This window comes from Chenopodium quinoa, unplaced genomic scaffold, assembly GCF_001683475.1.
Source record: "Chenopodium quinoa cultivar QQ74 unplaced genomic scaffold, ASM168347v1, whole genome shotgun sequence".
Lineage (NCBI taxonomy): Eukaryota > Viridiplantae > Streptophyta > Magnoliopsida > Caryophyllales > Amaranthaceae > Chenopodium > Chenopodium quinoa.
Window position 1 is genome coordinate 1,693,400 of NW_018742817.1, and position 72,089 is coordinate 1,765,488.

Consider the following 72,089-nt stretch of genomic DNA (forward strand, 5'->3'; position numbering starts at 1 on the left):
TACAGACGGATATAAACTCAGGTGCATACGTCTGGTAAACATGTGCCCTAGCCCCTTTCTTAAATTTAAGAAAGGGTCAGGCGGCTAGGAAACACTCATCCCTGAACCAGGCGCTCTTGGGGATCCAGTTCTTAGGAACTTTTATTGTTTCCCCGGTTGACAAGGTCGCGTCTGTGAGGCCGAAAAAGTCTGCCTCAATGATCTTGTCAAAGTCTTTCTCTGGGATCCGGGGAAGAGCGCACTTCCGGCCCAACAAATCGGGCTTCTTATTATACAGACGGAATTCATAATTCTCCCGTCTGGTTGGAGCTGACATCAGGTAGAACATGTGCTTCCAACCGTCGAATTTCGAGACCTTTTCCAAGGTCATCATATATTGGGGATGCGTGGTTAGAGTGTACCACGCCCTCCAGCCGCCTGGGCTTCTGCTAAGATAATGCATACTAGCAAAAGCCTCCCAACTGGGGTTAAGCCCCTGAAACTCGCAGGCGGCAACATACCCCAAAATGTTTGTCCAAGAGTTGCGGGTAAGTTGCCAAACTCTGAGGTCGTAGCCTCTTAAAATTGTCTTCACCGCCTGGTGAAGGGGGAAGCGAAGGCCAGCCTTGAACGCCGCCTCATAACAGCCGAAATAGCTGTTGGCGTTCTCTTGATCGTCCTCCCAGGCGATGGTGCCATTCTCAGGCAGCAACCAGATCCTATACCCGTCTCCTAGCGGGTGCATTTGAGTAAAATTCTTTAAGTTTTCTTCCATTTGGATCCGGTCCTTGGAGGAGACGTGGATATTGAAGGGATCGTCCTTCTCGTTCCATTTTTTCCTTTCCTCCTCCTTGCTATCCTGAAGCGGGGGCAAATCATCACTGCTCTCAGAGGTAGAGGCGGAGCTGTCGCTCTCCGTCTCTTCCTCATCTTGGGTCAAGGGGGCAGAGACGGCCTCGTCGCCGCCTTGGTCACACTCTTCCAAAAAAGAGTCAGCGGGGGTTGAAGGGGCGCGCGGAGGGGATCTCTCCAAAGCCGTCTGTTCTCCCTGACCAGACGTTTCTCCCTCAGGCGTTTGGCCGCCTGAGCCTTCGCTCTTGTAATTTGGATCAGTCGCCGTCTGCATTATCCGAGCCATTGTGTCCTGCAAAGACACATAACTGGTCGGAATCCAAGGCAAAGGGTGGTCCCAACACCCCGAGACGACACTCCCAGTCCTAAACTCAGTCGTCCCTGGTGACCGGCTGGACTCTAACCTAGGCTGTGCCGTGTGTGTTGGTGATGCATCCATTTATTGCAAGAAATATGTACAAACGATGAAAAAAGAAAAAGAGCTGAGAGAGGCAGAGACGGTACATTTTGATATAATATCTGGATACTAAGCGGTTCCGGATGGGTCGATGGAAAACGAGCTTTCTTGCTTGTGCCTGACTCAAACGGATGACTTCTGCTCTCTCAAAGTTATCTCTAAATTTTTTTTTTGTAAACGTACCAGATTATGAGGGTAAAACGGCTATATATAGAGGGTAAATACGGGGCCATTTCCGTAATTTACCCGGAAGGTGAACGGTTACTCTTTAATGGTAAAATTACCGCCAATCGGAGCGTGACACATGTCACAGATGCCACGTGGTGCGCCACGTCACATTTGTGAGGGGCAAATGTTTAGGGTAATTATACCCCGCCACATGGTCCAATCAGAGGATGACACGTGTCAGCCTCAGGATGGCCCAAAGTGGACCAATCCCTGCTTGACACGTGTCACTCCAGAAATTAAGGAAAAAAGGCGGACTTCAGGCCCAAATCCCGAGAAAGCCGCAAAGCGGCGCAGCCCACCAATGATTAGGGTTCAGTGACCTAATCAGGGGCACAAATCCCAAAGACCCTATAAATAGGGAGATGTCCCTCTTTTTGAGGACACGTTTTACCATTTATTACATATTTACTCTTTGATAGAGACATCCCGAGCTTGGAATCCGAGCAGAACCCCACCTAAATTTCCGCACCTTTTTTCTCCCTTCAAGTTTCTAACTTGTGCATCGGAGGCGGAGCACCACCCAACCGGTGTCTCCGTTTGTTTTGCAGGTACAGCTCACTCCGGATCAGTCTTCGTGTTGTAACTTTCCCGAGGGACAAAAACACCCAAAACAATTCGGGTATTACAATGTACCCTCCTTAAAACAAGTTTTGTCCCCAAAACTTAAAATAGAAAATTTTAGGGTATTAGAATCTACCCTCCTTAAAACAAGTTTCGTCCTGAATCTTAAAGTAGAAAATTTTAGGGTATTACAATCTACCCTCCTTAAAACAAGTTTCGTCTCAAAACTTAAAGTAGAAAAAAAAATTGTAAATTTGAAATAGAGTAAAAACTAAATCAAACTTTTACTTATAAAATATATAGATAGAGTAAATCAAACTTGAAATAGAGTAAAAACTAAATCAAACTTTTACTTATAAAATATATAGATAGAGTAAATCAAATTTGAAATAGAGTAAAAACTAAATCAAACTTTTACTAAATCTAATTTTGTTTATTTTTTGAATTTACTAAAGCATATTTTCAAATTAATATTTGAAAATATTTTTACTAAATTAATATTTTTTTTGTTTTTTTTTACTAAAAACTTTTACTAAATTAATATTTTTTTTTGTTTTTTTTTTAAAAAAAATTCAAATTTATCAAAATTCAAACAAAATAAAAATAAAAAAAACCAAAACGAAAAAAAAGATTTTAAAAAAAATATACCGAGGAGGTGGCGCCTGGCCAGGACGCCACCACCGTGGCTGGGGCGCCTGGCCAGGACGCCACTACCATGGTGGCGGCGTCCTGGCCAGGCGCCCCAGCCACGGTGATGGCGTCCTGGCCAGGCGCCCCATCCACGGTGGCGGCGTCCCGGCCAGACGTTCGCCGCCAAAACTTGATTTTTAACCACTTCAGACCTCGTTTTCCGGCTACGACGGCGGCTCTTTGGTGTCCCTCGGCGATCCGGCGCTGTTCCACATTTTGGGTGAGACAAAATTTCGTTTTAGGTTAAAATTAGAACAAGGGCAAAGTTGTCAAAATTTTATAAATTGTGGGCTTTATGTAGAAAAACGCGGGCGATGTTTAACAAGTCCCTTTTTTTACTGGTAATAAAACCTGATTGACTCAGTACGTGGGAAGTTGGTAACTATCACATTGTTATATACGGAGTAAAAAAAAAATACTTCACCCTGGTTTCTCTCACATCAAACACTTAACAGCGCCACTCTCGCTCTTCCTCCAACTGATCATTCATTCTGTGTTTTCCTCTTTTTCTCAGAATGTATGTAATTTTATAATCAATCACCTTCAAAATTATTAAAATTGTAGGATTCTCAATTCTATCTCCTGAAGAAAATCAATGGAAAAATTGAAAGAAACAATCTTTAAAATAGCTAATTCTAATCCAAATACACCCTCTTTATCTCCTTCCCAAATTGCCCTCATTCAACAACTTTTACTTGCTTTCCCTGTTCTTCACACTCCTACTCACCCCACATATGCTTCTGTAAGTTCTTTTTATTTATTTTATATATTTTCTTATGTTTTTTCTGGTTTTTTTTTTTTTGTAACTTGGATTTTCTGTAATTTTTTTTTTTTAAAAAAAAATTAATTGTTTTTTCTGGGTTTTTTGTAACCTGGATTTTCTGAATTTTTATTCATTTTATACTTTGAACATTTTCATGGTAAATTATTTAGGATTTAATGGTTTTAGAAGAAATAAATTACTTCCATTCACTAATAATTGCAGTTCTCTTTTGAAAGTTTAAGTTTAAAATTTTTTACCGTTGATTTTCATGAATACATAATAAAATAAGGTTAAAAAAAAAGTCATTTGATACTTTATTGGCTTCATCTCCATGAAAAGTTTCAAAATATTAAAATTTATTAATTTTATTATTCTACAATTGAAGATGTTCATGGTCAAATGAATGTTTAAATGACCGTAAAAAAAGAAGGGAAATTTCCTGTTTCTCAAGAAACGAAATTTGTTGTTTTTGATGCGGACATTTTTGCGAATAAATCAACAATTTTTTCATTATAATGGGCTATATTATTAAATAAAGTTGAATGAAATTGTTGTTTTATTTATGAAAATGCAATGTAACTCGCTAGGAGAAAATGGGGCATCCCCAGATAATAATTGATGAGATGTTGTTAACAAGGTAATGCTAATAATCTATTTAAAGGTCGATATGAATGATATTTAAATGACTCATTTAAATGATATTTAAAGATCGATATGAAAGTAATAGAAGTATAGATAACACAAAAGACAAATAAATGCCACTCCCTCTGAAAAACGATTCATTTGGCCTAGTTTTACTCCCAAAAAGAATAACCTATTTGTTTTTCCCAACATCTATTCATTTCCCTTTCTTTTAAAAATACTAGCTTGACAATCTTGTGTATTTTAATTATATTGGTTGTTGTAAAACAATACTTTAATTTTATTGGCTAATAAAGCATCACATGGATTAGTGCATTATTACATTATGTTTATTAGGCATAGGATAAAGATAAAAACTTACATCTAGAACTTTCTCTCTCTAGATATTAATTGCAAATTATTACTGACTTGTGTTTTCCCATACCTTTGTACTTGCAAATTAAGTTTCTTAATACCCGCAAAATCAACCCAAATGAGTCGTTCTTTTGGGGACGGAGGAAGTAGTAAATAAATAAAATTTTCTTCGCAATAAAGGGTGACATGTGGCAGGATGTTGCGTTTTAATAATAAACCAGTGTGCGGCCCGGGCGTTGCACCGGGTTACCACTTTGATTAAATTGTTATTTTATAAAATATATTATTTTTTTTGACAATAATGAAATACTACCTCCGGTCCAAATTACTCGCAACTTTGGAATATTTTATATCTCACAAATAATACCCTAAAGTTGCGAGTGATTTGGATCGGAGGTAGTATATTATCATCGATTATGTATATTATGCATAAATGTTAAAAATAATGGTATTAATTGATAAAGAGTATAGAGAGATAATTTTTAACACTCTATTGTTTGTAAAATGTTGATTTTATTCATTTTTTTTTTCAAACTGCTTATCTCGTATTTCCTTTTTAATTGATGCATGCGATTTATAGTTATATTTATATGCACAGATGACATCAATTGTTATTGGATAAGATCATAAGATGGTAAATAAGTAGATCTTGTTTTCTTGAGGTCCTGTGTGGCACATAAACGACTTTAGGAACGCTTTTTAATATATAAAATAAGTATAGATAAATAAATAAATAAAGTAATCCCTCCCCCCCTTTAATTAGATTCCTAGTTCTCTCAATTATGTGAGGAATAAATGTTAGAAGTAAGAATCTAATAAAGGGACGGAATATAATACTTTTAGATGTTACAACTTATAACAAGGTTTTCATATTGTTTTTATGTAGATGATACAAAATGCAATTAAGGGGTTGAATGAGAAAGAGGGATCAAATGAGGAGTCAATTTCGAAATATATTAAGGCAAATTATGATGGTTTACCATGGGCACATAGTGCATATTTAAGCCATCATTTGAATAAACTTTGTAAGAATGGTGAAATTGTGTGTTATACTTCTTCTACTAGTAAGTGTTACACTACACCAGCAGCGGCCTTATTCAAAGATCATAATTCGAGGAGACAACTGATTAATCAAAATTTGCCTAGGGAAAGAAATGAGTTTGTGATAAAGGGTGAGGAGGGAAATGCAGGTGGAGAAGAAGTTGTTGAAGTGAGTAATAATCTGATTGGACTTGAAGAGGATGGTGTGTTGTTTGGGAGGAATAGGGTGAATCCTAGGAGGCGGAGTTCATTTGTTGTTGAAGAAGATGATGAAGTTGCAGGAGCTGCAGCTGTTGTAGGACAGCAGAATATGGGAAATATCAGCAGTAGTCTGACAATGATGGATATGCATGATGATACTGCTACCAGTGCTGCTGAACTGATGCTTGAGCCTGATGAGTGTGTGCAGAAGTCATCCTTGACCTTATTTACTTCTGCAGTATCAAATGTTCGTGGTGATGCTGCTGAGCTTGCTGTAAGAGAGTTGGGTTGTAAGGAAAGCGAACTTGTGATAGTTCCTTATGAGGGTGATGCTCTCATGTCACCAGAAAGAATGAATCCTATGATTGTCTGTGGTTTGGCACAGGAAGCATCACCGAAAGAAAAGAAGCATCAGCCAAAAAGGAAATCGAAAGCTAGCCAAGATAAAACAGAAGCCTCTTTGGAATCAAATCCATCTCTCCCAGCTTTCTCTAAACAGCATCCCCTGAAAAGAAAATTGAAAGCTAGCCAACAAAAAATAAAAGTCTATATGGAATCAATGCCAGCTCACCCAGCTTTACTTGTGGGTCGAAATCTGCTTGACCATGACCCAGAACGTGAGCTTTTGTCTCACAGAGGTCTTGAGACCAAGGTACAGTTCTGAAGTTTGGAATTAGCTAAAATCTTATTTGATTAGTCCTTTACTTTATATATTAGTGTCATTTCTCTTGTATTAGTTGTATTAGATTGATTAAAATTTAAAATTAACTTAAGTTGGTGGTTATGGCTGTAATTCTGTAAATACTTGATAAATCAACGACTTCAAGGCCTGGAAAAGGAAGAAATAGTAGATTCATCAGTTTTATTAGGACAAAAAAAAATAAAAAAAACTTCAATCAAGAAATGCCAGTAATAAGTAATATGGTTGTGTTTTGTGTTTGTGCATTTCATACATTCACCTGCATGACTGGATTTGATCTAGATTCTCGGCTCACAAGTCACAATACTGACTCATAGTTTGGTTTCCAATTGCTTACCTTTTTTACTTCTTTTTTTTTTTTTTTTTTTTTTTTTTGGGAAAATACCTTTGTTATATATAATTTTTATCCCGGTGTTGATAATGTAGGCAAGTGGGATGGAGAGTGAAACGGGGCCACCATGGATGATGCCTATGTTGAAGGGGCAGTACTTCGTCACTTGCTCACTGCATGCATATTCAAAGAGGAGTGAATGCAACATGTTCTGTTTAGATTGCATGGGAGATGCCTTTTGTCTCAATTGTTTGTACTTCCACAATCAGGATCATCGTATCATTCAGGTACCTAAATCATTAATACTCGTATCATATCCTTTACTGTTAATTGATAATCTGGTGTCGACTAACATGCTTAACTTCTAATCTGATTCCCTCGTCTTAAATGATCAGAATATTTCTATTTTAGATCACTCTAAATGGCTAGTAATGGTGATAAGGTGGGTAATGCAGGTAAGAAGATCATCATACCACAACGTGGTGAGAGTGAATGAGATACAAAGCCACCTAGACATATCAGGCATTCAAACATACGTTATTAACAGTGCAAAGATTGTGTTCCTCAATGCCCGCCCTCAGACAGCTGCAGGCAAGGGTTTCCACACCTGTGAAATTTGTTGCCGCAGCCTACTTGATTCCTCCAGATTTTGTTCTCTTGGTTGCAAGGTATGTGCAAAATTCGGCGTGTTTCCTAGCTTCTTAAGTATAACTCTAAACTCTTAAAGCTTTAAATACCCACTTGATTAGGTAAGCATTATCATGCTAACCTAGTTTTTATATTATTTTATTTATTTTTTTGTTGGCTATGTTATAAATATCTTTTAGAACATGGACTTTTAATAATTGAATATTAAAATTTGCCTTAGGGGGATTCTCGTTTCGTAATTGTCAAAGTAATACATAGAACTTGGCTCATATCATTGCCAAAAGAAGGGTTGTACAGATGGTAAATGAGGTGAGAGCTTGAATGAGGGTTATAAAATCTTTATGGGATGGTCATGTTCAGGTTGACAATAATTCTGAGATGGGTCATGAGTGACACTGGGTGTTATAAACATGATTTACTTTTCAAAACATATAAGGGTGACTTACGTAATTAATTTAGAGATTATAAGTGATTTCTAATGAGAAATGGCTCTGCATTTTTTATGTTTCATGCTAGAATTTCTCTCATGTAAAACATTTTGTTGAGGTCTAGCTCATTTGAGAGGACTTTAGTTGATAATAAAATTAGGTGTTGATTAACAACTTCTGAAAGTTTATTGCACACTATGGGTTTTGGCATGCTGTAAGTGTGCGGTGCTCATTTGTAGATGCTCAAAAAGTTGTCTTTGGAATGAATTCAAGCATGCAGGAATGTTATATACAATCTACATCCAAACACATTATGATAGTCTAGTAAAGGAAAGAATCGGTATGTATGTTAAGAAATATTGAAGGATCGAATGTCAAGTCTGATATACAGACCATATACAAAGCGGAGAACATGTTTTGCCACATCCCAAATAAAAAAAAAAATATAAACAGATGTATATTTATACGTCTGAATGTTTCCTTTTCCTTTTCTAATTTGTGATGCTTATTTTCTAGCATTTTGCAACACTGATGGATTCTGAAAAGTTCAAGGAAAGTGAAGAAGCCTGTACATCATCATCTATGCTCTTAGATGTTCCCATTGAACAGTTGGAGAAACAGAAGAATTTGGACCCTTTGCACCCAAATGGCCTTGAAGAGCTTATGCTAGTGGAAGATGACGAAGATTTGCCTCTTCGAACAGTGTTAAAGAAGTGCGGCAAGCGAAAAAAGGATGCAGTGCAAAAACCAACAGAAAAGTCTCCTTTACTGACAGAGATATCTTCTGAACCAGAAACTAATATGATTTTCGAAGAAGAGGCCTCCATGCTTCGCCAATTTGACAAGATCAAAAGACATGAAGAGCATGAAGTGCCAAATCTGACAGCAAATACTCCTTTAGGGAAAGATGCTTCATCTGAACCAGTTACCAATCTGACTGTAGAAGAGACAACCTCCATGCTTTGCCAATTTAATATCAAAAGTCAGGAGGAAACTGATAGGCAAACAGTTCATCTAGAGGTTGAGCCATCAGGAATACTTGCAGCTGGACATACGACATCAGACAATCTACAAAGTGAGCAAAAGAAACACCAAGACCAGCCAATCAGCAAGTCACCTTTATCAGACCAATCCTTGCAGAATCCCGAGCATGGAATAGAAGGTCAAGGACAAAATGAAAATAATGTCCAACTTCAGGATCTAGAATCACCTGTGGCCACATTTGAAGAAGAAAATATCCCCACAATCTTTGATAACTGTGAGCAGGACATGAATCAGTTGATGAGGGAGTTCCAAGGAAGACCACAAAAACAATTAGAAATTAGCAAGGAAGATAAAATAACCTCATCAAATGAGCATCTTCAGCAGCAGGAAAAACCTTCCGTAGAACTGGAGCAGCAAAAGGAGCAGCAGAAAAGAGATGTCCGAGGGAGGCCTAAGAAAGAAAAAGGAGACAACGGAGTGGTTGATTCATTTAATTTACAACCTCAGCAGCAAAGCAAACGGATGAAGAAAGGTGGCCAAGGAAGGCCAAGGAAACAATTGGAGTCAACTAAAGAAGATGCAATAGCTGTGTCGAACTCACTTCTTTGGCAACAAGAAGGGTTCTCTGAGATAGCAACTGATCAGCGTTCTCAGCTGCAAATCAACCAGAAGAAGAAAGGCCAGGGAAGGCCACGAAAGCAAACAGAACCAACCAAGGAAGACAAACTGGATTCTTTAAACTTGTTTCTCAACTCACAAGAAGGGTCATGTGAATTCAAGATTCCGAATTCTTTGCAGAAAAATAAACTTATAGAAACGGATGGCTCAGGAAGATCACTTCAGATAGAAGGAACCAATGAAGATGCAGCAGGTTCTTCAAATTTGCATATCCATAAACAAGAAGGGTTGTCTGAAATAGCAACTAATCAGCAATCTCAACAACAAACTAAACAACTGAAAAATGGTGGCCGAGGAAGGCCAAGGAAACAAATAGAAACAACCAAGGAAGTTGGTGCAGATTCATCAAATTTGCCTCTTCAGCAAAAGGCCGGGTCCTCTGCACCAGAACAACACCAGATTTCTCTGCTGCAAGTTGGAATGCGCAAAAAGAATGGTCGTGGAAGGCCACGAAAACAAAAAGAAGGAACCAATAACGATCCGGCAGCTTCAATAAATTTGCATCTTCAAGAAAACAGCCAGCTTAATAAGGATGGCCAAGGAAGACCAATGGTACAAGATTTAGCAGATTCATTAAATCTGCCTCATAAGCTGGAGGAAGAGCTATCAGATAAAGAAAAGGAAGTGGGTGATTGTCTCGATGCCAAAACTGAGAAACTACTAAGTGAATTTCATGAGACAGCTGAAACAGGACAAGCATTGTCACCCATAGATGTTAACTTGGAGGACGAAGGTCAGCTTCTTGATGCAAGTGCACTGACTAACCCCTCAGATAATCAGCCTGATCATCGGTCAGAAGATCAACACTACCTGGACAATAAGGAGAGACAAGGAAATTTTGATGGCCTAGCACAGCCTCCTAAAGAAAAGCCATCAAAGATTACAGCAATACAGGTTCCCCTGTCCTCGAAAGATCAGCTGCGCTCCAGGGTAAAGCGCCAATGTCAAGATAGCAGTTGAAGTAGACTTGGTAAAATTCTTTCTTAAGCATCTTTAGTAGAATAAATTAGCATAGCTGTTTATTAGGAGTTAAGTCTATCATTTATTTCTTTTTTGGTGCTTAACTTTACTGCATTGAGAACAAGAGTAATTTATAAGTTTTGTTCGTGGAAGCCAGGAGAGATATAATGTAATTTTCTTGCTGAACAATACAAATACACAATAAATTATTGTGCAACCATCCTTTCGTTTCACCAAAACATGTAACTAGCAAGTTAATTAGAATGTGCACCTACTAGAGTTAAACAAGAGTCATGACCATTTAGCTGGAAATAATACTATGGTAGCTGCATCTCTTATCTCATAACACAAATAAATCATACTGCAAGTTATACTAAATACAGTGTATGTGCAGTATTTATTTTACCCATATTAGAGAAACCAGATTGCTTCGATATGGAATTCTAGTTTCAAATTTAGGAATGTTTTGCTAAGATTAACCACTACATAAAAAGCCGTAAAATCACACTATAAACCAGCTTAGGCCGTGCCTTTTACTGTTGCACACTCTTGCAGTCTTGCTAAATGCTTTGAATTTAGATAAGCTAGTTCAATTAACAAAAGTAAAATTGCATGAACAATGCTTACAAAAATTGAACAGCATAAAACTACCAAATGAAAAGAGGGAGGGATCATCTATTTAGCTCTCTTAAACCTCCCCAATTAATTAGTTAGTAAGGAAAAATTACATGTTTATGTACAAACAAAAATCCACTGGTTCAGTTTTGGCAATCGATCATTCTTCGATAACCAAGCTTCCATTGAGGCGGCCATAACCTGTTGAGAGTCGAGACTTCATTCCAGAGTTAGGACTGCATCTTAATTATTTGGCTTGCATCCACATGTGCAATGATCTAGGTCTTCATTCAGTTTCTAAAACCAAAACAAATGCTTGAGTTTAGACCATGGAAAAACTGGCTATTCAAGAAAGTATAACTGAACTAAGAAGTGTTTCGGAAAAGACAGTTGTCCCTTGTTCAACATATATATATATATATATATATATATATATATATATATATATATATATATATATATATGCGTGTGATCTAGAGAGTTTACCTCAATCTGGCCTTGAAGTCCTTTGATGTGCTGCACTGCTAAGTCTAGCATGTCTGAATAGCTTGTTTGCTGCAAACAGACAGCACAGAACAAATGGAAAAATCGTTATAGCAGATATCCCAACCCAAATTATTACTTTTTACATATTATTTTAGTTTGTCCCAGTACAATATACCGCGTACTCACGTAGTCATGTATTTGTTAGTTTAAATTCCAAGTAGCAATTCTAATTCCCATGTATTTTACCCTTGATCACCGCAAAAACTAAGAAATTCTTCGTATTTTGTCCAAGCCAAAGTGAAACATGGGGTTGATACCCTTCAATGAGTTTGAGATTGGTATGGTAGAGATGTAAAAATTATAGTAGTAGAGCTAATAATGTAGTAGACAATAAATTATTGTATTTTAGCTAAACTCCATAACAAATACTCCACAATTCCACATAAAATGAGTTGTTTTTAGAGTTTTTAAAATAGAAGGAGAGATAGTAATTCAGTCTTTCTAAAGAATGGACTAGTTGAGTAGTTGTTAAGCTTTAAATATATTGTACTTTTGGCAGCTTGGTCACCAATGTCAATGAAGTCAATGAAAAGGGGTAAATATAAGATCATTTTTTTATTATTATAATAGAAAAATAATGAAACGCAAAGGTAATCTAGCTATTCACCCTGTAATTTCTTTACTACATAAAACTAGATTATTTCCTTATCATGAACAATGTATTACTACGGTATCATAAATTAATCACGGTAACCTACCTATTCACCTTGTAATTACTACAGTATCGTAAATTCGTAATTACTTAAATATAGAATAAAACCCTTATAGAATCATACTCTCAATAGAAAAACAAATGATATTTTTTCAAAATCGCAAAATCAAATGAAACGAGTTGAAGCTTGAAATAGAAAATTCACCTTGTCCATATTGGGAACAAGCTCTTGTAACTTCTTTAATTTCCCACTTATCCTAGTTCTTCTTTCCTGCAGCATGAACATTATAACAAGAATGTAAGTAAAGATAAAATCTAACAATTCCATACACGAAATTACGAAAAGCATGAAAGCATACGGAGTATTAAAGAATCAGTCGAATTGAAGGTGATTACATTCTAAGTAATGTAAATTTATAGTTTCTGTTTAGATTGAAGTTTGAGAGTAATGTTTCACCATCATCAACAGTCATAAGATCATCAATTACTAAAATTGTACTTCATAGATGAATTTATTGCCAAATTTATTTCATCTCAACTTTAGTATGCTGAAGTAATTAACATTCAACTAGAAATGAAATGAAGCATATATATTTGTACTGACCCTTTCAGCAATGCTTCTAGGGTGAGTTGCAAATCCACGCTTAGCACGAATTTTACAAGGGACCGAATTCTCAGGTACTCGCATCAGCCTCTCCATTGTTGCCATCTCTAACGCCATTGCTTGCTATAAAAATGGAAATAAAAACAATTGTGAACATATACAAGTCTTATGAGTTATGACAACATTCAATTTTATTTCATCTTCTCTAATGTTTGACAACACATACATACATGTTCGTGCACAACACATATCTAAGAAACTCAACAGACTAATGCATGAATGTAAAGTGTATACATCTTGCTCTAATACTCTTAATAAACCTACTAGAAAAAAGCAGTTACCTGAGAATCAATGGCACCTAAACCATTAAGGATATCATCATTGATAGTCTTTCCTCGTTTGTTTGATGATGTCGAAATAACAAAGTTGTTTTCATTGCTGTCATCCCAAGCAGTCAATGAAAATCCAGAGGGTGACCGAGACTGTGAAGGAACTGATCTCTTACGTTCATGATCATCATGGCCATGGGAGCTCATGCCTTCGAGAACACTCTCATTCACCTCTGAAATTTGAGAGAGAGAATGATGATCTTTTCTTGTGAAGCTCAATTGAGAGCCTAACCTTGATAACATGTGTTGATCATGACCTATTGATGAATTCCCAGCTAGTCCATTGTTGTAGTTCACATCAAATCCTTTTGGAACAGAATATCCTACATAGGTAAATATTTTCAAATTGGCTCTCAACAAAATATATATATAGGACATTTCATCATGGACATACGTATATAACAATTTCATTTAGTTTTTGACCTTTAACATTAGCATTAATGAGACCAAATATGTAAACAAATGTCTTTAGGGGTATAAATGTCCACACGTTATTCATAGTAGTTAAAAAAAGGCAATTAAAATCAATGAGGGCATATAAGAGCAATAATCAAAACAAATATAAATGTTTATGCACTATTTATAAGAGTTTACTTGAACATTTTAAAGATAGAGAATAGAAGTGATATTTATAGCTTGGTGGTAGAGAAGCAAAGAAGACTCCTTTTGGACGTTACTTTGAGTATTTTTTTATTTAAACAAAAAAACTTACTTAAAGAGCTTGAAAGACTTGTGTTAATTTTTATTTTAATTTTTTTTTTTTAATTGTCAGTATAATAATAATACAAGAATAACAATAAATTATTTTGGATTACTTTTTTTTTTTTTTTTTTCTCTACACAATTTAATATATATTTATGTAGTAACTAATTAAAAAAGTAATAACTAATAAGTGTGGTCTTCATTCAATGAGCTCTATCTAGTATATATTCCAATCTCTTCGATGACATTTTTAGTTAACTATACATGAAACAAAGATTGTGGAATGGGGGGGTACATGTGACACATCGACATTTTTACATTTTTAGAAACACTTTTTAATACATAAGTATATGCAAGTATTAACACTATATACACGGCGATGCCTGTTTTCCGCAAATTTGTACTATGATTTTGATATTTCACATGTATAATTGCTTTTACAACTCCAACATCTTGTTTAATGCCTTTCAAAATCTTGTATAATGCCTTTCAAACTTGATTTTGAAGTTTAAAAAGCTTCTCAATTATTTATAATCTAATTTTTTTGAGGTCTTCTTTCATATTTTATGAAAATTCTTGATTGTATAAAGGGTATAATTCTGTACATGTGTAATATTAGTAGTATATTATTTGATTTGATGTTATTAATAACTTAATATGTTGAGTTTCCCTTTAAGGCCTTTTTTATACCTTTGGAAGATTCTAAATTGTGGTTAAATTTAGGAAACTAACATTACTATAAAGGATATGCATTTGGCGTGTTCGGTATTGGCATTTGAGTAGCTTTTAGTGGTTAAACTTATTCAAACCATTATTAAGTAAAAAAATATTAGTGTTAGGCAATGTAATGATGGGAGTTGTGTTTAGTGGTTGGAGTAGCATTTTGAATAGTTAATATTATTAGCTTTTGTGAAAAGCTAGGTAACTAACTGTTGGAGTTTTTCTTCTATATTTTTAGAATTTCACAACTAATAGCTAGTCAACTAATTATCTATTTTCACAGCGAACTGCTACTTAGACTAACAACTATACATGCGGCTAACAACTACCTCGCTCCATAGCTATATCTTGTCCAACATGTCTATTATTATTATTATTTTAAATTTTATGAGCAATTTAGACAGTTCAAAAGTTGGACACCAACTTTTCACACTCCCTCCATATCCTTGGCCTTGGCTTTTATATTGAATATAAAGATAGATAGATATAGATTATTCAACTTAAGGTTACTGTGTGCATGGCACTATATCATATAGTGATAAAGAGATGACACATGTAATAATCTATTCTTTTCAACTTATTTCAGCTAAATGAATAATTTTATGTGGTAATATTTTTATTGAATTTTAGATTATTTTTTATAGATTAAAAATAATTTTTACCAATTTTTTATTATATTTGTTCTTTGAAGTTTTTATTTTAGATCCTATTATATTCACTTTATTTTCACTTATTCTAATTCTCATAAGCTTAAATAAATTAAAATAAGATAAACTAGTTAATTCGAATAAAACTTATTTTTTCATTAAATATTATAAGAATCGAATGAAGAAAATATGGCCTAATTATGAATATTTTACTTATTCTTTCTAATAATCATGATCAAAATCTAAGGACCAAAAAAATTAACTAATACGTATAGTATTAAACTCTCTCCACTTGTCTTTGTATTTTTTCATATATTAAAAGACGTTCATTTCAAAGGAAAAGTGTCACTTTTAGCTTGCTACTTCATTTAACAAAATAAATTATGCTTTGAGCAATCTCGTAACCTCCAAAATACAAAGGTCATACATTTACCATCTCAACCAACTTTGATTAATGTCTTAATTTCACATAATTAACATTATATTTTCCTTTAATATATTAAGTAAATTAGAGGTATATTTTTATTCATATTTCACAAGATTAGAAAATAAATACATATGAAGTATATATATTTTATTTATATTTCACAAGGTATATTATATATATGTATCACTTCAGACAACACCCAAACCACACACTAACTATACAAACAGTTGATTATAATTATCAAATTAAAGAAGTATAAACTAGCAACTCAAGGCATTGCCAGGCCACATACTAGTTTTATCTTTAAAAGCATATTATATTTACATACTTATTAACAGCTACTCCCTCTGTTTTTAAATACTTGCTCCATTTTTCTTTTCCGATCGTTTTAAATAGCTTGCACCATTTCCTTATTTGGAATTTTTTTACAATATTTAATTAATTTCTCTCACCAAGTGGACCCAACAATATTAATTCCATATTCCCTCTCCTTCAATTCTCTCCACTACTTTTGGTTTTTAATTTTAAATTTTTTATTCTTCCACCAACCCACTACCTCCAAATACTATTACTTTTTCCAATTTCTCCTAAAACTCCGCGTATGGAGAAATTAAGCAAGTATTTTAAAATGGAGGGAGTAATATTTTACTCCATTGTTCCCAAAATGAATATTTTACTCCCTCGATCACAAAATTAATATTACCTACTTTTTTTTAGTTGACACATTTTAATCTTTGACACTATTCACAAACTGAGTAGTTTTTAAGATTATCGCTATGTTAAAATATACTTTCATGTGAGATCTTGTTTGAACCATTTCAACCTTAAATTTTATCAATATCGATTTTTTAAAATGTTATAATGTTAAAAGTCAAAGGTATTAATCGTTAAAATTATGCGTTGGCAAATATGATAAAAGTTACATAATTTTATCATAATACACCAGTTTAGAGCTTGTTTGACATTATTATTTTTTTTTTAAAAATAAAAGGCCAAATACACAAGAAAAAAGGTTTTTTCACTTTTTTGTTAGAGCAACTACAATGGTTGGCTAATTCATTTAATACTTTGTCATGTCACATCATCTTCTTAAGCTAAAACAATTCTAGCTATTGGTTGCTCCAATGGTTAAACTAGTTGTAAATTAATTTATTTTTAAAATAATAATAATTTTTATCTAATAAATATTTACCAAGCTAATTTTCTTGGCAAAGCTAATCAACTGGATGTGCAACAATGGTATAGCTAATAACTTGAGATTTTTAAGATTTGCAAGCTAATCCCTTTTCCCAACCATTGGAGTTGCTTTCGGTTTTCAAAATCATCATGATATTAATATGTTTGACTAATTTTTGAATCATTATATGATTTTGAAAAAAAAAAAAACCACAATGCAACAATACCAGACATTTTATTTATCTTTCAATAATTTTTTTTTTTTTGCCATCATTTAATTTTTTGTATGCCATATAAAATACACCTATATCTCCATCCAAAAAAAAAAAACAAACAAACAAACTTTTATCTAAATCTGCATAAACTGGTTGTTATGTTTAAATGTTAGAAAGAAAGGGAAAAAAAGGTATTGACCAATTATTTATGTTATTAAATGTCATTTTGAAAATATTATTCACACTTTCCACAAAAAAATATAGAAAAAATTACGGATAAACAAACCATATGTTATAAGACGCAGAGAATTAAACATCGAGACGATTCAAACTATATCTCATACACATATTTTTAATATACTTTTATATATTAGTTGGTAGAGTATTAATTTGTATGTGAATTAGGATCTATAAAATTTTTATAAAAGTACAATATAATGATGAGTATAATATTTTTTTGTACAATATAATGATGAGTATAAACAAAAGAAATTTTGTCACAATGAAGTTATAACCTAAATTAAATAGATACAGTTGGTTTACCTCTTTCTTTAAAAATGATTTATTGCATCCATCTATGATTCTAATTCAATTACATATTAACTAGATAGAAATAAGCTGATAAATACCATTACACATGTATTAGGATGAATTAAGCCATTATAATAATTAATTTTGAAAGAGATTTTATTGACTTGTATTCAACAATAACATAAACGAACAAGATTCTTTATTAATAATTTTATTTGAAGAAATAAAATGAGAATCGTCTTATGTTTGACTAAGGTTTTGTTCATTTCACCTTAAAAAAAAATATGATATTCAGTAAAAATAATTTTAATTCAGTAAAAATAATTTTGATTTAGTAAAAATCAATAACTTTAAAGAAGAAATACAATAGAGAATCAATAAAAATAATTTCAGTTCAGTGAAAAAATTTGGGATTAATAAAAATCAATAACTTTAAAGAAGAAATACAATAGAGAATCAATAAAAATAACTTCAATTAAGCAAATTAAGTTGAAGTGAATTAAGCCTAATTCAAAATTGAAGAATTTATAAATCTCCCAGGGATTACCATTTCTATATATATATATATATATATATATATATATATATATATATATATATATATATATATATATATATTTCCAAACAATGACCATTTCTATATTTAATCCCTTTTCTATAGGAATTTTAGCAACAAAGCTTCTTTTTGTAATTTAACATATGCCAATTAGCAATTGGGCATAAATTAAATAAGTTGATGTCTTAATGACATCAAATCAAAATGTAGCACCAAATAAACGACTTGAAATCTATTTGTGGAAATTTCCTAAGCTAAAAAATAAAAGTCTAGTGATAGGAAAAAAAAAAAAAAGGAATACTTCCTTAGTCAAGATTTTGAATACATGAGAAAATTCTCGTTCTATAAAGCTAATATATAGTAGCCAAGTAGGTATATATCCATTTAATGACTAGTTAAATGAGTGGTAAAACAGTTATTTTATGTTAGATTTTTATGTAATCAAGTCATCTCGATATAAAAGAATATTTCTCGTAACTTAGTTGTTACATTAGTATTTTTTTGGGAATTATTTTTTTGGGAATTATAAAACAGTAATGATATATTGATATTATTGCTATATGTAGCTCTTATGGTTAAAAATATGTATCATATTTTTTTTTTCTTATTTGATATTAATTTATGAATCTAGGATAAAATCATGCACAAATAATGTAATTAATATAATTTCTTACTTTTGTTTTTAACTCTTTATATGCAGCCTAATGACTAGGCCCTGTTCTATTCACCTTATTTACACTCATCTTATTTCAGGGTTAATAAGTTCAGATAAGATAAGTTCAGGAAACATAAATTCAGATAAGTTGTGATAAGTGTTAATCAGAGCTACTAAATTTAATTTATAACTAAAACAAGTTTTAATAAGGGCTAATAAGTTTAAATAAAATCATATAAGTTCAGATAAGTAAAAATCAGGTGAATAAAACACAATCTACCGTAATTTCCATTATAAAGTACCATAAACATATTGAGTCTACCACAGTTCAATTCCTAGATTAAAGAGTTAAACATTTCATGTTTCTTCACAAATATATTGAGACACGCACAATTGTATAAATTCATGACAAGTAGGGCATGAATGAGAGAGATCTACAATATTGGTACATATTATTATATCATTATTACAAAAATATCCACCAAAAAAAAATAATGTAAAATTGTCATTTAAATGTAAATTTTAAGCAGATAAACTTGGAATTTCCCAAAGCATATCTAATAAGTCAAATAAAATTCCAATTGTCTCTAGTTGCATGGTAAAGCTTTTCAAAAATTTCTCAACCTAGTAATTTCTAATACTTGAGTATTATATATTAAATTTGCACATGACATAAAAACATTAAATTAGTTAAGCAAGTTGTTCATAAAATATCAACCCAAAAAGTTGTAAAAGAAAGATTCAAAACAAAAAGGTGCAAGTTGATCATTATTTTACAAACATAAAACAAAAAAATTAAAAAACAAAAGAAGAGAAAAAAAAAGTACCAATATCAGAAGCAAGATGACTAAGAAACCCCGCCGGAGAGCTACTATGTCGAATCAAATTCGAAGACGACGTCGTCTTGGACGTAGAATCCATCGCATTATTATTATTACTATTACTATTATTATTACTCGACGATGACTTGGTCAAACCGTACGGACCTTGATGGAGCAAGGTGAGCGTATCTCTTGACGAGTTAAGTTTTGTTTGATTGGATTCGAAGAAGTGGTGTTGGTGTATTTGGTGGTTGTGGTGGTGGTGATGGTTACCGACGATGGAGTCGACCGTGTTGGAGAGGAGGCTACTCGGGGCGGAGTCGTAGCGCATGAGATTAGGGTGGTTATTGTTGTTAGATTGGCTGTTGGAGGATGATTGTTGCTGTTGAGAGGAAGAAGAAGAGGAGTACATTGGTGGTGTAGGGATAATTCAGCTTATGAGGGTTAGGAGTTGGGAAAAGAGAGAGAGAAAGAAAGAAAACAATGGGCAAATATGAGAAAGTGGGAGAAAACAAAAAAGCGGTATCGTTTGATTTATTTAAACAGTACGGTTTTAGACTTCAGAGCGCAAGTCAATTTCGTTTATTTTTTGTTTTTAATTAATCAATATTATTAAATTGTATACTCAAATTGGATGTCTTTAGATAGAAATTAATGTGTGTATTTTTTCAACAACTTGTATTAATTTTTTAGTAAATATGTTATGGAGAAGAAGTGTTAAAAATTATTTGGAGCCAAAATAACACTAAGTGATGTGATGACCATGTAAAATTAAATTTGTATAGGTACAATTATCTAGCGTGGTTAAATTTAGGGCCTGTTATTTTCAACTTATTTTCAGTTTAGTTTAGTTCATTTCAACTCTAACCACTTCAATTATAATAGTAATTAGTTCACTCGAGTTCAGCTATAATCAGTTCAGTTTAGCTCAATTCAGTAAATCAAAACAGAAGTGACCTAATGCAACTAGAGAGTCCCGACCGGCCTACCCCAACCGATAAGGTGATATCTGTTTCGGGGTTTTCTGATGTCCTGCGGGAGAGTTACAATTCCGAGACTAGAACCGGACGCCTGTACCTGCAAAACAACGGAGACTCCTGGTGGTGGGAGCTCCGCCTCCAACGGTCAAGTTAGTACTCGATTAAGGAGTAATTAATGCGGAAATTAAAGTGAGTGGGTCTCTCTAGGTGAGAGTGTTTAGTGTGAGTTTTTAGCGTAATCAGCCTGTAACTCTGTGTGTAATCAATGTGTTTTTTCCGTAATCCCCCCTTAATGAGGATTAAGGGAGGTATTTATAACCTTGGGAAACGTGCCAATCCTAGGTTTAGGTTAACCTAGGGCTGATTGGGCTTCCCTCGAAAGTTGGGCCTGGGTGGCCGGTTTCTCCATTAGGCATGGAGTATGCCACGTGTCATGACATAATAGGTCCATGGTGGACGAATAAGCGCGTGCCACGTTGCAAGCCCTGACAGTTCCAACTGGGGGACACTTGGCAGGACCTGATCGGCCCACGTGGCGCATTCTGATTGGTGGGAGCAAAATCCCCTAATCATTTGCCCCTCACAGGTGGCACGTGACTGGTCACGTGTTACCTGTGACAGGTGCCGCACTGTAACATGCGACGGCCTGCTACAGGTGTCAGTCGGCGAAAGGCCGAGAGATTTTCCCGCCCAAATTTTGAATTCTGAAAGTGACCCTTCGCCTTCTCACTTCGCCTATATAAGGGAGAGTTGTCTTGAGTCATTTTCACACTTGAGAACTTTGTGAGAGAACATTCGGACCCCTGAACTTGCTCTGACATTTTGGACCTTTTCTGCCTACCGCCTGTTCTGACAAGCCGACTGCACAGGATTTTCAGCACTTCATCAATCGTCACTCGTTCAGGTAACTGTCGGTTCTCTTACTCTTAATTTTCTTTTTATTTTTTGAAATGGCACCACGGAAGCACACGACACGACCTAGGTTAGTGATCAGCCGGTCACCGGGGACGGCTGAATCTAGGACTAGGAGTGCCGCCTGCCCTTTTCCGGACCCATCTTTGCCCTTTAGACAAAGTCCGACTGTATCTGTGTCTATGAAGAGCAGGATGGCCAGAACAAAAAAGACTGCTAGGATCTCAAATTCAGACGGCTCCTCCCACAGGGTGCCGATTAGTGAAACATCTGACCAGGCGCCAGATGTGGAAGTGAGACAAGGCGGCCTGAAAGCCGGCAATTATGAGGGAGGAGTCATAGTGACCCCTTCCCATTTGACAGTTAACAATTCTGCTTCTTTTCAAAGAGAGGAGGCGGGCCCCTCCGGGAGAGGGGAGGAGTCGTCCTCTTCGGACTCGTCAGAGGACGATTCCGAGTCAAGCTCTTCTGGCCATGCTTCTTTGGACACAGAAGAGAAAAACAGCCGCCTGCAAGAGGCGAGGCTTTCTCACGCAGTTGAGAAGGGGGACAATTGGGCGGAGCCATCCGCCTCTTACCGAGAGCAAAATACCCCCTACTACTGCACGGTACCTCGGGGCCGGATCACAGCCATGCAAGAGAAAGTGGAGAGCTTTATTGCAAACCACACCATGGGCCCCGACTTTCTAGTGTTTGTGCCGGATCCAGAAGACACAGTCGTCTGGCCGGCTGGTACCAGTTATGATAGCGCCTGCTTTGGCTGCTACGAGGCGGCCATCAAGGCAGGGCTGCGCTTCCCATTACATCCGGCTGTTCAGCGGATCTTGGATGGGTATGAGTTGGGGTTATGGCAGTTAGCCCCAAACTCCTGGGTCAACGTACTCGGCTATGTGGCCGGGTGCGAACTGCACGGGGTGGAGCCGAGCTTCGAGGCTTTCGCCCATATGAACTATCTCAGCCGGACCCCTAAGGCAGGCGGTACCGGCTGATATCAATTGACAAGCCACAGGGGCTACCTCATGACGAGAGGTAAAGCAAACAAGTGGAAGTACTGGCGGAGTACCTTCCTCATCATTGAGAGTTCAGACACTGAGCTGAACAAGCGCTTCAATAGGTGGAACAGGAATCCGCCCCTTCTTGCAGGCGGCCGTAGCATGCCGCCTGTTCCCCCCAAGGCTAAGAAAGAGATCCTTGATAAAGGACTCTTTAAAGTAGAGTCGAGGGTCGACTCTACTTCAGGGGTACGAGAGCAAGTACCCCTGCACTGCGTCCCGAGCTTCAAATGGCTCTACGACAAGTACTTTTTGGCCGCCTGTGGCCTCAGCAGTCGGTGCTCAAGAGGTAGTCGGCCTGTCGAATACTCTGTTGTTCCATACATTTCTTGTTATGACTTTTATTAACTTTGCTGTTTGTTTTTGCAGCTGACGCCATGAGCAAGATTACCGCCTCCAAGACTGCGGCGGCCATGTTGCGGGCCTCCATCATGCAACAAGCTTCAACCGACTCCCCCAAGAAGGGGGCACCCTTGGTGAGTTCCGAAACTTTCACCCTCTTTTTGGAGTTGTGTTTATGCATACTGACTTTTTTCTTCGTTTTTAGACGGGTGCTCCAAGAGCTTCATCTTCCCAACAGCCGGACCCCAAGGCCCGGAGGACGGCTGTTGCGAGCTCCCCTGGATCTGCCAGGAAACATGTGGCGGCTGAGAAACAGCCGGCCACTTCTTCTAAAACTCCAACTGGGCCGCCTAGAAGTATGAAGTTGTCCTTGTAAATTTTAGACTTGCTCCCTTTTTTACTAGGTCTAATCCGTTTGTTTATGCTTGATGCAGCCGACCCTTAGGAGCCTGACTTGGTAGAGGTGGCCAAGTCTATGATCAGAGCCGTTCCTCCAGCTGAAAGGGAGGCGGTCAGGGGTGTCGGCACCCTTGACCTAGACGGGATTGCAGGGGTCCTTGCTGAGGTATACTTAGCATATTTTTGAGTATTTGAATTCCAGGACGCCTGTTTTATTTTTGTTTGGAAACTGACGCCTGTTCCTTTGTACTTAGGCCCTGCTCCAAGTGAACGGCCTTCGCAAGCCGCTTGACCGGAAGAACAAAGAGGTAAAGGCTGCAAAAGCTATGGCCGCCTCTGACTGTGATAAGGCAATGTTTCAAATTGCCCAAAATGAAGTTCTGACCATTGATATTCTTTATTATCAGGCGCAGGCTACCGCCGCTGTTCGGGCTCAGTTAGAGGCGGCCCAGAAGAGGAATGGCGAGCTGGAGGCAACCATCACCAATCTCAAGGCCGAGCTGAAACCTCTTCGCCTAAAAATGTACTCATACGAAGCCTTGGAGAAATCCTTGGCCAACGTAAAGGAACGCCTGGTGACCCAGGAGAAGAGTCTTACTCAGGAGCTCTCGGAAAAGGCCGAGCAAGAGAAGAAAGAGCTGGTCCGGGAGATGATGGAAGACTCCGCTCAAATCCAGTGCATGACTTGGGGCCGCCTCTTCCCCAATGCCGACTTTGCCTCTTGGGAAAAAACATATAATCAAGAGATCCTGGCGGCTGCTGAGGAAGAGGCGTTGGAGGAGGAGGAGCCGGTGGTGGCGCTTGTGCCGCTTGGGGGTACTGCATCAAAAAAGGATGCAGCTGAAGCCGAGTCCAGCAAGAAGAGTGCTGACCAGGCGGCAGCTGCTAATATTGAAGATCTGCCCCCTTCTTAAGCTTTATGTATTCTTTCCACGGCCTGCGTGTCGTTTGTTTTGTATTTACCCGGCCAGGGGGCCGGGGCTTTGAATATTTTGTCGGTCTTTAATGACCGGCTTCTTTTTAATGAATTTTTGTTTTGCTTCAAATTTGTCTAAGTATTGAATATTCTAATATCCAATTGTTCACTATACCGACTGTTTTACATAGCCGATAGTTGCAGACAGGTACGGATAGTTAGTCACGCCGCCTATGCCCCTGGACGACTGGTTGTCTGTTTCCAGGATAGACGATCAGTCGGCCATTTATCCAATCAGTATTCGAACTTTTCTAAAGACTGGATCCTTTTTAGGCAGGCGGTCCTGTCATTTGTAAATTTAACCAAGTAGGAAAGTGGTCTGACCAAGTGAACAGGATTGTTACTTAGTTGCCAAGGAACTGAGTAATAGAGATATCAAGCGGTGGGTACCGGTTGTTCCCCTTTATTCGCCAATGTTTGTTGGCTTTTAACTCATAAGTTGTTAACCTAGCAGGAGTAGTGGTTGAGAGCCCCTGTTTGCGAAAAACAGGCGGACGACTCATACCTTTTAGGCTCCATACTAAGTTTGAGGGAGTGACTATGAGTTAACGTTGGAGTTACTCAATCGCCGTCACTCCTGCTTGAGTAGTAAAGGTACCAGGCGGCGGAGGTCGGCTGATCCTTTTGATTCGCCAATGTTTGTTGGCTATTAACTCAAGAGGTTACCTAGTAGGAATAGGGGTTTGAGTGCCGCTGTTTGCCAAAAAACAGGCGGTCTACTCAAAACCTTTTAGGTTCCATACTAAGTTTGAGGGAGTGACTATGAGTTAACGTTGGTGTTACTCAGTCGCCGTCACTCTTGCTTGAGAAGTAGAGGTACCAGGCGGCGGAGGCCGGCTAGACCCCTTGATTCACCAATGTTGGCTATTAACTCAAGAGGTACCCCCTGCATTTATCCCAAGTAATACAGGCGGTCATCTGACTCAGATGTCAACTGCTACCACTGGTTTGGTTAGTGATAGAGTTATCCTTGTCTCAAAAACGACTACGTGATTGCCCTTGGGGACAGTCGTATAGGTGCCGTGTAATTAGTTTATAGAACAATGTTCCACCCAAAAGGGAGCTGCTCTCTGCGACGAATTTCATCTGGAGGGATGCCGCCGGACGCCTGCTATGATGTTGGGACAGGTCGTATTAGTTTTGAAGATTTGATCAGTTGGCTTGGCGCCTGGTCTGATCATTCGGCCTGTGGCCTTGGTAAGTTCTTGGTGAACGTAGGTGCTAAGTAAAAGGAGGGTAGCCGCCTGTTAGGCACAGGGTCGGCCAGGCCCTAATCTTTTTAGCTAAGTATTAGGGGGGTGGCTATGTGTTTGGAACCAGTCGGCCATCTTCTTATGGAGAGTAGCCGACTATATGTCCAGACGACATGCCCCTATTGTGAGTAAAATACTCAATGGAGAGTAGCCGACTGTAAAGGTACAGACGGCATGCCCCTCTGAAGATAGAGTGAAATACTCAATGGAGAGTAGCCGACTGTAAAGGTACAGACGGCATGCCCCTCTGAAGATAGAGTGAAATACTCAATGGAGAGTAGCCGACTGTAAAGGTACAGACGACATGCCCCTCTTAAATAAAAATTAAACATGGAGAGTAGCCGACTGTTTTTCAGCAGGCATGCCCCTCTTAGTACAAAATTGAATAGTAAGTATGCAAACTTTTATTAAGTAGCTCTTGACTATTTACATCATTCAAAAGAAATATTTCTTAAGATTATCTACATTCCAAGTTCGAGGCAACGGTTGTCCGTCTGGTGTTTCCAGACGGTAGGTACCATCCCCGACTTCTTCACAAATTCGGTAGGGTCCTTCCCAGTTGGGAGTTAGTTTGCCAGACTCATTAGCCCTACCAACTGCTTTCATTTTTCTAAGTACAAAGTCCCCTACTTTGAGAGGACGCCTGTGTACTTTTTTGTTGTATAATCTAGTCATTCTCAGGCGGTAAATTTCATGGCGCAAGACAGCATTGCCCCTCCTTTCAGGAAGTGAGTCCAATGCCAGGCGCATGGCTTCCCAGTTTGCCTCTTCGTCATATAGCATTACTCGAAGAGTCGGCTCGTAGTGTTCTATTGGAAGAACAGCTTCCGCACCATAAGTTAGGAGGAATGGAGTTTCTCCAGTCGCCCCTTTTTCAGTCGTCCTAATGGCCCAGAGAACATGTGGTAGTTCATCCGCCCATAGGCTGCCTGCTCGCTCAATCTTTTTCTTGAGACCGTCTGAGATGATTTTATTAAAGGCTTCTACCTGGCCGTTGGCTTGTGGACGGCCGACAGATGCAAAGTAGTGTGCAATTCCTTGGTCACCCAACCAGCTTTTGAGAACAGGCGTCTCAAATTGGGGACCATTATAAAAAACCATAGACATGGGAACCCCGAACCGAGTGATGACATTTTTCCAAATGAATGAAATTACATCCTTCGTCTTGATTCCCTTTACAGCCTCCGCCTCTACCCATTTAGTGAAGTAGTCGACGGCAACAAGTATGTACCTCCTTCCGCCTGTAGCAGGCGTATATGGACCCAGAATGTCCATGCCCCACTTAGCAAACAGTAGTGGGCTATAAATGGTAGTGAGGTCAGTAGCCGGACGGTGAATTAGTTTGCCAAACCTTTGGCACTTGTCACATTTTTTCACCATCTCCATTGCATCTGCTTCTAAGGTAGGCCAAAAGTAGCCCTGCCGCCTTGCCCGTTGAGCAAGCATCCTACCGCCTATATGGGAAGCACAGTAACCAGAGTGAAGATCGTCTAGTATCTCTCGTCCCTTTTCTGGAGTAACACACTTTAAGAAAGGTTGAAGGTACCCCCTTTTGTGAAGTTCTCCCTTTATTATTTCAAAACAGGTTGCTCGTTTTTTCAGTGCTGCCGCCTGTTGATGGTCATCCGGCAGGGTACCATTTGTCAGATATGCCCTGATTGGATCCATCCAGGTTGAGCTTCTGTCTAGGATTCCAATAGGGTCTTCCTCGATGCTTCTCTTCTCCATTACTTCCCAAAAAACAGTTCGAGGAGTATCAGAGGAGGCGGATGATGCTAATTTTGACAGTGCAGCCGCCTGGTTGTTTTCTGATCTCGGCACTTGGATCAGATGGAAATCCTCAAGGGAGCCGACTGCTTGTCGGACCGCCTGTAAATACTTGATCATGGCCGGATGGGTTGCTTCGTATTCGCCATTGTACTGACTCACTATCAATTGTGAATCGGAACAGGCGTCTATTTTTCTTGCCCCTGCCGCCTTGCACATGCGGATCCCGGCTAGTAAAGCTTCATATTCTGCCTCATTGTTTGAGGCCTGAAAACTGAAGCGTAAAGCATACTCGTACATGTCGCCTTCTGGCGACTGACATATGACGCCTGCTCCACAACCATTTGAAGTAGAGCTTCCGTCCACATATACCTTCCACACTTGGTCTGGAACTTGAGAGTCAGGAGGACGAGTCATCTCAACAATAAAGTCAGCAAAGGCTTGCCCCTTCACTGCTTTTCTAGGCTCGAAAGTAACTTCGAGGCTCTGTATTTCTATGGCCCATTTGATCATTCGGCCTGAAGACTCCATGATGGTCAGTGGCCGCTTGATAGGTTGGTTTGTATACACGACGACTGCATGTGCCAAAAAATAGGGCTTCAATTTTTTAACAGCCATGAAGAGTGCAAGACCAAATTTCTCCATTAGGGGATACCTCAACTCGGCATTTTTCAGTACATGACTGACAAAGTAGACCGGGAGCTGACAGCCGTCTCTTTCAGCAAGGAGAACAGCGCTTAACGCATGATCAGAGACGGCCAGGTACATGTAGAGTACTTCTTTGGGCAAAGGGCTGACCAGCCTCGGCAAGGAATGCAAGTGAACTTTCAATTTCTGGAAGGCGGCCTCAGCATCCGGCCCCCATTCAAACCTTGCCTTTTTCTTAATTGCCTGGAAAAAGTATAGGCATTTGTCGCCTGATCGGCTTAGAAATCTTCCCAAGGCCGCCAGATAACCTGTTAACTTCTGAACCTCTCGGATGGTACGAGGCGACTGCATGTCAATGACCGCCTGCACCTTCTCAGGGTTCGCCTCTATTCCTCTCTGATTGATAAGGAATCCGAGAAATTTCCCAGACTCAACTCCAAAGACACATTTCTTGGGATTGAGCATGACATGGTGCCGCCTGAGTGTGGCGAAAGTTTCTCGGAGGTCCGACAGGTGATCTTTCTGAAGTTTAGTTTTGACAATCATATCATCAATGTATGCCTCGATGTTTCTCCCAATCTGATCAAAGAACACAGTGTTTATCATTCGTTGGAAGGTAGCCGAGGCATTCTTAAGACCAAACGGCATGACCGTGTAACAGTATAACCCCTGATCAGTGACGAAGGCCGTCTTCTCCTGATCTTTCTTCCACAAAGGAATTTGATGGAAACCAGAGTAGGCGTCCATAAAGCTCATCAAAGCATGGCCGGCTGTTGAGTCGACCAGATTATCAATTTTAGGCAGAGGGTAACTGTCTTTGGGGCTCGCCTTGTTTAAATCTGTGTAGTCTACACACATTCGCCAGGTGCCATTCGACTTTTTAACAAGCACCACCTTTGCAACCCAGTCTGGGAAGTAACATTGCCGAATGAACCCTGCATCAAGTATTTTTTTAACTTCAGCGGCTGCCGCCTGACTTCTTTCTTCGCCATGGTTCCGTTTCTTCTGCCGTACCGGCTTCTTTTTTGGATCCACAGCCAGTTTATGTACCGCCAGATCAGGACTAATGCCTGGCATTTCATGGACTTCGAATACAAAGATGTCCTTGTACTCTTTCAATAGTGTGTGAAAGTCGTCACCAAGGTCTCTCAGAGCAGTCGTCCCAACTTTGACTGTTCGATCAGGACGTGAGTCGTCTAAGATCAGGTCCGTATGCTGACCAGCCGGCTGAGGGCGGAACTCATCCGACCGCTCCTCTGCCAATGATTGCTATTTTCTTTCTTTTCTTGCGGCCCCTGTCTGGGATGCCTTTCTCTTCTTGCCGCCTGATTCTTGAACAGGCGCAATCTTCTTGACATTGTCAAGGTCTGTTTTTTCACCACTTGACCTAGTGGCCATAACAGTGGGCTTGACATCCGAGAGATAGCACTCTCGGGCCATCCTCTGATCTCCCCTTAGGGAGCCGACTGTTCCATTATCCCTCTCAAACTTGAGCAACATAAGAGATGGGATTATAACAGCCTTGGAATTATTCAGGGTTGGTCGTCCCAGAATCATATTGTAGGCCGAGAGTTCTTCTACTACCAGGAAACGGACTACCATGTGTCGTCCTTCCCCTTTTCCGCCCAGACGGATGGGTAAATCCACTCGTCCCACTGGGTGGACGACTCCTCCTCCAAACCCTACTAAAGGGTGGGAGGCCGAATGTATGCAATCAGTCTGATATTTTAGTTTCGACAGACATTTGCTACTGATGAGATCTGAGGAGCTTCCGGTATCTATGAGGATTCGGCCAACTCTCTGGTTGGCCACTTTACATTCAATAACGATAGGGTCGTCATGCGGCCCTCTTACCCCTCCTAGATCTTCTTCAATGATGACAATCTCAGGAAATGTATATTTGGACGGTCGTTCTTGGTGAACGGAATTTACATCTAACTGCCTTATATTATCTTTGTTGCCCCTAATAGTGGGGACGCCTCCTGAGAAGCCGCCTGCAATGGTGTAGACGACTGCATCATCAGTATCGGAGCTGTCGGCCTGTTGATTCTTTTTGGCCGACTGCTTTTTTGAGGAAGTGTTCCCGTAGATTTCTTGACATAAGTGTCAAGATCACCTTGCTCAGCCAGGCGGTCCAGATACCGCATGAGACTGATGCAGTCATTGGAGTGACCAACATCATCATGATAAGCACAGAATTTATCTTGGTTCCGGTTGTTTGCAGAACCCTTCATGGGGACCGGCTTCTCAATTGAGATCCGTCCTTTGATTTCTTTTAGGATAAACTGGTTATCCTTGTTAAACGCATACTTTGGGGAGTATGGTTTGAAATCTTTTTTCTTTTTCTGGGCCGGCTGTTTGGAGGAATCAGCCGCCCAGACCTCTTTTCTCTTCTCATCTTTGTTTGACGACTGTTTCTGTTGTCCTCTTTTGTCGAACCTTTTCCCGTCCGACTGTTTTACCGTACAAAGATCAGTCGCCTGTATATAGGCTTCCGCTTCAATCAAGGCCTCTTGAAGAGTCGCCACCCTCTTTCGGACCAAGTCAAATTTGAAGGTCGACCCGTCCTTGAGACCTCTGAAAAAGTCAGTATAGGCTACCTCATCCGGTAACCCTTGAATCTGTATTCTCATCAGGTTAAACCGCCTGATGTAAGAATGAAGACCCTCCTTCTCGCCCTGCTGAATTGTTCCTAAATCAAGGGTCGTTTTCTTCGCAGGGACGTTCATGGCGAAGTTGGAGGTGAATAAGTAAGCAAGCGTCCTGAAGCTATTTACACAACCAGTCGGCAGGTTGCCGAACCATTGTTGTGCGATTCCTTTGAGAGTCGCTGGGAAACACTTGCACCAGGTGGGATCATCCAACCCTTGAAGGTACATCAGGTTGGTGAAGGCCGTAAGATGGTCTTCTGGGTTAGTAGTGCCGTCATAGGTGCCTACTAATACATTTTTCACTTTGGCCAGCTGAGCGGCTTCAGTAATTTCCTTGGAGAAGGCCGACGGCTGTTCACCAAGTCTAAGCAACCGTAGCTGCCAGTCCATAGGTTGGACGTTTTTTGTTGCAGGTCCACCAAACGGAGGTGGCTGCAAAAAATACTGTTGTTGCGGTACAAATGGTAAGTTTGGTACCGCCTGGTCACTATGAAAGCCGGACTGACGGGAGGTGCCGCCTGACTGACTCTCATGATACGACTGAGTACGCCTCATCGAGGCATTTCGCAGACTGTCTTGAAAGTTTGAAGTAGAGGCCGACTCTGACAACCGGTCACTCTTCTTCTGCTCTAGCAGTAGCCGAGCGTCCGTGAATGTTTGCTTCGACCCGTCCGCCTGAATATGACGAACAGGTTTCCTATTTCCTGTAGGAAAATGGAATTTTGTGAAATCAAGGGCAGGTGGCTCCCGCTTCCTAGATTTAGGATGAGGAGTCGCCTCTCGCCCTTGAACTGGCTTCCTCTTCAGTGAAGTGGAGGGTTTCTTAGCCGACTGCTCCTTGACCAGAGCAGGCGGCTTCTTGTTGATCAACTCTTGAATCTCTCCCTTGAAGTCCCTCATGAAGGTCATGAGTTCGTTCCTTGTGATGGGAGCAGATCCATCAGTCGGCTGCTGCCGTGCGCCTGCTGGCTCGCTTCCTGTTTGAAGATGTTCCCGTTCCCTTCTTTCGGTATGACGGGTACGTCGGGCCCTTAGGGTCCCGTCTGAAGCTGTGTGAGCTTCAACTTCAAATTCACTCTCAGTATCATTGTCCGACTGAACTTGAGGGTCGTCTAGGGGACGCCTCTCTTCAGGAGTCGGTACAGACTTGGATGCCATCTCAGAAGTACTCTCCCCACAGACGGCACCAAACGTTTCGGGGTTTTCTGATGTCCTGCGGGAGAGTTACAATTCCGAGACTGGAACCGGACGCCTGTACCTGCAAAACAACGGAGACTCCTGGTGGTGGGAGCTCCGCCTCCAACGGTCAAGTTAGTACTCGATTAAGGAGTAATTAATGCGGAAATTAAAGTGAGTGGGTCTCTATAGGTGAGAGTGTTTAGTGTGAGTTTTTAGCGTAATCAGCCTGTAACTCTGTGTGTAATCAATGTGTTTTTTCCGTAATCCCCCCTTAATGAGGATTAAGGGAGGTATTTATAACCTTGGGAAACGTGCCAATCCTAGGTTTAGGTTAACCTAGGGCTGATTGGGCTTCCCTCGAAAGTTGGGCCTGGGTGGCCGGTTTCTCCATTAGGCATGGAGTATGCCACGTGTCATGACATAATAGGTCCATGGTGGACGAATAAGCGCGTGCCACGTTGCAAGCCCTGACAGTTCCAACTAGGGGACACTTGGCAGGACCTGATTGGCCCACGTGGCGCATTCTGATTGGTGGGAGCAAAATCCCCTAATCAATATCCATAAGTCACTCCTCTACTATGGTGTAGAGGAATTTGGTAGGTTCGGTTGGGTCTAATAAGGTTAAGTCTATCTAGTTTGTTGGGTTTGAGTCATGCTATTGTGCCCACGAAAATCAAAAACTGGATCGGGCTATTTTTACATCAGATTATGTCCAATTTAGTCAAGTCGAGTTAGTATTTGACACTTCGTACATATGAGTATATACATATACGGAGTAAGAAAAAAAAATGACATTACTACTAATCAAACATTGCATGCATTGATTGACATTCATGTAAAGGATAAAAGTGTAGATGTTGAAGCTTGAAGGTTTTGATGATGATGAATTTAAACTAAGCAAACTTCGAATCTAATAAGAGTTTTCTAAGTGTTGTGATCCAGACATGTGAAGTTGCCTTTGGAAGTGGAAGAGTAACTTTGTTTATCAAGACATTCTAGAAGGCTTAAGAAAAGTTAAGATAGAAAGAAGAAGAGTTCCCTCACAGAAACTAATAAAGTTCCTTTACAGGAACTTGAAGACAGCAAGGCATGAAAGTGACTCGGTCTGCGACGAAGACATACAACAAGTTTTGAAAAAATTGGTCTGCGAAGTTCCAGTTTAAGACTAGAAGAATATTGACATCAGGAACTTAGTCCCGGACTGCGTGAAGCCCAAGTATCTTACATGATCAAAGTATTGGCGCACTAATTCGGTTTAAATAATGTCTCATCTTTAGAAATTGTTGTAAATATGTTAAGTAGGTTATGCATGAGATTTATTAGAAAATATGACAAAAGCTTGGCAAGCGCATTAGATTTGGAAAATTAAAAAGATAAGTTTTAAGAAAGGGTTTTCATTAGAAAAAGATTTAATTTCTTAAAAAAACTGATTATCTCGAAAAATTTTATTCTTTGAGATAATTTATCTTTACTAAATTTTCTTAAAAGATTTTGTTCAAAGATTTACTTAAAACTGTGTTTTTAGATTAAGGAAAAATTGAATGTTTAACTTTTAAAACCCTACTTTTTATACAAGCTTTTGTGAATTGGTTTTGTTTGGAAATCCCTTAGAAGGGTCGAGGTTTTACTTTCAGTTGGGCCCTGGGAGGTTTTCTTGTAAAATATTGTGTGCTTTGCTAGTTCCTTTTAACGTTGCTTTACATTTTGCGAAAAAATAGTCATTAGGAACTCACATACAATTCACCCTTCCTTTCTTGTAGTGTTCGTCTAAACTAACAGTAGATCTAAGGAACTAATATAGGGTATAAATAATACAAATTTTTAAGTAGATCTGGTTCACATTAATATACTGTGGACCACAGAGAAACTATATATGTTCGTTTATTAATTAAAAAAAATAAAAGTATGTTAAATATATTTAAACAATTTGGCACACTCTCGTCGGTACCACTTCCAAAGTTCCAATCTCTATTGTTGTAAACTTGTAATTGTGGGAGGTTACTGAAAATTAAAGCAGTTGCCTTTTTGTTATTACTTATCAAGTATAAAATGGAGACACATCAAATATAATTAATACTAATAATAAAGTTAGATTCATTAACGAAAACCAGCTGCATATTAAGTTTATGCATGTATTATATTAAAAAGTATAGGGTACATCAACTATCAAGCTCTCATTTTTTCTTGATTGGAGAATACAAGTCATATTTAATCCTTGGAATAATAATTAATTGAGTAATTAACTAAATAAACTATTGAATAAACTAAAGAAATAAAAGAATGCTAGATTGAATCATGTGCTAACGACCAAGTAACCAGAGATAGTGGCATTAAAATTATTCATCAAGTGGACAATTAAATTTTTAATTATATCTTTTTGAAATACAAGTGGACTTTATATTAATAATAAAATTCCAATTGTATATTTTACTTTGGTAAACCATGCATTAGATTCATTGAATTAAGATGCAATAGATCCCTTAATTCGTCATCTCTGTCTGTTTTACTGTTTTTAGTAGGATATCCTAATGGTCCGGCGGCAGTTGGTTTACATGTTAATCAATTGTACAGATTGTACAATTGTGGTAGTACCCCATATAATATAACGTATTACTTTGGATAAAATACGTTCTAGTTTTATTAAATATAGGACCATAAATGTTTGTTAACCCTAAGTAACCAACAACCTTAGATAGTTGACCAAAGAGAGTATTTTGTATTCCATTTGTTTTTTTTAAAAGTGACACACTAGCTTGGAGTAGCTTCTACAAGGAGTTTGAGGAGAGTCGTGTAAGGTATAGTCCAGCACATGCACTACATGTTATCAAATGCAGCTATCTAGGATCTAATCGATAGATTAACTGACAAAGGTATGGAGAAGACATAAGGTTGTTTAAAGGAAGTGTGGATATGTATGAGGAAATGCATAGCAAGGGGCAACAAAATCATTTGTTAGGCAGTTTGTAAAGGTTAGCGGAATTTCAACTCAGCCCCCGTTATGCTTTTTGGTCTGATGAACAGTACCCCATTTTGCCTTTTTGTGTTAAGGCAACATCTTTGATAGATGTGCCATGAATTTGATAGATGTGCTTCTAAGAAAGGAGGAGGGTCTCTTCCAAAGAGAGAAATTTTCGACTCCTTGCCAATTTCAAAACAAATGTTAGTAATTCCTTTGCAATTCGTAACTCCGGGCTTCGGCATGGGAGTTTCAAATCGCCATATAGCTATGTTCTTCACCAAGGAGGAAATGGTGGGGATTTTAATTCGAGTAACCTATCTCAATCCTCCAAAGAGTTACCAAGAAGTGCATGTGTTGCCATTGATTAAATTAGAGGATTTGGGGCCATTGAATCTCATGGAACAATGGAAGGATTGGGAGAGATTCTTCCTTTCGCCTCATGCATGGTCGAATGATGTGCCAAAAGTTACTTTGCAGCGTCCTCTTCCGAATTTGAATATGAAAATCATAATATGGAATGTCAGAGGAGCTGCTAGGGATGAGTTTGTGTGTAACACCCTAGAAATTCCTTTCCATTAAAATCTGTTTTGCTCTTTTTAAAATACGAAATAAGGAAAACTGACACTGTGATAACGAATAAGACAATTATCAAGGACACAGCGAAAGACTCACTTAAAAACCATTCAAAGAAAGTCAACTTAAAAATTCAAACCAAGCAAAAGTAAAGTCAAATCAAAGTCAAACGAAGTCATTTTAGCCGTCAAATCAATAAAAGACACTTGGACAGTGCCTTGGCAAATTAATTAAGCAAGTTATCTAAGACACTAGTTCTCTCCATTCAATTTAATAATTGGAGTATCCAACATATCTATCGAGAGGCAAATCGCGCAACGGATTGGATAACTAATGTAGGAAATTTAGTTCTTGATAATATGAATATTGATATTTATTTGTAATAACTCTACTAGTTTGTTGTCTATTCTTTCTTATAATACATTAGGAGTTCCCCTCGTGAGGAGGACATCCTAAATTCCTAATGCTTTATATATAAACTTACCTTTATAAAAAAGAAAAAATCACTACTTTTTTTATATAAAAATTTAATATAGATGTTATTAATAGTATTTGGATAATTAATTACACCCTCTAAAATGTTTATTTATTTATGTGTTGTTGTAGGGAATATTTCAAGCATTACCCCAAACTTGAACCCCACTGTGATCATACACTAAAGTACAGTGGCGTCCAAAGGGAAAGAAGATAGATCAAAAGAGTCGCCAACAAGTTTTAGGAACTTGTAAACCGTTCACAGGGTGAAGGTTACACCCCTTAGCGATCCAGGAGATCGTTAGCTCCAATAGATCTGGAACCGTGACTGGTAGTTCAGGGATGAAGGTACAAATCCAACCTAAAAGAGATTGAACCTGCCCTAATAATATGCCTCTAATTTATTCTGATCGTATTCATGTGCGCTTTCTGACTAACATGCAATCATTAGGTTACCCTAAACCTATATATTTAATCTATGTTGGTTGAATATTAATGCACAAACAAAACTATTATTGGCGATCACTTGAATTATAGTCATATTAACCCTAAACAAGATTATTAATCATCTTATTAAGCATGATTACAAGTACAAATTCCCTTTAAACATGCATAAAAGGCGTGATTAAGCAATAACAATAGATATATATCAAGCAACATAATAATCATAAATAATAATTAAAACAATAATAATCATAATCACGTTCATGTTAAAGCATAATAATAGCAAGATCCTAAGTATGATACTAACATGATTAATAACAAACCCTATCATGTCACTAAACAATAAAAATCAAAGCTTTAGCCCTAACATGATACTAACATGAATATTAGGAAGAGAAGGAAGCATCGCAGGAATCACAATTGTCATATTTGATACTAGAAATTATAGTTGTTACCCTGAACATGATGCTAGGAAGCAATAAAACATCCTAACATGATACTAGGAATCATAATAACAATCTAGACATGATTTCTAAGAATCATAATATCAATAAATCAATTAAAACACTTACTTGGATGCCTCGTACCTCTTTCTAATAAAAAAATACACACGTTAGTAACTTCAAGGAAAATAATAATCAAACAATTAAATTAAATAATTGAAAGAGAGATTTGGGACCAAACCTTCGGAAATTAAAACCTTTCACGTCTAGGGCGAAGGCAACTTCGAACTTGGCTAGGTGTTTCTAGATCTTGTGAATGCGGAATTTTGTATGCAAAAGGCTAGTTTATAAAAGAGAGAGAGAGAGAGTAATCAACAGAATCTTGATGAGAGTTGGTGATTGTTGATGGAAATTCATGATTGAAAGCGGAGGTTTCAGGAGGCTATTTATAGAGAAAATCAGTCGGATATGATAAAAAACAAATCAGAGTTTCAAAAAGAAATAAAACACGATCGCAGCGCCAAACACGCGCCTGTCGCCAAACGACAGATTTAGCGCCAGACGCTGAATTCCGGTTTTCCACGCGTTTTCTTCTATTGATAAAATTTAAGCATGCGAGAGGGAAAAACTATATTTTCCTTAAAAACACTTCTTTTATTCTGATTAAAACTCTTAAAAGTCAACTAAAGTCAATTTATCAATGCTAATTAAATTAGGAATGAAAAGAACCTTCTAGAAGAATCTAGAAGACTATAATCAATTCTAATTGCATTATGAATGATAAATTATATTAGGCCCTCCTCTAGATCATTGGGCCGCATATAAATATCAAAACGGGCCCAATTTAGTAATTTGACCATAACTTTCTCATTACTCATCGGAATTGGGCTTATTATATATCGTTGGAAAGCTCTTTTTGAACCCGACCCAACTACACCATTATTGGACCCTTGCCATGGACCAAACTAAACTGGATTGGCTGTTTTCTTAAAATAGGTTTTAAAAAACAGAGAGAAAGAAAAGAAATAAAAACTATCCGCAACACTAAACTTTCCACACTTTCACTTCATTCGATTATGATTCAACGTGAAAGATACTCATCATTGGGTTTGGTTTTGGGGAGACACAAATGGGTGTCTACAGTTGTCATTAATGTTAATTGCCTCTTTTGCGTTTTTAAAGTCTTTAGAGTAGTATATTGGACATTTATATACCCCCAAAGTTATGTATTTACATATTTCCCCTTATAAATGCTGCCAATAACTTAAGTAGTGACAGAAGACTAAATTGAAAAAACTCCAGGGACATGACTAGTTATGGCGCGCGCAATGAGCACGTTAACCACCCTAATACAATTAAAATTGTTGCATGTTTCCAAATAGGGAAATTAATAAGTATATAAGGCAAGGGATGGATCGTAGTTTACTGGGATTTGGTTTGGTCCATGGTTGGGATTGATATGTTAGCCTATGGGTCAAAACTAGGTTTTACAAGGCCTAAAAATGGGCGGAGAAAAGGTTCCTACGTGCTTCGAATCTTTTTGTTGTTTAATTTAAATTCTTAAGACTAGTAATTGTAGAACTGAAAGCGCCACCCTTTAGACCTTCCAATCGAATACACTTGTCGTCGGACCCACTTGTGAACGCTTTGACTTGATCGACCTTCACAAGCCTCGATTGACCCTTGCTCTCTCTCTCTCTCTCTCTCTTTTTTTGGTAAATAGAATAATTTTATTACCAAAAGTAAAAGGTTACAAATTACAAGAAAGCTAAGATGAAACCAACCCAAACACCACAAGATCCTTAGGGCCAACCAAACACCTACCAAACAAAGCAAAGCCCAAACAAGGGCTAAAACCTATAGGCAACAAAAAGGAACAGACCACCATCTAGGATGGGCACCTGAACCAAAAGCAATCAACCCCAACTGCACTAGCAACTACTATATCCACCTTCTAGGAAGGGTGCTATAGCAGAAACCAGGACAGAAGGAGAATACAAGAATCTAGGCATAAGAAAATAGGAAAGAGCCAGCCTAGACTAAACAAAACAAACTATAAAACCAATTATGCAATCAAATATTTCTTACTAGACTCAGGAAATCTACAAGCTGTGTTAAAAATAATATCCCTGACTAAGGTATTAGTAGTCTTGCATCCCCTATAAACAACACATAATATCTTTGAATCCAAATTCTATGGACAGCTTCAATGAAAGCAACATGCAAAAGCTGACTTTTAATGTTAGATTTCCTGCAATGCTTCTTTATCCAGTCAACCGTACCTCTGCATCAAATCTCTGCACAGGTTTAGGAATATGTAAAATGCTTAAAATGCTTAAAATTTTGCCCCAAACTTGTCTTGAAAAATCACAATCAAAGAACAAATGTTTCATACTCTCATTTTCTTTCAAACTAAAAAGCACTTAGGATCACAAGAGATATTCCATTGCAAAAGCCTATCCTTAGTGAATAACCTATTCCACAAAGCCAGCTAAAGAATGAAAACACTTTTAGGAGTTGCCAAATTGTTAAAAACAACCCTTTTCCAAGGCATCTTAGGAACTTAGGGCCTAATAGCATAATAAAGTTTCTTGATTTTCATTTTGTTGACTTAAATGATGCTACCCCATCCCCCTAAATCATTCATAATATCTCTGCAGCACATAATTTTCTTCAAAAACCAGGAACATTTAGCAGGAATAGGGGCAGTCCAGCAGTCTTTATTCTTGAAATAATATATATGCACCCATTTCACCCATAAATTGTCAGCCTCGCTTGGGAGCAATATCACAAAACAGTTTTGTGACATACAACAGCTTTGTTCCACTCAAGAGGAGACAATAAATTTCAACCACCACAAACCTTAGGGATACAGACATTGTTCAGAGCAACCAAAGATAACCTAACTAGAGCAGAGGAGCTAGTCCAAAGAAAGCATCTGAATCTGGCTTCAATCTCCTTCAAGATTTTCTCAAGTAAAATGAAAGTTTGAGCACAGTATGTTTGTATACGAACAGAACACTCTTGACTAGTCGGAGTCTCCTAGCATAAGACAAGTGTTTAGCCATCAACCCATGGATTCTTGCAGTTACCTTCTCAGCAAGGGATTACATTGAGCAATAATAAGATTCTTAGAGGAAAGGGGAACCCTAAGATACTTGAAGGGAATAGACCCATGAGAAACCCCAAGAAGATCCCTAAGTTCAGTTTGAATTTCATCAAGAACCCCACCAAAATAGCTTCACTTTTGTCAAGATTAGTAGAAAGGCCCGAAGCTTTATATAACTTTGAAAAAGCCTGGAAGAGAAGCTTGACAGAGACAATATTAGCTCTAGAAAACATAAGTAAATCATCAGCAAACATCATATGAGGTAGACAAAGTTTTTCACATCTAGGGTGAAAATTGAAGTCAGGGTTCAAGCTAAGCTCATAAAGGCATCTGGATAAGTATCTCATACCTATAGCAAAGAGAAAGAGGGACATGGTGTTTCGGGCATTTTTAGGATAACCCGAAAGGGGGGTATGGATTCCAGCGGGAGACAGATCCGGGATACAACACTCGTACGGCATGAACACCTGCAAAACAACGGATCTCCGATGTACCGGTGATCCGCCTCCGACGATCAAGTTAGTGACCGAAAAACGGAATTTAAAAAGAGAAAGTAGAGAGAAGTGAGAGAATATTTTGGGCATTGTGCCTTTGGGGATGGTGTGTTGTTCCCTTCCATCATGAAATGATGGGGTATTTATAAGGAAGTGGGAGATCATGCTCCTAGGGTTTCATAACCTAGGAAGATTGGCTGCCCTATACGTGGTTGACACGTGTATTAGGGTTTCCTTCATGCTAGGCATGTTTCCTTAATGGGCTTTGAGCCCTTCATTTTATGATATCTCTCTTTAGGCCACGTGTCATGCTCTTATTGGCCTTTATTTAGCTGAGCATGATGCCACATGTCGGCTTATAATTGGGCCACTTGTTGGCCTCTCATTTGTCTATAAAAGGGGGTAAAAATACCCCGAAACATAAGCCCCTTGAGAGGGATGATTTCTCTTCTCAAGAGGGATTATACCTCTCGAAAATGAATTTATAACTTCTTTGAATTCGACATCTTGTCTAGTTCAATTAAAAAAGGTTTGATTAATTTCTTAGTTAATCAATCATAATTGTAGGGAATATTTTCAAGTGTTAACCCCCTATCTTGAACCCCATTGTGATCATACACTAAAGTACGGTGGCGTCCAAAAGGGAAGAAGATAGAGCAAAAGAGTCGCCAACAAGTTTTAGGAACTTGTAAACTGTTCACAGGGTGAAGGTTACACCCCTTAACGATCCAAAAGATCATCAACTCCATAAGGTCTTGAACCAAATAAGGGTTCGGGGATGAAGGTACAAATCCAACCTAAAAGAGATTGAACCTGCCCTAATAATAGGCCTCTACTTTATTCTGATCGTATTCATGCGCGCTTCCTGACTAACATGAAATTAATAGGATTAACCTTAAACCTGTGTAATCTATGTTGGTTGAATTTAATGCACAAATAAATCTATTATTGGCGATCACTTGAATTATAATCAAATTAACCCTAACAAGATTATTAAATATCTTATTAAGCATGATTACAAGTACCAATTCCCTTTAAACATGCATAAAAGGTGTGATCAAGCAATAAACAATAAAAATCAAGCAACATAATAATAATCAATTATAATAATTATTATAATCATAAAAACAATAATCATAATAATTATAATAATCATAATCATAATAATCATGTTAAAGCATAATAATAGCAAGATCCTAGGCATGATACTAACAAGATTAATAACAAACCCTAGCATGTCACTAAACAATAAAAATCAAATCTTTAGCCCTAACATGATACTAACAATCATAAATATTAGAAAGAACATAAAATGCATCATAACAATCATACTTAGTATTAAATCTACCCTAGACATGATACTAGGAATATCATAATAACATCATAAACATGATTTCTACATCATAACATCAATAAATCAATTAAAGTACTTACTTTGATGCCTCGTACCTCTTTCTAATAACAAAATACACACGTTAGTAACTTCAAGGAAAATAATGATCAAAGAATTTAAATAATTGAAAGAGAGATTTGGGACCAAACCCTCAGAAATGAAACCATTCACATCTAGGGGGAAGGCAACTTCGAATATGGCTAGGTGTATCTAAATCTAATGAATGCGGAATTTTGTATGTAAAAAGCTAGTTTAGAAAAACAGAGAGAGAGAGATCAAGGAAATCTTGATGAGAGTTCGTGAATGATTATAGATGAAAACTGGTTATTGATGAAAACTGGCTATCGAAAATGGAGTTTTTAATACGTTATTTATAGAGAAAATCAGCCAAAAAGATAAAATATCAAAACAGCGTCTGGCGCACGTAAAAATGAACCAGCGCCAACGCTGGCTGTTGGCGCTAGGCGCCAACATCAGCGCCAGGCGCCAAGCGTAGCGCCAGGCGCTACAGCTGACGTTTGGTGTTGATTTAGAAAATCACTCGTTTTCTTAAAATCAGATAAAAATTGCCGTACAGGAGGATAAAATCGTATTTCCCTCAAAAATACTCTTTGATTTTAATTAAAACTCTAAAAAGTCAACAAAAGTCAATTTATCAATGCTAATTAAATTAGGAATGAAAAGAACCTTCTAGAAAAATCTAGAAGACTAAAACCATTCCTAATTGCATTAGGAATGATAAATCTATATTAGGCCCTCCCCTAGATCAATGGGCCGCACATGAGGTTCAAACCGGGCCCAGTTCAGTAATTTGGCCATAACTTCCTCAATATTCATCGGAATTGGGCTTATAATATATTGTTGGAAAGCTCTTGTCAAGCCCCATACAAATACACTACTATTGGACCCATATCATGGACCAACCAAACTTGATTGGCTGTTTTCTTAAAATAATTTTTCAAAAACAGAGAGAAGAGAAAAGAAATTAAAACTATCCGCAACATTAAACTTTCCACACTTTCACTTCATTCGATTATGATTCGACGTGAAAGGCACTCATCATCGGGTTTGGTTTTGGGGAGATACAAATGGGTGTCTACAATAATAATGATTGCCCTTGAACTAGACAGATGTCGATCATTATGTATTTTAAGCCCCACTTTGATTGTCTTGTGACTGATGGGTTACTTAAAGTACCTTTCTTACAAGGTTTGATTGGCTATTAGTCTTTTTCAATTCCTCTTATTCATGAGGTCTGCCCTATTTGGTCTATCCTTTTTAAGGATTATTTTGGATCTAGACTTGTTAAAAGATATTTGTCATTTAGACATTTTTTCTTTAATGGCCAATTAGGCTTAGATGCTCTTCTTTTTTTTTTTTTTTTTTTTGCATTGATTCGGCATTTAGTCTAGAAGGTTTCAATTAACTTAGACTAGGATAATACCGAGAAACATTTAACACTTGCCGAGGGGCTTTGCCTCGTATCTGTGCCGAATTAGATATAACATTTGCCGAGATTCTTAGTCTCGTCTCTATGCCACGTGGGATGAATTTTCATTTATCTTTTCTAGGCGTCCAACGACTTTTTAGTTGTTTGGACTAACCTTTGAGAGGTCAATTGACATTATCTTTTTGGCCCTCTTAATAATTTCAAGTTTCGTCCTGTGCCCGATTGGGCTCGGACTCAGTTGGGGCGAAAGTTGACCATCTGTCACTTCTTGCCCTTGCTTTCAGAATTCTTTTTGGCGCACAGGCTTAGAATTCCTGCATTTTGGAGTACCTTTGAGATTTCTATTCGACATTTCCGCCGCCTAGAATCTTTGTGCTTTGGGAGTTTAAGCTATACAACGTGTTTAGCCGAACAAATCTTCGGGATTATACTCAGTGTTTTACCATCGTATTGGGAATTATACTCGACAATGTTGCCGTGTGTATCTTCCATCTTGGCTTTCTCCTTGCATAGGAGCTCGGCACATGTGCCATTTTGCTCTTTTATATGGTAAGTCTTACTCATACTTGGAAGGGTGTTGTATGAACAGCTCAACCTCTTCTAGAGTTTTCTGTACATGTTCGGATGAAGGAGCCATTCAATGTACACTCGGATCATATAAAGATCTGTACATTGCCCGATTAAGGGAGGCTTATCCGAAGGTATTAATACATGTATTGGGCCGAAACCTTATACTAAGGGACCTTTGTCCTTAATTTCATGAAGTGGCTACTCAATAAGGAACGTTTGGACCTTAGTATTTCCTTATTGCCCCAATGGGGTGGCTTGTCTTTTAAAGACTTGAATAAAATGTGACGGCTTAGCATTTGGTATAGTGATTAGGCCGTTCAAAAACTAGAAGGAGCTGCCCTATCTTATCTTGATAGGCTTTCTTCTTTTTTCGATTATGAACTTGATTATATAGTAACGACACCCGACCTTAAAGATATCTTGTGAGCAATGAATGCTTGCATAAAGGGTCGGACACTAAGTAGGCATCTTGACTTCATGGAGGGCCTACTCGACCTAATTGCATTAGGCTTTAGAAATTTGTTACCGCTTGCGATCTCTAATAATAAGTCGAGGCCTAATGGTCCTCGTCCACTTATCTCTTCACAAGTGCCACTTATCCTTCTAAAGGAATGTTGTTTTCTCATTAGTTGATCATTTTGGCTGATGCATCGGTCGGCTCGATCAGTTGCTTTGCTATCATTTACATACTAGCCCCGACTCATTCTTCAACAATAGGCTATCGGCCGCTAAGTCTTTTGAGGAGGGTCGTCCACTAGCAATGTGCCACGTCACTTAGCGATATTGCCTTTTAAATGTGAGGGTCGTCCACTAGCAACTCGGCCACCTAGCTTGGCAAGACAACGTCCGCCTAAAAAATGAGAAGGTGGACCTTTGCTAAGTAGCAGCACGGCCACCTAGCTTCATTTGGCACATTAGCCAATTCATTCCATGTACGCATCAAAGTGGTTAGGATGTCGTTTGCTCAATAGCAGCTCGGACACCCACTCATTCGGCACATAGCCGACTCAATGCTTGGTCGCTTGAAATTAGCTAGGAGGTCCCTTGCTCAATAACAGCTCGGATGCCTATCCATGACCGACTTAGTATCTGTCCGCCTGAAATAGGAAAGGAGGTCCCTTGCTCAATAGCAACTCGGACACCTAACCATGCCCGACCAACTATTATCTCGGCCAAGAAGCTCGGACGATTTTTTTTTTTTATTAATCATTATTCTCAATCATAATAATGATGCTTGATTTTTTTATTAATCATTATTCTCTCCACGGCCGGATTGAGAGGGAAGCGTAGACCAGCCTGGAGGACCGCCTCGTAGCAGCCGAATGCTTGGTCCTTATAACTGGCCAAGGTCGGCCCGGTTATCGTATCATCCTTGTTGGGAACGGACAAGGAAAAGCCATGACCCATTACGGTCTTGCGCTTGAAATTGGCAAGACCGGATGTATAGTAGTCCGCTTGCTTTGCGGACATGGTGATAGTAGGGGGCGCGTTTCAAGCGCCTAGATGCACTCGGCTCCGCCCAGCCTTCCCTCTTTTCCACTGACAAGGATTCCCTTGCAGTTCTTATCTTTGCTCGGGCCTCCTCTGAAGTAACGGAGGCATTTTCAGAAGATGACGAGGACGAATCGTCATCAGAGCTCTCCCCAGAGCTAGGGGACTGTCGGCTGGGGCCAGCAGGGTCCTCCCCTAGACTCTCCTCCGACGCCTGTTCCGAAGGCTCGGCCTGGTATTGACTATCGGCTTCCCGCAGTATAGTATCACTAGGGGTGCCGCTTGAAGAAGGGGAAGAATAATAAGTTGGAGTTTGGGGAAGGTTAGTGGAAGGGTTTGGGGGGTGCTCTGAAATTTCACTAGCAAGCACCCTAATGGAGCCATCAAAGTTGACAGTCTCACTGTCCGAATGGTAAAAGGAACCATCCGCCCTATATCTCCTCGTTGTCTGCTTTGTTCTGGCCATCGTGTCCTGCCGATGCACAGACACTGTCGAATTTGGAGATGTACTTAAAGGAAAGTTCTCGAACGAGCATTCGGCACTCCTAGTTCTAGATTCAGCCGTCCCCGGTGACCGGATGATCGCTAACCTAGGTCGTGCCGTGTGCGTTTGGGAAACAATTTGATAAGGAAAAAATGCAAGAAAGAATAAGTAAAAGAAGAGAGTAGGCGATTACCTTAGAAAAAGGTATTATGAGACGCCTTGTTTGCTGAAACAGACGGACAGAAAGCCGAGCGTCGGATGCTTGATGAGTTAAAGTCTTGAGAGTCTTTGAAAGTTAAAAGTCCAGAGATTCTCCAAGATTCGCAAATGTGTGAAAGCAAAAGGGGGGGTTAAACCCTTCTATTTATAGAAGGGGTAAACCCTAATTTTTCCCTCCAAAATAATTTGAAAATTCGGCCAGTCTGATGTTGACACTTGTCATAGGTGTCATGTGCAATGCACGTGACCCCTGTGAGGGGAAAATGATTTGGGTATTTTTACCCGGCCAGGTGACCCAATCAGAAGCCGCCACGTGTCATTGGTAGAGGTGCCACCTGGACCTTTGAGATAGTGACACGTGGTAGGCAGACATTCCTCCGTTCTGAGATGATTGATGATCCAGCATGGACCATTAAGAGGGCGACACGAGTCACCCTAAGAGATGCCCAAAAGCCTTTTGGGCTCAGTGACACGTGTCACTCAGGCATTGCCTCTAGAATGGCGGCCTTCAAGGGCCCAAACCTTGAGGCGCCGTTTTACGGTGTGACCTAATCCCTAAGTCACCAGATCCTAGGGAGGGCACACTTATCAAAAAGACCCTATAAATAGGGACAGTTCCTACATTTATGACAGAAAGATACTAAATACGAGACAACACGTCACTTTCACATTTATTACAAAGCTGTCATTTTCAAGAAACAGACAACACCTTACCTGAGCTTGGAATCCGAGCAGATAACTTTATTTCCGCATGTTTTACTCCGAATACTTACTAACTTAATCTTCAGAGGCGGACCACCGACCATCCGGCGGTCCGTTTGCTTTGCAGGTACAGGCGCCCTTTGCTGAATCCAATCTTAGTGTGGTAACTCTCCCAAGGGACAAAAGCCCCCGAAACAGATGTTATTAGAATTCTTAAAACAAAAATTAATTCTAAAAATAGTGTTAACTTTAATAACATTCTTAAAACAAATTTAAGAATGTTATTAGAGTTAATACCCAAGGAAATAGTAAAACCATAGGAGATAGTAAAACCCGCGTGCGAAGGGCTATTCACGAGTGGTATTAACTCTAATAACATTCTTAAAATAAATGTTATTAGAGTTAATACCCAAGGAGATAGTAAAACCACCAGCACCCTCTGTTTCATTTGCAATAAAAGCAACAAAAGCATTTTAAGTAGTAGCTGGCTTATTAACTCTTGTATGTTGATTCTTTGCCGTCCTTCCAACTATTCTCCATCCCTCATCTGAGTTGTTTTGGGTAATGGTAACATTTGGTGTGATAATAAACTGCCCATGAACAGAAATATCTGAAGAAGCAGCAACATCAGGAGCAGCAGGAGCTTAATTGGGCTTAGGAACCTAAACTTGCTATTGTTTTGAAGGTGCTGCGGGAACAGCTGGTTGCTTAGGCTGAGTCTGATTAGTAGCAACAGGCATAGGTTTGAGAGAGTAGTCATGGACAACCTTATTGCACTTAGAGAAATAGGGTGGGATCCATTCATACACTACCTTAAGCTCCAACATTTCCCTTAAAGGGCTCTCAACGAAAACAGATTTAGGCATATGCTTAGTAACATCAATTTCAATTAGGACCCTAGCAAAAGATACTCTAAGCTGCCTAGTTGTGCATTCATCAGCACAAATTGGCACTCCAAACAGACTACCAATACGGCTAAAAGTATCAGGTCCCCAGCAATTTAGTGGCAGGTTAGGGAACTTAACCCACTAAAGGATAGTTCTCATAATTTCTGCACTAAAATCAAATTTAGGGCTCCATGGTTTAACAATTGCTGGTTTTCCAAGAAACATATGTGGACCAGAACAAAGTATAGTATCCTTATCATCAACCAAACTAAGATAAATGATAAAGTACCCATCATCATGCCAGAAAATGTCTGGTTTCTACACACTGCTCCATTGTTGAGTTATAAAACGATGAACAGCAGCAACTATAGGATAAAATCCAACCACATAAAACACTAAAGCATTAGACCACTTTTTATTACCTTCACTAAGCTCAGAGTCCTGCAATTGAGCAATCGGTTTCCCATCTTGAACCATCGGGTCAACATAGGACAAAGTAGCTCCTTTAACAGTCAGCTTACCAGTGAATGGACCAGGTCGATCTTCACCATCTTTGTGTGCATTCTGCTTCGGGGGAGATGGAGAATGAGGATCGGGAACAGTGGGCTTAGATCGATGACCACCAGCTCCAGAATCCAATGGAACAGTAAACCCCAAAACCCTAGGTACCGTCCTATTGGAAGCTGAAGCTGAAGCTGCCGGCGTAGAAGTATAATAAAAAAAAACATTGCAATAGTCTTAGCATCACTTCGGGGAATAGGACCACAAGCTGGATTAACCAGTCCCGGCGCCGGAGTAAACAACTCATCAACTTCATGAGTTGGACTTAGAATAAAAGAAGTGCCTGAATTTTTGCAAATTCCGCAAAATCGTATCAAAGGGTTCATGAACAGTCTTCAGCTGTACTATTTGAGGTGTAAGAGTGTTCTGCTTCTTTTTCTTAGCCATCGGAGATCAAGCTTGATGAAAAAACGCGATCATAATCGAAGAACCATGGAGAAGAGAGAAAGTCAAACCTCGGGCCCACCTTGTAAAAATTCTTTAATTCCTGTCCCTTGTTCTTACTTTATTGCCAATAGACAAGAGTGCTTCTAAGACGCCTTTTTATTTGTGTTGCTACTTGCTATAATCCATTTGAATACTTGGCTTGCACCTTCATCATACATAAACGAGCGTGCACCACACCGATCAGGTATCAAATTCTCGGACCGTGACAGTTGGTATCAAAGTGGTCCTACATCACAAAATACTAAGTCTTGGCCCAACACACGACCTAGCCTTAACAATATCGGGCCGGGCTGTCTTTAGCAAGGCCGAGCATTTTACAGGCCGAGCAGTCCCAACCCATTGCCATCTTTACTTGTGTATAAAAACGGTATTAGCAAAAACGACCCTTTGGATACCTAGACTAGCAATCAAGCCCTTTTGCGGCCTCGACTAGCCAGCCTCCAAGCCCAAAATATCTGAAAGATGCCCATCAGCCAGCTTCCATGCCAAACAATTTAGGACCCACAAATCTTAAAAAAAGAAACCAAATCCAAATTAAAACCAAAGTTAATGAGAAGAACAGGGTAGGTGGGTATTAAACTCACAATTCATTACATGTTCTAAATTACGAGTACTGCACAAATATTCATGACAATTTATTCACTGTTCTTCACCGAACAAAAATCATTCATCATACAAACCTCCCCAATTTTCCAATAATTGGGTTTTGGGGGTTAACTCTTTTTCTTCAATAATCATAGATTTCAAATAAATCTGGGTTATTTTTTTATAGTTTGAGAGATAATTATAATTATATCAATGGCTTTGGATTTCGAATCATTAACAGAGGCGACTTCTGGAGCCATTGGAGCTCTTGTTAGCACCACCGTTTTGTACCCTTTAGATACTTGTAAAACTAAGTATCAAGCTGAAGCTCGTTCTCATCATCAGCAAAGATACAGGTTTTCAATTTTCTCTCTCTTTGATGGGTCCTACTTTTTTTTTTAAATATAATTTTGATGGGTTTTTAATTTAATGGAAGTTCTTGAGATGATGTTGAAGTTTATTTGTTAATTTTATGTTAAAGTTTTGATTTTGACTCTCTGATCTTAATAATTGTGTGATTATGTTGAATTTTAGTATAAGAAATTAAGAATCATGCATGTATTTAATATTTGTAATTTATTGAATTTGGGCGTTTAATATTGGTTTAATCTGAGCTGTTTTGCTTAAATTCGTTCTGATTGAAGATATAAAAGTTGCTTAAGTTGTATTGTTAGTGTATATAACTGTTCAGATTTTTGTGTTGTTGGGAGTTTGGAGATCTAGGCTTTTACGTAATATTTCTTTGTTTATATATTGTAGATCATGTTCATATGTAGAAAAGTTCTACCTTTGTTTGAAAAGGTAGATTCATTAGATTAAATTGAAAATTGATAATCAAATGCTTATGATTGCATGTTTTTTATTCATGATTATTTTATTAATTTTCATGAAAAGTTGAGGATGAGCAACTAGATGAAGTGGAGTTTTAGAATAGTGCTCTAGTTTGCTGATTGGTATAATGCATTGTTTATGGTCTAAATTTCCCTTTCGATTCAATTTCAATGCGATTGAGGTCAATAATTGTGGAGTGACAGTCACACAAGGTTAGTAAGTCGACATTTGAAAGGAGCTAATGGTGTAGAAAGTGTTTATGGGGCTGCTGTATAGTGATAATGTTGGGAAACCGGAAGGATTTATCTAGCGTTCCGTTATGATTTCTTCATTTGTCGTGGTGATTCTTGAACTGATCAAAGATTTCAAAGTCCTCGTAATATTCAATATTCTTAGCTTTTCCCCCCTATTTTTTATTGTATTTGTCTGCTTGTTTCAAATGTATTATTGCCCTGAACTATAAGCTGTCAAATTTCATGTGTAATGTATACTTCATATGATTTAGTTTATTTTGAGAATATTCCATTTGTCAATTATTAGCCATTGGCAAACTAGTATGCATTGCTTATCATAGTCTTTTTAAATTTTTAGATCTTGACTATTCCATACTTCTTAATTCTTCAAATCCATAAACTAGATAGGGGTTGGATGTTATGGGAGACATAGAGAGGAGGTAGAGAGAAAAGGGGCTGGAAGATGATAAAAGTAGAGGATATTTTCTTGCGAGAATGCTGCTTTGTCCCTGGACAACTTTTGGGAGGGCTTGGGATGTTATAGATTCTTTAGTTAAGTGAGCCTTGATAAATTGAAGGAAAGGCTTGATGCATTTATTGTCCTTGAGTAAAATTTACTTTGGTTTAACTAATGTTATGGCAAGACCCGAGCTATGAAATTAAAAAATATAAAATGAAAATAGATATTATTTGTCTGCTTGTTTCAAATGTATTATTGCCCCAAATTATAAGCTGTCAAGTTTCATATGTAATGTATATGCTTTAGTTTATGTTGAGAATATTCCATTTGTCAATTATTAGCTATTGACAAACTAGTATGAATTGCTTATTATAGTCTTTTTAATTTTTTAGATGTTGACTATTGCATACCTCTTAATTCTTCAAATCCATCCACTTGCATCTTGCTGACTTACCAGCACTAGCAAGTTCTTTCCTCCACCCTTCCTTGCACTTTCCTAAATTTGATTGCTCTTTGTAGATTTAAGTTGTTGTCATGGTAAATAAACTAGATAGGGGTTGGATGTTATGGGAGACATAGAGAGGAGGTAGATAGAAAAGGGGCATGTAAGATGATACAAGTAGAGGACATTTTTGCAAGGAATCAATATTTAGGGGAAGGGCATATTAGTCATCGTCTATTAGTAGTAGCTTGGGGAATAAGTTAGAGTTTGTTATGGGAGTTTTTCTATAAATAGGCCTCATTAGGAGGAATAATCATCATGTTGAATATTGTTGATGTAATGTTATTGGGAGAGAGTGAGCCTCTCGAAAGCTCATATTAGGAGAGAATCCACCTCTCGAAAGTGGAATTATCATCCAATTTAGTTGTAGTTCTCATCTTAATGCTATAATCATCTTCTTCATCTTAATTTCTGCCATTAATTTCTTCATCCAATTTAGCTTGATTACAGCACTATTAATGGCAGAAATTAAGATGAAGAAGATGATTTACTAAATTGGATGATAATTCCACTATCGAGAGGTGGATTGTCTCCTAATATGAGCTTTCGAGGGGCTCACTCTCTCCCAATAACATTACCTCGACAATATTCAACATGATGATTATTCTTCTAAATGAGGCCAATTTATAGAAATACTCCCATAACAAACTCTAACTTATTCCCCAAGCTACTACTAAATACTAATAGACTATGACTAATATGCCCTTCCCCTAAATATTGATTCCTCGCAATTTTCTTGCGACAATGCTGCTCTGTCCCTTGGAAAACATTTGAGAGGGCTTTGGAAGTTATAGACTCTTAAGTGAGCCTTGATAAATTGAAGGAAAGGTTTGCTTCATTGATTTTCCTTAATCAAAATTAAATTTGGTTTAACTTATGTTATGGCATGCAGGCATGACCGAGCTATAAAATAAAAAAATATGTATAAAATAAATATTTTAAAAAAAAAAACTTTTCAACTACTAAGCAGTAACCAAATTTAATTATTGAAAAACATTGTAACTTTTGAAAACAGGATGATAAATGTTAATCAATGCAAATAGTGCATATCAATGAGCCAATTTGATTTGATATTACTCAATATTATTGAAGAGTTTCTATAGTACTAACTTTGAGTAAGAAATTAAAAGGTAATAAATGTTCATGAAATCAAGAGGAGCTGAGGAGTGTTTAGGCATTCAGTTATGCATAGCTAGACTTTTCAAGGCTGTGTAAACATCAGATCTAGCTTATATCATAAAGGCAACTCACTTTTAAGTAAAGGAAATTGCAACTCATATAGAGTGTCATCATGAGGAGGGCTGAATGGAACAGCCGCAAAGCTTTCACCTTTTGTATGTCTCATAATAAGTGTAAAGGTTTCACTTTTTGTATGTCTCAAAATAGTTTAACATTTCTTTCTCATGATTTTGCTTGTGCTCACACTAGTTTATGGTGTGTCAACACTACTTTATTCCCTTTCTTGGATCAAGAGTGCTAAGTGAATTTATTGCATTTATTTTAGGCGGGAGATATCAATTATAGATTTCTACCTAGTTAGGAAATATTTATAGGCTACGTGCAAAAAATTCGAGGTATGGAATGGAGAAGAAAGAGGATGAAATTAAAGAAAGGTGTTAGATTGAATAAAGTTCTGGATGAAATTAAAGAAAGGTGTTAAAACGAATAAGTTTCCTATTGATGCGTGGCGATATCTTAGGCTGGTGTTGAACAGTCATATATTTTTTCATTAAGTTGTGAAAAACCTACAAATCGCAGAAAACTGGAGGAAGTGCACTTTAGTGTTAACTTTCAAAATCAAAGGTGATGTACAATGTTTTGAACATGGTACCAGTTATTGAGAATAAATTGAATGATAATTGACTGAGGGTGGTTTTCATTTTATGTATTTAGCATGAAGAGCATACCGTAGAATTAAAAGTTAGGATGATGAAGATATTAAAAGGGTTAAATTACACCAAGCAGCATCAGCGGCCATAGGAGTATGAAATGAGATTTAAGGAGTATTGTGCTTGGTCTAATTTGTATCTTTACCTTTAAGAACTCAATTTGCGCTTCGATCATTGATAGGAGTAGAAATGTAAAATATTGGAATTCTGTCTTGTCTCTTTGAAATTTTTGTACGATGTTTGACCTTTCTTGAAACGTTTTATCATGCCTTTTGTTCTGCAACTTACTCAAACAAGAACCGCAATATCTATCCTTTTGCTAGACCTTTACAGGATTTATTGTTTTCCCATCGCATTCTGAAAATAAGTTCGTTACATTGCCTTTTGGTGTTGGCAGTCTTTTGTGCAGTGTTTCTGGCTAATATCTCAAAGAGAGCTCCTGTTACAATTTTATTTAATTTTTTTTTTAAAAAAGAAAAAGACCATAATGGCCCATTTTTCCTTTGCTTATATTATGCAGCCTCCAAAAATTTACTTATGCTGTTGTATTTTTGCAGGCACCTTTCCGATGTTTTATGGGAAGCTATTCGTAATGGTCAAGTTCTTTCATTATATCAGGGTTTAGGGACAAAGAACTTTCAATCTGTTATACAACAGTTTATTTATTTCTATGGGTACAGCTTTTTAAAGAGGCTTTACCTGAAGAAAAGTAATTTCAAGTCAATGGGCACAAAAGCAAATCTGATTGTCGCTGCTGCTGCTGGGGCTTTAACTGTCGTCATTACACAGGTTGTTAGTTGCTCTTATCCCTTGTTAATAGTAACTCTGAATATTGCATGGATATATCTCGGTTACATGTTTTAAGCTGCCAACTTCTTGAGTTTCACACACTTGATAATCCTGACTGAAGATTTTTATTTTTGGTTTTCATGAAAATAACTGTAATCACATGTCTCTCTATAACACTTTGTTTGGATAGAAGGAAATGGAAGGAAAAGAAAGGGAGGGGTGACAAACTCTCTTATTTGGGTAAAGGATTGGGGGAAGGAAGAGAAAGGAGAGGGAGGGATCCATTTTCCCTCTCTCTTTAATAAGCATAATGCCTCTAAAATTAGAGAGATTTGGAGGGAAAATAGAGCTCACCTCCCCCTCCTTTTCTTTCCCCTTCCCTTCCTCCTATACCCCTTCCTTTCTTTCCTTGTTTGCTATCCAAACAAAGCGTTAGTGAATTATCAACTTCTTGCTTTATATTTTTTTTGGTTGTGTGTGTGTGTGAGTGTGTGTGACCTGTGTGTGTGTGTGTGTGTGTGAGAGAGAGAGAGAGAGAGAGAGAGAGTGAGAGAGAGATCACCAGGTATAAAAGGTTAGCACTTAGCTTGGCATGATCAAGAATTGGTGTCAATTTTAGAAATTGGAAAAAAAAAGGATACAAGATGGGCAAAAAAATGAAGCAAAGTTGCTTTTAAGATGGAGATAGAAATAAGGCTCTTGGGATGGAGATAGGTAAAGGGTCCCAATAATACTTCCTATGTTTCAAAAAGATATTTTATTACTTTGAATTGACTAGCACGCTCGCCATTATAAAAATTTACAATGAAACGAACTCAAGAACATTTTACTTGATAATACGAAACAATTGCTTTCAATAAAATCTTGTGGAAAACTTGGTATATGGATAGTGCAACACTAAATGGTGTCGTAATTATTATGAAACTGAGGATGTGTATCAATCATTGACTTTGACTAAAATGTATTATTAATTTAGATACCATAAAATACCAAGTGTGAAGTTCTTGGGACGGTAAGTTTGCCAAGGCCAGCGTGTCTATAGTTCTGAAGTAAATGGATCTGCTAATTTATATAAGAATCTTGCTTGGAATATGGTCTCATGCCCATGGCTTTGCCTTGAGTTGACAGCCTTTGGATACAGCATCATCCAAGATGCAAACTAGCGAGTTTGGAAAGGCAAAAGGGTTCTGGAAGACCCTTACTGAAGGGAATTGGAGTGGTGCTTTTGATGGCCTTGGCATCTCTCTCCTATTGACTGCGAATCCATCTATCCAGGTATGTAATTCCAAATCCTGGTTTGATGCTTGTTATGTTGCAGATGTTTAGTTTAGCAGGCATATATTCCAATCAACTGCTAACAAAGCTGACTTCTTCTTTATTGACAGTACACAGTTTTTGACCAGCTCAAAAACAAACTCCTGATAACCAAAAACAAAAATTCTGACTCATCCCCACACGCTCTCTCTGCTTCCACTGCCTTTTTGTTGGGGGCTCTCTCAAAGACTATTGCCACCTGCTTGACTTATCCGGCTATTAGGTTGGTATATCCTTTGTTTCCCCTCTTTCTTGTTTGCTACTTCAACAGACAAGAATACTTTCCTTTTATGAAAGAAAGCATATAGTCATGATTATTGTAATTTGGATTGATGTGAAATGTCGTGCAGGTGTAAGGTTGTGATTCAGGCTGCAGAGAGAGAGGAAGAAAAGCTTCCAAATACACAAAAGAAAGAAAGTAAAACTATCTCAAGAATATTCTGTAACATCTGGAAACATGAAGGAATTCTTGGATTTTACAAGGGTTTACATGCCCAAATTTTGAAGACTGTTTTGAGCTCTGCCCTCCTTCTGATGATTAAGGAGAAGATCACAAAGACTACTTGGGTCCTGATGCTTGCTCTTAAGAGATACCTATTGACAACTAATGCGAAATTGAAAAGTGCTTGAGTTTATTGTGATGGAATTATTGTGTATATAACAAAGACTTCTTTAGGCTGTGAAGCTTAGAAGAATTTGTCAATAATGCAGAAGAGATCAGTGGACGGTGAATGCTCCCTCTACAGGTCCTAAACTCAATACTAGCAGCATGATTTCTTAGTTTATCCTTGTAATATTTATGAATGTGATTCTTTGTAGCCCTAAGGTCAAAATATGTTTTCTCGGGGGAAAAAAAAAGTCCAAATATGTAGGAATGATTTGAAAATATGTGATTATTGCACTCCTTTTTGGCCCTGTGAAACAGCTTATTATTGCTTGCAGTTTGAACGTTTATTTTGTGGATCCGGAAATAAAGTCTTGGAATTTATTTTAGTGTTGGCGTAATTAGCTGATAGCTTACTTAATGCCAGGGTAAGCAGGGTTGTTTCGTGAGTTGTTAGCTACTCCGTATTAGATTATATGATTTTCTAACTGATTTGGATTTTTTTTTTAAATTATGTAGTACACATATCTCAATATAATTCGATACTAACTTGCTGAAGTAATTGACTACGAATTCGAATAAATAATCTTGCCCAATGATTTGGGAGTAAATGTTAAGAGCATTCAAAACCTAGCTCAAGGTATCGATATCCATGGATTTGGGATGTTTTCCACTAGACGATAATGAAAATAGTATGAAAGAAAGAAGCTTTAACAAAATGTGTAACCTGTTCTTCATTGCTGAAAGGTCTTCAAGTATATAAGGTTAATTTTGAATTTTTCAACAAATGAGGTACATGATGTATTCAAATTCACATTTTCAAATGACAGAACTGTCTCAAGACAGGATTAAAAAAAAGCAAAATGAATGATAAAATGGTATAACCGTCCGAAGTAGCTTACAACAAAAAGAAGCAACCCATCAAAAACACAATCATGTAGAAAAGGTGACTGGGTCTAGAAATGAAACCGGCAGCCTTGTAGGTTTCAAAGCTGCCTTCTGAAGAATTAGTGGTAAGAACCACAACAATCCAATTACCCTCGGAAGCAATACCAGCTCCTACATACTTGGTATCGTTTAGGTTACCTGAATACTGGGACTTTGTAAAATTCCAAAGCACGAGGGTTGGATCCAAGTTTGGTACGCAGGCAGGCATTATCATGCCATCTGCGGTGTTGCTGATGTTTAAATGGCAATGAGCCAGAAAGTCTGGGTAGTTGGGAAACTGGTTCTCAGTGCCTGGTACAGTGTTGGACCCTGTGCTGTTTGTACAGGGTTGGTCCTTGAATTGGTCAGCCATTTGCTCAGCAAGACATTCTGCATTGTCATTCTTTGTGAAGGCTGTTAAGTTCAATGATGTTCGATACTTGTTGATGCCTTGAAGAAGACTGTCTTCCTCATCTGAAGTAAAGAAAATCATTAGCCAACGGAAAGCATGTACACATCATCAGAATGCAGACCATGTTGTTGAGCAATAGTATTGATCTAATTTGAAAATGGCCCAGATAACAATATCAATTGAGCTAGAATATCTTTAAGCTTTGTTTGGCTGTTTAAACATAAATATTAACAAGCAATCATGAATTTGAAGTCGCAAAATATATGCAATTAAACCCAGAAAAGGTGACTCAGACTGAAGATGTAGGTTTATATACCACTAAGACAATCCAAGCGCATACACACTCAGCTCTGTTAGAATGTACGCCACCAGGCTAACCACACTGGATGGAACGCTTTTGATTGTAGATTTCTTTGCTTAATATAAAACCATAGGAGCAGATGTGTAAATCTGAATACTCTTAGTGAGGCTGGACTATGTTGTACTAAAACGACTTATATCTACCACCAGTCCACCACAATGGTGTTTCGTTTGAGTCAGGAGTGAATGCAATTTTCACACAAGTTTTTCCACCAGGTTGCATTCGGGCTACACAATTACAGTTACGAGCTATTAACAAAACCCAGGGCAGCTTCTATACCCCAAGCTTTTCACATAATCTTAGTACAAATGCCAATTTAGATAAGGCTATTCCATCTAATTCCAGAAACGCAAACTCTTGTAAAAGACTGAATTCTACAGATAATTCGACCATATCATCCCAAAACTCAGCAAAAGCAACCCCACTACATAGCTAATCCTAGTTTTACCGTACACCAATGTGAAGAAAGACTCAGTCATTCACAAATAGGCCCTATTATGCGCGGCCCCTGATATCGAATCAGGATACTGATGCTCTCTCCCCTGGCTTTTAATGGTAATGTCTCAAACAAACTACCACCCAATAAAAACATATCTATATGTTCATCTCACAAATTGTAATACAATACATTTTTCAAAATAATGGATTTTCAATTTTTCATTTTTCACTAGTAATGATTACCCTTTTTGTAACACACCTTCTAGTCTTATCAGATAAAAAACTTTAAGATTAATAAACACAATTAACAAAGCACAATTCTGCAAATTTATTAGCAACCTCCCAGAAAGAATATTAAACATTTTGCTTCTCTCTCCATTAATTCGATAAAACAGGTACCGCTGCAGTATAATTTGAACTAGCAATGCGACAACTAAATTATTAAGGATGTAGCATAAGATCAGTAAGCAAGATCAAACAGAAATTCAAATTCAGATCTGAAAAAACAATCAAGCAATGAAAAAACACAGAAAGCAAGAGCTACCCATTAAAGGAAGTCACTAAAGCAGAAGATTAATTAACTAAAAAGACATGTTTGAGAAAGAAATTAATACCATCAGATCTAACTTGGTGGTTAATTAAGACAATGGCTAGAAACAGAAAGAGCAGGAAAGTGGTGTTGTTGAAGGATGCCATTGTGGTCGGACAGCAAGAGCAAGTGAGCAGTGAAATTGTGCAGCAGATGATTAACTTGGAACAAGAGAGTGCGTGTAGTTGTGATTTCAGTGTTTGTTGGTCTTGTTTGTTCAGATTTGGACATGTTAACAGTTTGTCCACCGACCCTATTTTTTTTATAAGGATGTTGCTAACAAATGTTGCTGCCGCGTTAGATATACATTTAAAACATTTTCTAAAATGGTACACAGTACTTCCTCCGTTCTTTTTTTACTTAACCCATTTTGACTTTTACACTATTCATCACCCCTCCTTTTACCGTGTTTTGTGAATAATATGTAAGAAAAAATATATTTATGTTCGATCATTTTGAATTCGTCTCAATAAGTACTATCATAATCCAATTGGTCTTGTATGGACCCGGTCTACAATAAATTATTGTAGACTCAAAATTTGACACTTTCAAATAATATAATCACATTCTGGATGATATAATCACTTTTTTAGATGATATAATTATCTTTTCGTGAGTCATATTTTGAATTATATAATCTCATATTAAACCATTTAATGAGATTATATAATTATCTTTAGGATGAAAAATTTTAAAAATCATGTTTTAAATGATGTAATTTACTATTTAATACTTTTTATAATGATAAATTCACTTTTTGAGTTATACATTTACATAACAGTTTCAAAATGATATAACCACTTTTGTAGTAATATAATCACATCTCGTATGATATAATCACATTCGTATGGTATACAAGAAGGTTGGGTCTACAATAAGTTATTGTAGACCGGGTCTATTCTAGTCTTTGTAATCATCATATACTCCCTCCGCGTTTTAATAGAGTATAGCACAAATACGGTCCCTAAACTTTAGTATTTGTGCACTTTTGGTCCCTCAACTTTTGTATGTGCATTTTTGGTCCCTCAACCACCATATTTGGTGTTTCTGACCAAAAGTTTAGGGACCTTGCTTAGTCAGCAAAAGTTTAAGGACCATGAGTCAGCAAAATTTTTTTTTTTCCTTTTTTTTCCAGATATTTTTGTTAAAAATATTATTTAATTGTGAGTTGGCAGTAGTCATGATGAAGAAAAGTTAAGGGACTTAAAGAAGCCACGTAGCCCAATTGAATTCCTGTTAATCAAAACTCAGCGTTTCGATTTCTATTCCCTATGCAAATTCATCCTTTGGCGGGATAAAAGCTTCTTTATATATTCTAGAAGAGGTGAAGGGTCATTCATCTTCATCTCAAACAGTAGTAAAAAAATACGAGCTCCATTGGTATGTCTGAGTGGGAATTTGGAGAATCATCGTCGCATAAGAAAGCAAAACTCGAGTCTTTGACATCAGCTAGAGGTTAGTTCATCCCCTATTTCAATTTCTTTTTGTAATATGAAGCATACCCTGTTTGTGTGTTCGTAAGAGAGTGAGGGTTTGATGAAAATGATGAAAATTTTGATTTTTTTTTTGTGTTGATCTACTTAAATTATGCTTCACTTTGTTATTCTCTACAATCGCATGAAATTAGTTGTTGTTTTGTGTGATTTTTGTTGAGTAAGGGTTTTACAGTAAAGATTAGGGTTTTGTATGCTCTGTTTTTTAATGTGATCACATAAAACGGCCAATCTAATAGACGTGTTCACCTAATAACCTAGGTATGGAGGCTTTGGAAGATGCTCACCCACTGATGGCAACCCAGGATGTTCTTGTGATGCATGTGTTCCCCAAACTCCATTGGGTGGACCAGATCAGTGTTGAGAGGGTATGCTGGAAGTGGCGACTATGGTGGACCCTGAGTGTAGACACCCATTTGTGTCTCCCCAAAACCAAACCCAGTAATGAGTACCTTTCACGTCGAATCATAATCGAATGAAGCGAAAGTGTGGAAAGTCTAGTGTTGCGGATAGTTTTAATTTCTTTTCTCTTCTCTCTGTTTTTGAAAACTTATTTTAAGAAAACAGCCAATCTAGTTTGGTTGGTCCATGATATGGGTCCAATAATGGTGTAGTTGGATGGGGCTTGAAAAGAGCTTTCCAACGATATATTATAAGCCCGATTCCGATGAATATTGAGGAAGTTATGGCCAATTTACTAAACTAGGCCCGGTTTGAGCCTTATATGCGGCCCAATGATCTAGGGGAGGGCCTAATATGATTTATCATTCCTAATGCAATTAGGAATGGTTTTAGTCTTCTAGGTTCTTCTAGAAGGTTCTTTTCATTCCTAATTCAATTAGCATTGATAAATTGACTTTTGTTGACTTTTTAGAGTTTTAATTAAATTCAAAGAGCATTTTTGAGGAAAAGATACCATTTTATCCTCCTGTACGGCAAAATTTATCTGATTTTAGAAAACGCGTCATAAACAGGACTAGCGCCTAACGCCAGACATTGGCGCCTGGCGCTAGGCTTGGCGCCTGGCGCTAGCATTGGCGCATGGCGCTAATGTTGGCGCCTGGCGCCAATAAGCTGGCGTTGGCACCAGCTCTATTTCAGTTGCGCTAATGCTCTGTTTTGTTAATTTTATCTTTTTGGATGATTTTCTCTATAAATAATGTATTAAAAACTCCGTTTTCATTCACCTACAACCAGTTTTCATTCACAATCATCAATTCTCGCATTCTAATCCATCTCTTTCTTTCTCTCTCTCTCTCTCTTTTCTAAACTTGCTCTTTAAATACAAAATTCCGCATTCACAAGATCTAGAAACACCTAGCCATATTTGTCCTAGACGTGAAAGGTTTAATTTCTGAGGGCTTGGTCCCAAATCTCTATTTCAATTATCTAATTTAATTGTTTGTTTTATTATTTTCCTTGAAGTTACTAACGTGTGTATTTTGTTATTAGAAAGAGGTACGAGGCATCAAAGTAAGTACTTAAATGGGTTTTATTGATATTATGATGTAGAAATCATGTTTAAATTGTTATTATGATATTCCTAGTATCATGTCTAGGGTAAATTTAATATTAAATATGATTGTTACGATGCTTCCTATGTTATTCCTAATACTTATGATTATTAGTATCATGTTAGGGTTAAAGATTTGATTTTTACTGCTTAGTGACATGCTAGTATTTGTTATTAATCTTGTTAGTATCATGCCTAAGATCTGGCTATTATTATGCTTTAATATTAACATGAACATGATTATGGTTATAATGATTATAATTCAGGATGATGATTATGAATATTATTATTATTATTATTATTATTATTATTATTATTATTATTATTATTATTATTATTATTATTTTGATGATTATTATTTTATTTATGACGATTATTATTATGATTATTATTTTTATGATTATTGTTATCTTGATGATGCTTATAATTTTATTGTCATGATATTTATTATTATTATGTTGCTTGATATTTATTGTTATTGCTTGATCACGCCTTTATGCATGCTTAAAGGGAATTTGTGCTTGTAATCACGCTTAATAAGATAAATAATAATCTTGTTTAGGGTTAATATGATTATAATTCAAGTGATCACCAATAATAGATTTATTTGTGCATTAATATTCAACCAACATAGATAAACAGGTTTAGGGTTAATCCTATTGATTGCATGTTAGTCAAAAAGCGCACATGAATACGATCAGAATAAAGTAGAGGCCTATTATTAGGGCAAGTTCAATCTCTTTTAGGTTGGATTTGTACCTTCATCCCCGAACCCTTATTTGGTTCAAGACCTTATGGAGTTGACGATCTCTTGGATCGTTAAGGGGTGTAACCTTCACTCTGTGAACGGTTTACAAGTTCCTAAAACTTGTTGGCGACTCTTTTGCTCTATCTTCTTTCCCTTTTGGACGCCACCGTACTTTAGTGTATGATCACAGTGGAGTTCAAGCTAGGGGATTAACGCTTGAAATTTATTCCCTACACTAAGGCACATTGCACCCTACCTCCCATACCGCATTCACCATAGGAATGAGTTGAGGGATTGGGTTCTGAATGACATTCTCTACAACTTTGGGAGGGACTTCTTTGCGTGGATTGAGAAGGACATGACAGTGTACTTCGATGGCTTTCCACTTCTATTCAAGGAGGATTATAATGTTGTAGGTGGGGTAGTAGGTGGGGTGGTAGGGTAGGTAGTTTTTTGCTTATGGTATCAGCTGGTTTTTGTGTTGTTAATAGATGGTTTAGGTAGTCTTTTGACATTGTCATAGCTTAATGTATGTATGTAGGTTGAATATGACATTCATGATGGTATTTTTTGGGTATGTCACTGCTATGACATTGTATGATCTTACTTAATCAGATTAGGCTTCATTTAGTGATCTAGGATGATGTAGTTGTATGTAATTCAATGAAGCATAATGTAGGGTATTTTGTAATGACAATTATGATGATTATATTAATGAAAATGAATGCTTTTATTCTGTTTACTTAAACCTTAATCTATTTTGCATTTAGCTTTAAATGTATGTTTGGTTTAATTGATGACATTCATGTTCATGTGTGTGATCACATGGTACTAAAGAAAGTTGTGTACTTAGTTGAATTGCCATTGCTAAAAGCTGTCCATTCTTTTGTCAGATTATGGAATTAAAATCTTGCTTGATTATACATCATGGTGGTCAGTGGCAAATTGGATGTGAATCATTTTACTTGGGGGGAAAAATAAATGTGTTTGAGGATATACTTGCAACTGTGGATGCTGACTATGTCAAGAAGTTAATAGATGGTCTGGTATATGATGATATTGTTAAGGTCCATTTCTTAGATCCTAGGAAAGATTTTAACTCAGGGATTAGGTACCTAGGTTTTGATAAAAATATATGTGATCCTTTCTTGAGTTTACTTCTACAATACAAGCTCATTCACATATATGCAGAGCATCAGGAACATATCAATCCTTTATTTCAGAATTTAGGGAGAATGGGTAGTTTTATGAGTTTGTTAACAACAGACATTGGGGAAGATGATGAGCATGCTGAGAGGTCAAGTGAAGGAGTGAATTTGCATGAACAGGAGAATATTCCTAGGCATGACCAAGCTGATATAGATTATGACACTGAAGGGACTGATGTGGATGATGAGGAGTGTGTGCAAGCAAGGTGTGAGATAGCCAATGACAAAAAAAAATGTGGTTTCTTATGAGGATGAGTTGGAGATGTTGAGAAAGGTAGCTGCATTTAATGGTTTGGGAGAAATTGGGAGTGACTTTGAAGGGTTTGATGAGATAGATAGCCCTGATGAAGATGATGATGACAGTGACTGTGGTTTTTTAGTTGCTCCACCTTCCAACAAATATGTTAAGTCAAGTGTTAAGATCTTGGAAAGTGAAAAACCCCAATCCCAAGTCTTTTATCCTGGGCAGAAATTTGATAACCCATCCAGTTTTAAATAGGCCATCAAAAATCATTCCATTGAACAATGCAGAAACATACCTTTTCATAAGAATGATAAAATGAGGGTAGGGGCAGTTTGTGAGCACAAGGACAAAGGGTGTCCATGGAGAATTTGGGCCTCTTGGGATAAAAATAAAACAAAGTTTTGTGTCAAATCTTATGTTGGTAAACATACTTGTGGAAGATCCTCTAAGGTAAAGAAAATGTCAGCCTCTTGGATTGCAAAGCAGTATAACACACAGTTCAAAGTCAACCCTTACATGAGGTTACATGATCTCATGGAGACTGTATGGTTAGATTGGGGCATTAGGATCAGTAGGTACTTGGCTCATAGGGCTAGGTGAAGAGGGCAATCTCTAATTGTGGGTGAGTACAAGGAGCAATATGGATTGCTACCTAGGTATGCAGCTTAGATTTTAAGAAGCAATAGGGGGAATACAGTGAAGCTCAAGTTAAATGCGACTGTTTTTGACAGGATATACATTTGTTTTGAGGAAAGGATTTTTAGGTGGATGCAGGCCTTTTATATCACTTGATGGATGCTTTTTGAAGGGTCCTTATGGGGGGCAATTATTGGTTGCAGTAGGTAGGGATGGGAACAACAAAATGTTCCTCTTAGCATGGGTTGTAGTAGGTGTTGAAAGCACTGAAACTTGGAGTTGGTTCTTACACCTACTTGATGCTGATTTGGGAACAGGAGAAGGGGCAGGCTATACATTTATGTCAGATCAACAAAAGGGCTTTCTTGCTGCAATTGCAGAGGTTTTTCCACAGGCTGAGAGCAGGGTATGTGCAAGACATGTGTATTGCAACTTTAGGGGTGTGTTTGGTGGTAGCTTGGAGTTTAGAAAGCAATTTTGGATAATTGCAAAGTCCACAACTGAGAATTATTTTCTGGCTAAATTACAAGTAATGAGGGACCTTTCAAATGATGCTGTTGAGGATTTGTTGAAAAGAAATTATAAGATTTGGTGTAGGGCATTCTACACACCTATGTCTTGTTGTGACAGTGTAGACAACAATATGAGTGGAGTTTTTAATGCATATATACTGAAATGGAGACATAAGCCTATCATCAGCATGCTAGAAGACATTAGAAAGAGCTTAATGGACAGATTACACAAGAAAAGAGACATGATCAAGGAAAGGGATCTCAGTTTATGTCCTAGAATCCAACAACAACTAGAGAAGCATAAGATATGGGCAAGGGGTTGGAATGCATTCTAGGATGGAGGTTTTTGCTATGGAGTGAGGGATGGGGCAACTCAAACTAAGTATGTTGTTAATATGTCAGACAGAACATGCTCCTGTATTGCATGGCAAGTTAGTGGGATACCATGCAAACATGCTGTGGTGGCCATTTGGAACAAAGTGGACTAATCAGAGCAATATGTGAATGATTTTTTCAAAAAGCACACATATGCCAAGGCTTATGATCACCTACTTGAGCCTCTAAATGGTCCACAAGAATGGCCTACTTCAGAGAACATTGTGACTGCTCCAGAGCTGAAAAAGGTGCACAACAGACCTAAGACAAAGAGAAGGGCCTCTGCTGGTGAAGTTACTGAGTCTGGGAAGCTAAGGAAGAAAGGAGGAAAAATAACATGTAGCTTGTGTGGGGTTCCAGGCCACAACAAAGCAACATGTAGAAATGTACTAAGGGATAACTTCAATGGTTCTAACACAGCTTCTGCCCACACAACTGAACCTACTGAAGCTACTCCTACAGTCCCAATGCACAACAGAGGTGTGGGTGTATACACCTATCCTAATGGTTATCAAAGACAAGCAACTGTAAGTTTTTGTTATTGCCTTAAGTTGATTTATGTTTATGCATTATATTACTCTAATTAATTACTTTTCATGTCACTTGTTTCAGCCAATTAATCAACCAAATCCAACAACTTTTAGAAGAGGAGCTGCATTTTACTCTGATTATGCAGGGGAGCAAACCATATATTCCTTCTCCCAGGAATATACTATGTCACAAACACAACCAGAAGCACCATCTCAATCATCACACACAATAACAACACAGTCACTGCAGAACTTAGCTAGGACAAAGCAAGTTCAAAATAGAAACAAGAGCAAATGAGGTAACCTCATTTCTTTTTATTTATAATTTCATAATAATAACAGTCATTAGTAAAAAAAATTACATTTAGATAGCCTACTTCCTAATAACAAAACAAGCAAGTACACATGTAGCAAGTGCAAAAATAACCCACAATTCACACTTAAAACATATAGAAACCCTTGATTTTTTCATTTTCAACATAACACAATCTGACTTCAACTTTCTTGCAACTGTGTTTGCTTCAGTAACCCTCTTCTTCAGATCTTGCACTTTATTACACAACATCCTTTTGTCTTCAAGTAGCCCTAAGATGACCTGCCTCTGCCATTCTGTCTGATCTTCATCATCAGTCCAATTAAAATACTTGCAACCTATTCTGTTGGTCTCAGCATCATAATCTGGGCATGTTACAAATCTCCTGCCTGGATTATCTTTAGTCCAGGACCTTGTTCTTGCTAGAGGTAAGCCACAGTGACACCTCCTTCCATTACCACTAGAAACTCTACTATAAGAAGACATCCTACAAAAACCAAAAAAAAAAATTAAATTATTTCACCAATGAACATAAATTTCAAATTTACATTTTTGTTTTGTAGGTACCTTGACTGGAGTTCCTGATGCAGTGTAAGCAGTTTATTTGAAAAGCCAGATTTTTTTGAAGATGAACATCAATTTTTTGGAGATATTCTGTAATTTATAAAGTTGTTTTGAATTGTTAACGGCTAGTTTTTTTAATAGTGAAAACATTCGTGCACATTTTCTGTGTATTGTTGTTGCATTAATGGTGGAAGTCCCTAAACTTTTTGCTTAGTCATCGTCCCTGAAGTTTTGGGCTGCTGATTGCTTACTTTTGCTGACTCATGGTCCCTAAACTTTTGCTGACTAAGCAAGGTCCCTAAACTTTTGGTCAGAAACACCAAATATGGTGGTTGAGGGACCAAAAATGCACATACAAAAGTTAAGGACCATAAATGCACAAATACAAAAGTTTAGGGACCGTATTTGTGCTTTACTCTGTTTTAATAAGTGTTACACTTACCAAATCCGGTCGTGTTTTAATTAGTGTTACACTTCCTTTTTTGGCAAAAAGCTACATTAAAATATTATATCTCTCTCCTCTCATGGTCCCCACCCAAACTCACTACTAATTTTTTTATTATATCTTTCCTCTCACATTCATTACTTTTCAATAAACTGTTAACCCCATTATCTTTCTTTTACAATTTTTTAAAACTTCAACTACCCCCACTTACCTCTTATTTTATTTAAGTCAATTAAATTGCCTAAAACTATGTGTCGGTCAAACACTTAAAAAAACACGGAGGGAGTATAACTTATATATATTTTTTTTAAAATTATGGAGAATTAAAGTTATTAACCGTTAAAGTTTTGCATTGGCAAGCGTGATAAAAGAAATAGGTCAAATAAAAAAGAACAGAGGAAGTATTAATTTGAGAATGTTGGACCAAAGCACAGATCGCTCGGTCTTAATGTTCATATTAAATTAATATTTTCATTTTTAGTTCTCTAATCCAACGCCCTTGTTAATTTTTGTTCTCTTCACCTTCTTTTTGTTGAAATGAGAGTAACTTTTATTTTGAAATAGGAAAAACTGATGGAATAATTCCAACTTTAATTGATCCGCTCAAAATATCCCAACTATCATTATTCTCAATATAATTCCAGCTTTGACAAAATCTGCTCAAATGACCTATTGAGAGGGGTTGGTGAGTAAAATAGGTAATTAGACAAGTGTTTTGTCTTCATTGGTTCTATTTTAAGTAATCAAAGTTTTACATGATTAACTTTTTTTTATACAAAATTTTACATAATTAACTTAAATAATTTAGTTTGGATAGGGGTGGACCTTTTGTTAGGCTTACAGGGGCTTGACCTCCCAACACATTTGTGAAAAAAAAAATTAGTTGAACTATAAGTCTATAACATTGTAAAATGCTTGTTAAACTTTAACTAAGCCTCCTAAAGAGATATTAGAGGATATGTGATCGCAAATTTTCCCTTAGTCTCGAGACTAGCCCTAGGAAGCTGGAAGCTGGTCCCGCACTATAACAATGAACATTTGTTGGAAACAAAATGAACATTTACTAGAAAAAAATGAACATTTAATAATTGAACATTGCAATATATAAAAATGAACATTCATAATATGGAGCCCACTCTTATTTGGCTGATCCTTCCTCTAAACGATGTTGCTTTCTTTTTCAGCTAATATCTCCAATATCCAATGTCAAAAAAAAAAAGTCTCCATTATTATTTTCTAACAATATTTGTTTCCTTTGTTGAGTATATAAAGTATTTTGTTTTCATTTAATTCAAACTTTCTCTCTCTTCTGGTTTTTACAATATTTTCTCTCTCATTGTTCATATTCGTTTTTTTTTTGGAATCTGGTGTTGAATTTTTCTACATATTCAAGATTTTCGATTTTTTTTGTTTATGGATAACAATGGAGCTTGCTACTGATTGTTCATCTGCAATTCTTCCTTCATTATTTAATCAATGTAAGTTAATTTATTGCTTTTTTGATTCAATGTATTTTTTTTTGAATAATTTTGTATATTTTTTTATCCCTTCTTTACGGTTGATTGTAAGTATTATATTCCTTGTTTAAGTTTATTTAATAGAAAAAAATGAACGTTTACAAGAAAAAGAATGAACATTTATTTGAAAAAAATGAACAGTTATTAAAACATGAACATTTAGTAATTGAACATTTATAATATTAAAAATAAAATAAAGAGACTATGAAACTAAAAAAAAGATTGTGCATCTAATGTTATATAACTGAACATTTCAGTTGTAAAAAATACACATATCATTTCATAGTCTTGTTAATGTTATTGTTTAACATTTATGCAATAAAAAGTGCACATGTTATTTTGTACACTTTCGTGCAAATAAATGTTCATTTAGTAATGTTCAGTGGGAAAAAAATATATACATCTAATATATAAATGAATATTTATTTATTAAAAAGTTACATCATACTGCATGAAAATAAACATTTAATTATTGAGAAATACAAATTTATTGTAAAATTTGTTTAATTAGAAAATGTTGATTTTTGTTATAGTAAATGTTCATTTTTGAACGAGGGACCATAAATATTTACGAGGTCTCGAGACCAGCCTTTAACTACTGATATGTGATAACACTTTAAAGCTTTAATGAGGAAATTTTTTATTTTAAATATACATATTCAAATTGATATATATATATATATATATATTACCCAAGGTTGTTTGAAAATGGGCTCCTTTTATGCCTTAGCGTGCCTTAACACAGGCACGACTATAGGAGGGGAATGGTGTAAGGGGACCATATAACTATAATAAGACTTGGGGGTAACCAAATATAGCAGCTGCCGGTCCCTTATTTCCTTAAAAAATTGAAAAAAGGGGCAGTTCGAAACAAGTTTCTCACGCGACAAGGCAACAGAGAAAACCGAATTCGCCCCAACCTCGAATTCGGATTTTCGAAGGACGCGACCCCCAACCCACAGGGGGAGCACAGACACAGCGGAGGAGCGAAGATACGACTTGTGAGTGAGAAACTTGTTTCGAATGACGGCTGCTATACCCTTAGAGCAGAGTGAAGCAGAACGACACCTGAAGAAAACCGAATTCGCCCCAACCTCGAATTTGGATTTTCATATATATATATATATATACAATTTATATTTAAAATAAAAAATTTCTAAGAGTTTTAATTGATAATTTTTAACTATTAAAATTAAAAATCTACAAGCCTTACTTTAATTTTTGGCTAGATAATGAGATAGTGTTTTTTATTTTTGATATGACATTTTGTAGACACCTAAAAATTTCTTCCTGAAATCAAACCCGATGATGAACAACCTTTCACCGCCACTATTGGTTGGGTTAAGTATTTAATCCCGGGAGTGCTTATGTTCAATCAAACTCAGTTCACAAAAATAGTCAACGGATCAGTCCTAATGTTTAGTTAAAGCATAGTCCAATTTGTATTCTGGCCTGTTGAGGGTAAAAATACTCCGTATACGTAGACCAGTCCCGTAGTGACACGTGGCCCAGTTATAGGGTGACACGTGTCACTGTGAGAAGATGCCCCGCGACTAGCTTAAGCACACTCAAAGGTCCAGGCCGATCATGTAGCGACATGTGACCCAGTTAGAGGGTGACACGTGTCGTTATAGGAATATGCCACGTGGTCAGGGCATGTAATCCCCTGAAATCAGCACGCAAAAGAGGCCTAATAACGTCAGGGCCCAAATCCCGAGAGATATCACTGAAAGCCGCAAAGCGGCGCCCCAAAAATGACACGTGGCATTCACTGATTGCGCAGCCAATCACGTCATGCAATTCTAGGGTACAAACCCTAGAATGGGGCACGATTCCCATCCCTATAAATACCCCAATCATTTATGATGGGAGGGGTGGATTGAGACATTACAACAAAAAAGAGCATTAAAAGCTCTAACTTCTCTCTACTTTCTCTCTCTAGCCTTTTCCGTTTCCGATCACTAACTTGATCGTCGGAGGCGAATATTCCGACAACCGGAATATTTGTTGTTTTGCAGGTTAGACCGTCTCGTTGCCAGGAGAGCGTGACCAGTATCCAAAGAAATCCAAAAAACACCCGAAACATTTGACGCCGTCTGTGGGGATACTCGTACGTTATGGCGATAGACGGTCAGACACCTAATCCGGGCGAGGACGGACATGTAGAGGATATAATCCCTACAATCCGTACCAGCGATCCGTTGATAGCCACATTTCAAGAAGCCGATGACCCTCCTGTTACCGCAGCCTCTCTGAAGGAGTTTAAGAGCAATGGAGCCTCTACTTCTAGGCAGCCGCCCAGGAGAGAGGAAAAGAGGTCTCCAAAGAAAGCGCACAGCAAAGCGGCCCATGCAACGGACGCTAGAAACACTCCCTTTCGTAGGCCGACTGGAAGATCCCCAATGGTACCACGGACAAATTTCTCTGATCTGTTGGCAAAAACACAGTCGGCTGGGGGGAGGGGTAAGCAGCCTCGAAGAGAGGAGCCTGAGCCGTCTAGACGATGGAAGGACGCTAGAGATTACCTCCGGCATAAGCAGCGGGAACGTGCCGCCTACTCGGACACGGCCTCAACCCCAACTATGCCGGATGATTTTTCAAATCATTCTCTCTCCTAACATACCAACACGGCCATCTCAAGCCGAAGCCAAGTCGTCCGTACTCCAACCCTTACTTCATTCGTCCGCACTCCAACTCTTATTCCAGTTCAATCACTCCAACATCAACCTCCCCAGGGGTTCAATGGGTTGATGCAGCCAAATCCTCAAGTCTTCGGACAATATGGGCCATACGGGCAGACGTACGGCCAGGCTCCCTACTTGGCTGGACCGTCCATTCAGCCTCAGCCAATTGATTGGCAGATGCGCCTGCTGACTTTGGGAGATAAGCCGCCTCCGTTTTCGCAAGATATTTTAACTTCTTCTCAGCCGCCGAAGGTGAAGAGTGTGCTTGTGGGAGCCTATGATGGTATGGGCAACCCAGAAAAGCGTATCACCTCGTACAGAAACCTGATGTACTTGCAAAGTGTAGATGATGCTACCTGGTGCAAATGTTTCTCGGCCACTTTGAAAGGGGTGGCACAAGATTGGTTCAATAGCCTCCCGGCCGGATGCATTAATTGTTTTACTACCCTTAGTTTGATGTTTGTGGGAAATTTTTCATACAACATACCGCCTCGAAAGACTAGCCTCAATTTGGCAACAATCGTCCAAGGGAAGAATGAGGGCCTACGCTCGTACGTCCAGCGATTTAACCAAGAAAAAGCCTAAATTCATAATCTGCCGGATGAAATGGCATACTTTGAATTTCTCCGGGGATTAAGGCACAATGGTTTTAAATTTGACCTGGTACGGAAAAAGATTCGGACATAAGCAGGTGTTTTGCGGGAAGCCGAAGCCTATATTGAAGCGGCGGACTTTTGTTCGCTCACAAAATCAGAAGCGCC

At 37.7% G+C, this 72,089-nt stretch overlaps 4 protein-coding genes across 5 annotated transcripts; 2 read left to right on the plus strand and 2 right to left on the minus strand.

The window, feature by feature from the left end:
• The first annotated feature begins 2,987 nt into the window (after positions 1-2,987).
• Positions 2,988-10,840, plus strand: LOC110725935. The gene is made up of 5 exons (XM_021905403.1): positions 2,988-3,509; positions 5,413-6,420; positions 6,895-7,086; positions 7,255-7,467; positions 8,392-10,840. The coding sequence occupies exons 1-5, from the start codon at positions 3,363-3,365 to the stop codon at positions 10,495-10,497; spliced, it is 3,666 nt and encodes a 1,221-aa protein (XP_021761095.1). The 5' UTR covers positions 2,988-3,362; the 3' UTR covers positions 10,498-10,840.
• An 89-nt stretch (positions 10,841-10,929) lies between these two features.
• Positions 10,930-20,315, minus strand: LOC110725936 (transcription factor bHLH128-like). 2 transcript variants are annotated; one of them, XM_021905404.1, is made up of 6 exons: positions 19,760-20,315; positions 13,256-13,626; positions 12,915-13,037; positions 12,516-12,581; positions 11,599-11,667; positions 10,930-11,409 (listed from the first exon to the last, which is right to left on the minus strand). In XM_021905404.1, the coding sequence occupies exons 1-6, from the start codon at positions 20,163-20,165 to the stop codon at positions 11,356-11,358; spliced, it is 1,089 nt and encodes a 362-aa protein (XP_021761096.1). In that variant the 5' UTR covers positions 20,166-20,315; the 3' UTR covers positions 10,930-11,355. The 2 variants fall into 2 exon arrangements, with proteins under 2 accessions (XP_021761096.1, XP_021761097.1); XM_021905405.1 differs by having other exon boundaries at positions 13,256-13,608; positions 19,760-20,314.
• Positions 20,316-49,169: 28,854 nt separating this feature from the next.
• LOC110725937 (peroxisomal adenine nucleotide carrier 1-like) lies at positions 49,170-56,208 on the plus strand. Its single transcript, XM_021905406.1, has 5 exons — positions 49,170-49,553; positions 53,670-53,901; positions 55,030-55,176; positions 55,287-55,438; positions 55,566-56,208. The coding sequence occupies exons 1-5, from the start codon at positions 49,411-49,413 to the stop codon at positions 55,843-55,845; spliced, it is 954 nt and encodes a 317-aa protein (XP_021761098.1). The 5' UTR covers positions 49,170-49,410; the 3' UTR covers positions 55,846-56,208.
• Positions 56,209-56,538: 330 nt separating this feature from the next.
• LOC110725938 (uncharacterized GPI-anchored protein At3g06035-like) lies at positions 56,539-58,807 on the minus strand. The gene is made up of 2 exons (XM_021905407.1): positions 58,572-58,807; positions 56,539-57,220 (listed from the first exon to the last, which is right to left on the minus strand). Exons 1-2 carry the CDS (start codon positions 58,651-58,653, stop codon positions 56,718-56,720), a joined length of 585 nt encoding a protein of 194 aa, XP_021761099.1. The 5' UTR covers positions 58,654-58,807; the 3' UTR covers positions 56,539-56,717.
• Between the last annotated feature and the right edge of the window lie 13,282 nt (positions 58,808-72,089).

Excerpts from the sequence above, each read along its gene's own strand:
- LOC110725937 (XM_021905406.1), top strand. The coding sequence starts at position 49,411 with ATGGCTTTGGATTTCGAATCATTAACAGAGGCGACTTCTGGAGCCATT. Across the intron at positions 55,177-55,286 it reads CTGCGAATCCATCTATCCAG|TACACAGTTTTTGACCAGCT; the intron begins GTATGTAATTCC and ends CTTTATTGACAG. Across the intron at positions 55,439-55,565 it reads TTGACTTATCCGGCTATTAG|GTGTAAGGTTGTGATTCAGG; the intron begins GTTGGTATATCC and ends AATGTCGTGCAG.
- LOC110725935 (XM_021905403.1), top strand. The coding sequence starts at position 3,363 with ATGGAAAAATTGAAAGAAACAATCTTTAAAATAGCTAATTCTAATCCA. Across the intron at positions 6,421-6,894 it reads ACAGAGGTCTTGAGACCAAG|GCAAGTGGGATGGAGAGTGA; the intron begins GTACAGTTCTGA and ends TTGATAATGTAG. Across the intron at positions 7,468-8,391 it reads TTTGTTCTCTTGGTTGCAAG|CATTTTGCAACACTGATGGA; the intron begins GTATGTGCAAAA and ends CTTATTTTCTAG.
- LOC110725938 (XM_021905407.1), bottom strand. The coding sequence starts at position 58,653 with ATGGCATCCTTCAACAACACCACTTTCCTGCTCTTTCTGTTTCTAGCC. Across the intron at positions 57,221-58,571 it reads CCACCAAGTTAGATCTGATG|ATGAGGAAGACAGTCTTCTT; the intron begins GTATTAATTTCT and ends TCTTTACTTCAG.
- LOC110725936 (XM_021905404.1), bottom strand. The coding sequence starts at position 20,165 with ATGTACTCCTCTTCTTCTTCCTCTCAACAGCAACAATCATCCTCCAAC. Across the intron at positions 12,582-12,914 it reads CTAGAAGCATTGCTGAAAGG|GAAAGAAGAACTAGGATAAG; the intron begins GTCAGTACAAAT and ends TTCATGCTGCAG. Across the intron at positions 11,668-12,515 it reads TTGTTCCCAATATGGACAAG|CAAACAAGCTATTCAGACAT; the intron begins GTGAATTTTCTA and ends GTCTGTTTGCAG.